The sequence below is a fragment of the Centrocercus urophasianus genome, unplaced genomic scaffold (genome assembly GCF_019232065.1).
Source record: "Centrocercus urophasianus isolate 14NV4802_14NV808 unplaced genomic scaffold, USGS_Curo_1.0 seq_14, whole genome shotgun sequence".
NCBI classification, from domain to species: Eukaryota; Metazoa; Chordata; class Aves; order Galliformes; family Phasianidae; genus Centrocercus; species Centrocercus urophasianus.
This window is the reverse complement of record NW_024884586.1, coordinates 3,772,381-3,836,668: the sequence shown is the minus strand read 5'-3', so window position 1 is coordinate 3,836,668 and position 64,288 is coordinate 3,772,381. Positions and strand designations below refer to the sequence as shown.

Sequence of the window (64,288 nt, the reverse complement as noted above, 5' to 3'; positions counted from 1 at the left end):
GGGGTCGGGACGCTCTCCGGGGGGTCCCGGCGCGGCGGGGTCGCGCAGCCCCGCACGTAGCCGTTCCGGAGGCTCTCGGGCGGCGCCGGGGGGGGCGGCGGCGGCGGCCCCGCGCCGTCCGGCTGCGGGCGGTGCGGCGGCGGCTTGCCGGGGCCGCGGCGGGAGACGGAGGCGGCCGCTTCTCTCTCTTCCCGCATGGCGGTCGGGGGTCTCGCTAGCTCCGTCCCGCCGGCGCCTCCCGCATCGCCTCAGGAGAGGGGCGCCGGGCCGAGCCGCGGCTTCTGCCCCGCGGGCGGCGGCGTCCGGAGCATGGTGGGGAGAGCGACGGGAAAAGAGAGAAAAGGTAAAAGTCTGGCCGCTCGGCTCGCTCTCCCCGGAACGGATCCGGCGGGAGGAGCTCGCTGTCGCCTCCCAGCGCTCACCGGAGGAGCGGTCCGTCGGCGGGGCACGGCCCCAGCCCGCCTCCACTCACACTCTGCGCACGGCGCGCGCGGAAGCCTCTGAGGCGGCACGCGCCCCGCGAGCGGCTGCGCGCGAACTGCCACGCGGTAACGGCTGCGCGGGAAGCGGGGAGGGAGGGGGAGGCGGGGTTGATGTGTGTGGGGTAGGGGTTGGGGGAGGGGGAGAAGTCGCGCGCGCGTGCCCGCCCCGAGCGCGTGCAGCGGCGTCCGTCCGCCACGAGGTGACGGAGCGGGCTGCCGGCTGTGCGGAGCGGCTCGGCGGCGTCGGGGCTGTGAGAGAGCCGCGCGGGACGGGGCGAGCGGCCTGAGGCAACGGGAGCTGGGCTCTGGGCGTGTGGGTTTTCCCTTCTCGTCTTTGTTTGTTTGCTTTTGAACGCTGAGGGAAAGTTGCTTGTGCGCGCTGCAAAGCGTGGCGTTGTCCTACGGACCGTTATTTTTAAGGCTTGAAGAGCAAGGTTGGATTAGAGGAAGTTTCTGCTCTTTGCTTCGGTCTCCTCCGGTGCAGAGAATGACAGAGAGAACAGCATTCCCAAAGAGAACGTGGATTTCCTGCCTTTATTCCCGTGTTATTGACATCGTTTCACCCACAGCCAGGTGGGCACATGGATACAGATGTTTTCCTTGCTGAGATATTACCACAGCCCCTTTGTTTTTTTCTATTCTATTGAATTCAGCTATAAACATGTTCCAGAGGTAACCAGACATTGTGATCCTCTTAGGAATATCATATGCGCACATATTCAGCTGTAACAGCAGAAAGTGCCTGAAGAAGAGCACCAGATGTGACACCATATGATCCCTTACCACCCTGAGCACAGCTCACTGTGACATTAGCGCTTTCTGAATCAGAAGTATTGCAGATGGATTTACACTGGGCCAAAAAAATTGATTTCCACGTCCCAGACTAATTCTTCCCTTATAGTTCCTATCTCCTGTTTGTCTTTTGTTTGTTTTGGTTAGAGAAAAAAGCAAGCCAACAAACTGAGCACTGTTGAACATTGTTCTGCTGAACAGTGAAGAAACATTGAACACTGATCACTGTCGCTTCATAGATCACAGGATAGCCTTTAGTGTTAACAGCTAAATCCACTAGATAGTTATACAGGTAAGGATGGAATTCTTTTCCATACATGTTACATGGTTATTTACATTAAACACAACCTGCACATGACCTCAGGGTTGTGAGCTTGTATGCAGATTTGCTCAGCTGAGTTTATTTTTTCTACTCTCCATAATTTTGTATCAGCAATTCGCTTCACCACCTTATGGTTTGTTTGTTTTCAGATTACTTACCACGCAATAATTAGCTTTTAATTCAGCGGTGTGTCTGTGCAAAAACACCCTGAAGAAATGTATTCACAACTTATTTTATGTGAGTAGTTTCTTTAGCAGCTTCTCTGTTGCCTAACAGTAATCTTCCTAGCATACTCTTGTAAAAGGATGTAACTTTGAATAGATTCCTGAATAGTTTATAAGCTAATTGTGAAGGATTTCAATGTAAGGCAAACTTGATTTGAATAAGACAGCATCTATCATTAAGAGCGTTAACTAAACTTCTTATGACAGAATAATTTTAAGAGCTGTAATGCTATAATGGGATGATAATAGTAGGGTGACAAAGTTTTTGGCTACAGCAAATGAGAACAAGCCCAATTGCAGCAGCCACAGATGCAGAAATGAAGGAAGAGAGCTGCTTACCTTTTGAAGTCCTCAAGTAGGTAGGGATCTCTAAAAAGAAATGCTTTCACCTTCACTGCCAGCCCTTAAATGAGAGCTGGGAAGGGGTGGATCCTGACTCCATCCCTTCCTGTCACTCAGGTGCACTGCGCACTCATGAGCTCCCCTGGGTTGGCCCTGCCTTCCCACCAGGTGCTCCATCACTGCTTCTGGCCATCACTTAGCACTTCTGCTAGAGGAGTGAAGAAGTACCTTTTCGTTTGCTATTGGTAGGTCAACATTGCTTAAATACAGACAACATTAAAGTGAAAGATAGAAAGTATTTAACTTGTAATGAAGGCAATAATTTCATTGCAATTTTTTAATTTTTTTTTTTTGTCATTTTCTAGCTGCACTGATTAAAGAAAATAAGCACTTCATTGATGCTGGTTTATTCTTAAGGTATTATGTGGTATAATACTGGAATTTTTGCAACAGTGGATATTGATTCTACAGCATGTATATACAGACAAATGCCTTTATTTGCAGTTTGCTAAGTGTTTAAATGAGAATTAGTCTGTAATATTTCAAAATATCAAGTTACTGTTTTCTGTTCTCTATTCCAAAACATAACTAGAAAGAGCAGGGACTATAACCATAATTGTCTTTACGAAAACGTTAATTTTGGCATATTTTTTCACCTGTGTAGCAGAAATGCTGAGTGATGGCCTGAAGCAGTGATGGAGCACCTGGTGGGAAGACAGGGCCAGCCCAAGGGAGCTCAGGTGTGTGCAGTACACCTGAGTAACTGGAAGGGGTAGAGCCAGGGTCCACTCCTTCCCATTCCTCACTTAATGGTTGGCAGTGGAGGCGAGGGCATCTCTTGCTGTAGGTTCCTGCCTACCTGGGGCTTTCTAAAAGTAAACTGTGCTTTTCTTTCATTTCTGTGGCTGCTGCATTTGGGTTTGTTCTCATTTCCAAAGACTTTGTTCCCTTGCTTTTGTAGTACTTTTTGTGTCATTAGAACATTGCAGCTTGTTCCTTTAACTCATGTCCAGAACCATCTCTAAACCTTGTCACATCCTCTGGAATATTTCTGAATTGCAATAATTTCCTTCTGTTTGTATTGCTCATTTTTTTTGCCTAGACTTAAGGTCTTTAAATAAAATGTTTGAAACTGGAAACAACAAAAACTTAAGCCAGCTGCGTGGTTTGAATAGCCTACATTTCTAGCTGTAATCTGAGATCATCTGCTTATTAATTTTTGTACACAAATTGATGATGAAGTTGATGTCTTCAAGGAACAAGTTTCTACCGTCTGGCTACTGGTGTAGTGTAGAATGTGGGTGAAAAGAAGGTGAGAAAAGAGGATCTCTCTTGCTTTGGAGCTTTGAGTTAGTAAATTCCATACGCTGTTTTTTTTTTATTCATATCTGTGGGTAAGCAGCTCTCTGTTGCAGTACTCGGAAGAGGTAAACTGGACACTTACAAAATGTTTTTTAAATTGTGAGCAACCAAAACATTTGGATGAATTCCTGCTGTTCTGTAAATGTAGTCTTGGAAGTCTTTTTGGAAATGCAGATGTTTCACTATTTATTTCTTTGAATATTGCAGTTTTGTTAAGAAATTGTAACACAATATAAAGACAGCTAAGTTGGTACAGGCAGTAGTTGGGGATACCTCAGTTTTGTTACTGGTTTTTGTTTAAGTTAGATGCTTAAATAAGGAAATGATATTATTACCACTATTACCATTCTAAGTTTGTGCTGAACCAAGCACTGAAAATGCTCTGTTTGGTAAACTGTAAAGATGTGTGCTTCAGCTTGCTGAGTGCTTGTGACTTGAAGGCTCAGAGATGCAACTGTGCTGCCTGGATGATCCCAAACTTACCTGCATGTAATGCGCTGCCTTTTAAAAGCAGGGTATGACACCAACTGCTAAGATGCTTGTAGTCTTCAACACTGAAGGACTAGAGAAATCTGCAGTACTTCATAGGCAGCCAATATAGTGGAAAGAAATGATTGAAGGATACTGAGATGAAGCTACTAAGTGAAGGAAAAAAATACAGGGAAAAAGTCTTCTGGAAGTATATTTACTATGCACGATGTGACTGTTCTTGCAGGGAGGAGTTATATTTGTCAAGTCCAAGGGTGAGAAGAGATCCAATTGCATTCCACGTGAAGCAAAGCAGTCAGTTTCAAAGGTAAGTCACAACATTATGATCTTTGGATGACTGCAAAGACCAAGTTACTACAAATGGCAAGTGTTTAATTTCTAAAAAAGATACACGTGGCAAGGAAAGCTAACAAGCTGTGGAAAAAAAAACTGTCTTGTAAGATGTCTCTTGTAGATACAGCAGTAGTCAGTTTAACAAGCATGGGTATAGCACTAGAAATATGCAGCTGGGGTGATATGACATTGTTAGATGAGATTTCTTATCTAACAAGCTGTAGCTCAGTAGTAACAAATCTGAGGAACAGTCAGTGAATAGAAGAAATATCACATCAGTACTCTGAGTCTTAATAATTAGGACAACATAAAGCTTCATCTGGACTCAAGTTTTTTTTCTGGTGTCAATATTTCTGATTCTCTAAGAGAACCAGCAGCATGCTGGCTTCTGTTACCATATCCAGATGCTCATACTAGTTCAGATTTTTAATTTAAGCAGTCTCCTGACTGAAGAAACTTAGACACTTCTCAAATGGACCAACATGTTCATCTCCAGATACACATGCAAGGACAAGTATCTTTACAGCTGAAATGTATTTTGATAATGTCCAAACTGCTACTTTTTAAAGGTGAAACTGTCAGTAGGTGACTTTAAGTGATTTACAAGTGGAATCCTTTGAAGTTGCAGTTATTGCTGTCACAATGTATACAGTCTGTGTGTTGCTCCAAATAACACTAGAAGTCCAACATTTCACGTTAGCTTTATGAGAAAACTTACCGAGATTCTGTAACATTTTAGAACATCATTTCTGTGCAATATATAATATACGAATTGATTTTTTTTCTCCCTGAAGGGACCATTTCCTAATAAATATAAAGTTATTGTGCTATCAAATTCAACAAATACTCTGCCTTAAAGGCACCAGAGAACTGCGTAAATTTATACCATACTGCTCTTTCACATGAGCTTATTTGCAGAATAGTGAGTTGGTTCAATTTGTTTAGAATAAGAATGCAGGATTTTTTTTCAGTTATGAAACTTCTGCCAGGTTTCGCTTCGTCAGAATTAATTATTTAAGCACAATTTGGCATGCCATGGTATAATCAAGTTAAAGATTGATAATAAAAAGATTACTTTCTTCCTATGTAACATCTCTACAAAAAGTATAACTTATACTTAAATACCAAATCGTATTTTATCATAAAATCTGCACAACCAGTGAAATGACATTAAACTTAAGAGTACATGCTAGTATTTCTTTGGCAGTTCACTCCCTAATTTGCTAATTGAAATTTCTGTCTGGAATTGAAATGTAGGCATTTCATGGACTCTGCTCATTAATACTGCTAAAGATTAAACCTAACCAGGCAGCTGGTTTGGTTTTTCAGAGACGTCTGTCTTAACACATGAGCATCAGATGCATAAATACATTCTCAAAAAGATCAAAATTGGTCCAAATGCAATCATTTATTGGAGAGGAGGTTAGGGAGCTGAATTAATCAGTTTGTCTCATTTCCATGTCTTTTGGACACCCACTTTATTGACCCTAAATCACCGAGACAGGTCCTTGTTAATTAACATTCATTTGAATTCTGTTAAATTGCTGTAATTACATTATATTGTCAGCAGGCATAATACAGACCAGTAAAGGGATTGTGTTGATTTACACCTCTTGAGGGTCTGGCCCATGTTTCAGCACGTGTTTGAGCAGCACCTCAGCTGTTAGGTGGTGTGTTGCCATTTAGTTAAGTGTATGAAGCCTTCATAGGCATTAATTGTACTCAGAAGTTCATCATTCTTAACACTGCCTTACAGCAGATATATTCTAAGAGTTTGGACTGAGACCTAAAATGTTATAAACAGTCACTGTTTGTTTTGTTTGTAAATAAATAAAAATGTAACCTTTGCCTCGAAGAATGGAGTCTGTAAAATTGTGCCTTGACAGAAAGCAAGTAATAAGATGTAGTACATCTTCTTGAATGCAAAAAGTGATCTTGACCGAATATTAAGCGTTCAAAACCTATCATAAACTGTTATACTTCATTAAATTTATACAGTATTTTGAGATTAATTTGGTTTTAGTATTCAAAATAATGATAGCCTACTAAGGCAGTCTATGTAAATGAATCTGCAGAACAAAATACGTAAATAAAAGTTACTTTTCTACAAAACAAAGAGAAAGGTGACAGAATTCTGTAATAGTGACTGCATAGCTATCTCTTCTGGAGATTGGATATGAGATCAAAAGAAAAATAAATAAGGAAGATTATGCAATTGAAATAATTACTCATCAGCGTGGAGGCATTTTGTCCTTCCAGCTACAGACGGAGTTGAGATGTGTGAAGTAGCAAACAAGAGTAAATTGTCTAGTTTTACAGTGATAAATGTGTTTTTCTGCCTGTTCCTGGAAAGGTAAGCATGCCACCAGCACTGCTTAGGTCAGTTTTATTTTGATTATTTATTAAGATCCAGTTGTTTATTGAATATAACCTGCAACTTATGTATTGTCAGGAAGTGATGACAGTGTCAGTGCTCTTGTTTGAAACAACTTGTCTCAGTAATCTTGCCTATGTATTTTTAAGCCTCCATATTTAGCTAAAAGTTACCTTTCTTCTTTGTTTAATTCCATAGGACTGTTTTGACATCCATACTCAGTACTGTGTACAGTTACAATCATTTATCAGCCTGTTCTTCGTATCTTAACTGCAGTTCCTACTCCTTTTTCAGCACTGATATTTTGCTGAACACAGTGCCCATTACATTGGGCTTGACAAAACTCAGAGTCCAAATTTACCACATCAGAACCTCTTGAAATACTTGAAATACTTCTGTAACTTTGGGTTTGCTGCTTTTTCCCCATGTGAATGGCATAATGGTGCATCATGATTATGTCTGAACATCACTGAATTGTGTTTAGTTTGCAAGGGTGAATGTATGTAGGTAAAGCAGGAAACGGTTTCACAACATTAGCAGATAAACCTCTTGATTAAATTCAATGGAATTATTGCTCAAAAGCAGTGCTTATTGCCTTTAGGAGTGATGTTACATTTAGAGGAGGAAGAACAGCTGGATGTGAAAATATATTTAAATGTTTCCAAGATACTCCTCTTTCTCAGGTGGAACTTTTGAAAAGAGTAAATAGAAGCCGTAAGAAAACACTGCAAATCTTCATGGGGTTTTACCCAAACAACAAAGACTTTTTATATTATAAAAAATAGGCTCTCCCCTATTTGTAAAAAAACATTTGAATTCACAAGGTAAGAAAAAATGAAGGTATGCTCTGGAAATGTTACACATTTTGAATCTGTAATGAATTGGTAATGCATGTGTATGAACTTCCAGTTGGTTAAACTTTATGTGCTTATTTATAGCTAAAATGTATCTGGCATACTTGGGTACAAAGTAATGATGTAGAAGTAATCAGTCGTGCACTTGTTTGATCTTTCATGCAATGGAAGAATAATAATTGCCCTGCAAACACAAAGGCATCACATTTAGAATGGTTCTTTTGTTGCTTGGAGGTTTTTTGTTTGAATTAACAACAACCTGAGAGGAAAAGACATTGAAAGAGTGAATTGGACACAGCAGTAGTTTTACCAGAGTTGATCGATGAAACCCAGAAGTTTGCATTATGATAGCTTTGCACTAATGTTCAATTAGTAGTAACTAGTTAGCTCTAATTGATGCTTAATATACCAAACTCAGACACTTAGGTTTGTATCACTGATTTCTTATTGCCGTATCTTTTATTCCATTCCATAATGATTCCTATGGTGACTGCTTTTATAAGAGGATTTTCATGTTTAAAAGTCAAGCTCAAATGTCAGGTAGCATTAAAGACTGGATTTATGTTTTTAAAATTTGGCACAGTTTATTCAGTTACCTCCCCAGCCAGACCTCCTACATAAGTAGATCTTCACAGGTCTAATGGTGTGACTAACGTATTTCTGAATGCAATGACTTCAAATTGGTGTAAAATGTATTAATTTGGCATGCAACTTAAAATAACAAAGACATTCAGATGTTGAGGTGAGGCCTGATTCTTCATACTGCTCAAAGTAGAAGAGATTCAGAGAGGGTAGACAGAAGTGCTGCTTTAAGCAAGGTCATGCTTCTGAGAGGTCTAGCTAGAAGCATTTATATAGAAGATATGGAAAAATATTAGCATATATTTAACAAAATGAGTATATAATCATTTATTTCTATGTAATGTAACAGGATTCCAGTTGCCACACTAGTTTGCCTAATTAAATTTATTTTGTAAGTGGACATGACTTATTTGAGGTGTCTTTACAAGGCATTTTTGAATTTAGACTGTGCTTTAGCATTTACTTAGAAAGTTAGTCTTAAATGACAAAGTGACTTGCAGAAACTTAAGTAAGGTCAACATAGAATTAGGTACATTCTATGTACTAGAACTACTTAATCCTTGGACGTAGTTCACAAATACAAATCTGAATTGTTTAGACATGAGATGCAAACAATATGTTCCACGAGTGGCAAGCCCATCTTTTTCAGATGAGAAAACATAATGTCTTTTTCCTTTTCTCCCTCCAATTCCTAAGCAAGATTTTAGGGCCAGACATCTATGTGACAACTGGGGCGATTAGAGAAGCTCGTCAGACCTGCAGCATTGTGCTGTCTTTACCAAACAGACCTCCAATATAGACATATTATCTCATCCTTAAGGAAGAGTTCTCTTTGTGTTCTAAATCTTTACAGCTGAAGTACCATGCAAGGCTACTTTTCTGAAGATTCCTGAGTTACTTGTGCTTCAGTAAAGCCTTCAGCTTCACTTCAGTTCCACGTTTGGAACTACCTTGTGTTCTTTCCAAACTATTTTCATAAGATCTTTGACCATCTGTTGACCTTTATCAGATTACTGCCTAAAGATTATTGCCAGAAGCTTGACACTCCAATTATTGAGAGCGATACGTTACTTAGAACAATCCTGCAAGCCTCAATTGACGCAGCAGCAGGGACGGCTGTGCTTTCACCTACTCTTTATTTTCTTAGGCAATTTTATTGGCTTCCAAATGCTTGGCATTTCCATGGAGAATAAAACAACTGTAAAGAATGATTGTTTAGCATCTAATCCAAGCAGGTGTCACACACTGCAAAGGGTATGAACTGGAATATCTTACCTGTAACAAGCTGAATTAGTAAGACTAGCTATTCTTCTACTGGTTGTAGATTGCAGGCTTGTGACTGAGTACAAGCAATATCATTACTGGAATGCTTTTCTAATATGCTTTAAGGTTGCCCTGACAGATGCTTGATTTCTTGGCTAGAAGTTGCCCTTTGGGAGCCTTGAGACTGGGGAGCTATGCTGTCCTCCTGAGCAGTAAAGCATCATCTATGAAATGTTTCTGCTAGCAGCCTGCTTGTGTTCTTGAATGAGCTGGGTGATAGATTCAGTATTTTGAAGCATCCGTATCACGTGCAGGAACTCTGAGACTGCTCTAGAGTCTTTTCTTCAAGAACATAGTTAACCATACTGACTTTGCCTTTGTTGGGAATGCAGCATGCCACACTTTTCATTCCAGAATGTCCAGACCTGTTTTTTCATCAGCTATTAAAAGAGATGTTTTAACCATACTTGTTTTCCAATCTTGAGAATTGTTTAGAGGATAAACCAGAATAATTATGATCACTTTAATAGCTAAAGCTGGCTGATACAACCAAGATGTATTTCAGAATCCACATTCTTGTCAAAGTCTTTCTGTACAGTGCCTCAGGCCATTGCTTTTCCATCAAGATCTCTGAAGTATTAATGTAAGGCTGACTTGACATCAAGATTTCAACTTCTCTATTGAATTTTCTATTCAAGCTCATTATTGAAATTGTACTTCTAATGCCCAAAGACTGTTTATTTATCCCTTAGAGAAATACTCTGATTAATAGAACAAAAAGAGGCGAATTTACTTGTTCAGATAGACTTCATTTGCCAAGTGATACGCAGAGAAGTCAATTTCCCTTTCCTTGGCCTCATTGTCTGGAATTCTGCTGTTTCCTGAATGGAGCTGGGTTCTTCTGGCAGCTCAATCTATTTGACAGCTGTTTCAGCACTGCATGGATTCTTTGTTTTTGTTGATACAGTAGTAATTGTATATGGAAGTGCTTGTTAATATTTTTGTCTCCTTCATGAAGTAGTTTTCAAGTACGGTCTGGATGTTATGGTTGTTTCCTCTGTTTCTGAATGGTTTCTGAGTGCTCAGAAATGGTACTTAAGCTTTCATGTGCTTGTTGAATGTTTATCACAAGTCCTACACCATCTATGCTAATTGAGATCTTGGAAGGAGATATGCATTGAAAGGTAAGTATGAAAGAAGAATTTACACAAAACTAGGCAGATGTATTAAAAATTAACAGCTTTTTGAAGAAAAGACTTTTAAAGTGTAGATATGTGTGTGCTGCAGTGCAACTTAAAAATGGCATTTCCTGATCTGAGAAACATTCTATAAAATTCTCGTTCACTGGATTTGGTAGCTGTATGTACTGTGTTCATCCCAGGTTGGTAACCAGAGGAACTTGGTCAGCTTGATACCAATGCTCAGAAGTCTGTCCTGGGGGAGAGAGTCACTCCTAAATAATGAAGCACTGCTGTCATTTTTGCTTGTCTGCTTCAGTTGTGCAGTGTTATATTATTCAAACTTTTATAGAAATGCAAGTATTCTTAAAGTTAGTATTCTGCTTATCTGTACAAATGCAAAGATCTTCTGATTCTTTTATCTTTATTATTTTTTTCTAATTATTTTCTCTATTCCAAGTACCCAGCTATGTATTTGTCTGAATAATTGTTCCTGGTGCTGTAATGATGCGATAAACACGTCTCAAATGTTTTGGTGCTAGGGGATCTATCATGAACAAGACATACATAGTCATACATTGCTTTGATACATACTTCATAAAGCAAGAAACAGCTGTGCGGATGTGTTGACCATGTAGCAATTTGCTAATAACTATTGCAGAGATTTTTAGATACTCACTGGTGTGAGGCAGGGTTATAACAAGCCTGTCTGGAATTAATTTGGAGCCCTTTAGGCCTTACACTGAATCCCATAAACTGGGCTTAGAAGCCAAGGGCTGCACCCAATACTTGAGATTTAGAAAAAGCCTGCCATCAATGGGATTTGTTCACAGTTTAAGCATGTATGTATGATGCATTGTCTGAGCTCAGTCATGTGTCAGGCCAATTGCAGACAATGGACTTCGCACTACCAGAAGCTTTCTTATATTTGTCAGGACAGGCCTTGGTTTCTGCTTTTACTGTTGTTAGTTTTGGAATATATGCAATAAAGATGGCAGTGCCAAATAAAATTTGTACTGTGCAAACATACTGGGATATGAGTGACAGCAAAGCTGTTAAAATCCATGTAACAAAATTAGGAACTTGGCAAATGCTTGGGGAAAAAAAAAAAAGGCTGATGACAGCAAGGCTGTCAGACTACAGTATAATCAAACGTTAATTTTTTCTTGTGTAGTAATCCTGTATTGTAGTCTTTCCTAATCAAAAACTGAATCCATACTGTGAAAAGGTTGGGTCGCTTTTTGAAAAATGTGCTGCAGAAAGACCAGAATCATTGCCTAAGTAGTAATTGAACAGAACAATAAGTTCAGTACTCACACAGCACTTAAAAATGCCTGCAAACAGAAGTGTCACACATTCTTAATGTCATGCTAGGAATGTAAAATAATTCCTAGGGTCTTCTCTTTTAAACAAAGCAAACCAAAAGCCTTAGTTTAATGGACTCTGGCAGACATGCATGTGAATGTATTTCCATTTTCAAGAAGGAAATTAGGCAATACTGGATAGGGCAAAGCCATTCTGCCAACCTTTTATTGTGTGAGCCACGTATAAGTACTCACTGTTAAATATTTATGGAATACAAATACAAAACTAAGAACATAATACTTCATCTCGCCATTAATTTAATATGACAGCATTGTCTGCTGTAAGGAAATAGGATCCATTAATGGTCTCGTGGATTGCAAAGGCTTTCTCTCTGGGTCTGTGATTTCCAGCCTTTGCTGACAATTAAGCTTAATTCTCTCACAGGTAGAGATTTTGAAAAATCCCAGCACTAGTATACCTAATAAAAATGCTTACACTGTAAAATGGCCACTAATAAAGGAGTAATTTTTTAGCTGCATTACCTCCAAATATAGACTGCTTGCATCATGTAAGACAGTTCTCAAAAAATAAAAAATACAATCCCTAAAACATCAAAAAACTAATCAAAATGTGCAATCCTGAATGTGTTATGATAATGACCAATTTCCACTTCTGTAGGATTTTTTATAAAATACGTATATGAAACTGGACTGTTGGCTTCATGTGTCAGTCTGAATATGGCTTATTAATTCCAGCTTTATTTTAAATACGATGCCTTGAGAAAGAAGGGGCATTTAGTGTAAAGTGATGGTCAACCATGGTGACTTGAGACTACATTAGCTTTAAAGGGAGTTAACTAAATAGGGCCTGTAACCTGAAGGGTCTTCTGGAACAAATGTGATAGCTGTTCTGCCCACCAGAATTTGTAGACTACAGTGGATAAGATTTTGTTGTTATTGTTTTGCTTTTGTTTGTTTGTTTTTTTCCTTTAATAGGAGTGAAAAAGACTACTTTCCAATGCCTGTCTTCTGTAGTTTGTTCTCCCAGTTGTCATTCCATAGAGAACCTTGTATTCTTTTTCAGAAGAAAATATCCTTCCCTTTCTCACTTTGACCTAAATGATTGATCATCAAAGGAACTTGCACCTTAGGATACAAAAATAGCAAGCCACATTTTTTTCTGTCTCAAGGTTTTGCTATTTGTTCCATTTCAATAGAGATAACACTCACAGAATTTGATTTTTTATTGATAATCTTAGGAAATGTGGGTGGCGTTTTTGTTGTTTGCTGATTGCCTTGTGATTTAAATTTGCAATGGCAAAACTGCAAGGCAGTGTTTCTAATACTGATATCTTGTAGCTTGTATTGATGTGCAAGACAACACTATTGTTATATAGCATCAATGTAATTTTATAGCCTAATTCAGCTCACTTTTTTGTCACGTGTTCTTGGCTATGCCACCTGTCCTAGGAGCAGCTTACAACTGTGCCTGGCTTGTGACCTTTCAAGTCTCTTGAGGCTCATACTGACCAGTTCTTTCCATTGGCTCCTTTTTAAGATAGTTTTGATGTTTTTTGGGTTTGCATGGATATTCAAAAAGTTGAGCTCACTGATAAGTGTGCCTGGGTGGTACCTGGATACGATGTGGTCTAATTCGAGCACAACAGATAACATTCCAGAGAGTGATAATAATTCTATGCGTTGGAAAATATTGAACTTCATTTTTCATTACCTCTCTCTCCACTTCCATGAACTTTTTTTGGACTGTCTGGACAATAACCACATCATCAGGTTCCCTGAATGTGATTGTCATTATTTTTAACATCTTACTCAGCCTTTATATTTTCCAAACCCAGAGGGAACCTGAACCTTTTCCAAGGCTAGAGAATAGGGGTAATAAACTCCCAGTAGTCAAATTCCCAATGCTTAAATAATGGATTTTTTTTATTTGAGGACTGAAATTATTCAAATTCAATTAAAAATTCTATTCTTAAACATACTTACTAGAGAAAACTATAGTACATGAGTCATTCAATGAAGGCTAAAGAAGTTAACATATTTGAATATTATAAAGGTACACCAATTCCAGCTTGCTCAACAGCGATGGCACTGCTGTTTGCAAGTAGTAACTTACCCACCTGACAGGGGGCACCTTCACAGAAGCTGTCCTGCTTTTCCAGGGGGATGAAGATGCTGCTTTAGTTCTCTGTATAGCACAACAGCTTTATTTTTTCTTTTGCAGTCTGCTGTGCCTACGAAGCGTGGAATGGAATATGTGGTCACTGAGAGTAATACCACTCACCACAATGGAACCGATCTTTTACCAAAAAAAAATCCATAAAACTGTCAGATTACAGTACACAAGAACACAATGGTTTCATGTAGTTTAATGAGTGGTGTTCCAAAAGTGGGCTTGGTGGAATGTCGTTTTCTCTAATGAGTCAGCAGAAGGGAAGGCGTAATGCCCTTCCCTTTTAGTTCCTGTACGTTAATCTCTTCAGAGCAAGCTTGCCATAGCTCAGGTGTCAGATGCTGTTTATAACTATGCTGGAAACATAACAGAACAAAATAGTATCATCCATTTCTCTTGAGACTTTACATGCACATTTTAAGTTACCTGTTTTATCGCTGCTGCTCTTAATTCAAGCACTGTATCAGCAGTTTTGTAAGATGGCTCAAAGGTTTCTGTCTATGAATTTGCCCAGTTTCTCTTTGACTCTGTGGCCAAATGCCAACTGTGATTTGAGAAGTGTTCATCACCTTGCCTTATTTATCTGTTATTTAAACTGAAGACTTCTGTTCTTAATGGCCATTCCTTACATGCAGCTATTCCCATTCACCAGTATGTCAGATAATTTTAAGATGGAAAGCAAGAACTGCACCCACTATTCAAGTCTGAATGGCTGTAGAAGCAGTGTGGATTTATGCATTGGCATAATAATGATTTATATTTTATTCTTTCTTAATAATTCCATATGTTTGGTTTGACCATTACTGAGAATCTAACATATGTTTTCATAGCACAGCCAATTGTGTATTTCTCTGAAGTGATCCAGATTATCAGGCTATTAATTGTGAAACTAACACTGAGGAAAATGCCATTTTTTGCTAAAGTGGATGTTTTATATGTAGAGTATTTTAAATGTGAGTATAGGTTTAGTTTTATTTTGCATTCCTGTAGTATTTTATATTATATGGTTTCTTCTTGTGATATGTTGATTGCTGTTTGTCATTCACTTCTTTTCTCTTCAGTTAAAATTGTACTTTTTGATTTTTTTTTCTACAAGCTTAAGTTATTTTAGAGAACTATACAAGATTGTAATAACTGCTTTTACAACTTTTATCAAAGAAACTGTTGGACACCATTTCCTGAAGCTTTTATTATAAAACCATGTGATGTGAACAACTATGGCAGTTTTCACAAAATTAGTGTAAAGTTGTCCCATGTTCCCTCATCAATGTGTTTCATAACATAGGTTAGAGAAAACAGCTGTTGAATACCTTTGTGGCCATTCAATTCTTCTGCTGAGTCAATCAGCTCTGCTTGTGTCAATCTAGTTGTTTGCCATGTAGATTTTTATATCTCCAAAGAAGTGTCTAAAACTGTCAGATCACTTCATGAGGGCCACTGTACACCATTACATCAAGGTGTTTTCCCAGGTGTGGAGGTCAGCACAGCATTTATGCATTGCTTAAATTTCAGATAGCATAATGTAAGGCCTTCGTATTCATATTTTCTTTACATGACTGAAAAACCACTAACTTCATTCATTTCAGTCATTATTTGTCATATTTGGATGAAAAAAAAAGCGTGAAAATATATAAAATTCTGTTTTTTTTTTTTTAACTGAAAAAAAGTTATGTGATTTTTTTTCTTCGTCTCCTTTCTGTAATTTTGTATTTAACTATTGTATTTTACATCAAATATGTTACTGTTGGGTACTTTTAAAGACCAATGCACTAAGATCTGAATAAACTGCAAAATGGTTGACATTACCTCCTACCTGCAGAGGGCTCAGACTGAGCCTAAGAGGCGGCGTATAGGAGGATTCAGTAGGAAGTGAATGACTTCCTTCCATTGTAAGCTTTTCCTTGTTTGTAGAGATTACTCTTGTCTCTAATGCCCACTGTGCTGCTGCCTTGGGAGTATGGGAGCAATTACACTGAAGCACTTGGAGAGCAGATGAAACTCCATCCAGCGCCTGCCTCACTGCTTTTCCTAGCTTATCTTTGAAGGCGGGGGAGAAGCTTCTGTGCACTGCTGCATTACGAGGGTATAGGACAAGGGGGAATGGTTTTAAACTAAGAGGAGAGATTTAGGTTAGATATGAGGAGGAAGTTTTTCACACAGAGAGTGATGATGTACCGGAACAGGTTGCCCAAGGAGGCTGTGGATGCCCCATCCCTGGAGGCATTCAAGGCCAGACTGGATGTGGCTCTAGGCAGCCTGGTCTGCTGGTTGGTGATCCGGCACATAGCAGGGGGGTTGAAACTTGTTGATTGTTATGATCCTTTTCAACCCAGGCCATTCTATGATCACTTTAATCAGTTTGGTTTAGAAGAAATTTTTAATAGCTAGACCTCAAGTCAATTTGGTTTTGATTGTAGAAAGAAAAAAGATTACTTGTCATTTAATGTGCTTGTGTAACAATTCATTTAACTTCTGGAAGTTCTTCCTGAGTGTATATTTCATCTAATTTTCTTGTATCAAGTTTTAAAGAAATTCTCCCCCCTCTTTATGGCCATAAATGTAGCTCCTAACATCACTTCCCCCACTTACCAGCATATACGCAGAACAACAGTCTTGGCATAGTTCAGCGTCCCGCGAAACCAAATGCGCTTTTGCCAACTAGAGGAAATATCTGTCTATTGTTCTCTGACTGTAGTGGAGTAAACAGACTTGGAGGGAGTCACTTATTGCTGTAGGAAGTTATTACAGAATGGCCTCGTAGCAGGGACTACGGCAATATTTACTGAGTGCTCTGACACTGGAAAGCTGCTCAGCTTCAAGCTCACTTAATAAAGCATTTATATATCCTGTTGCAGTGCACTTCAAGCGCTGCTGAAGAAAGGAAGTTATTTCAGCTCAAGTGAATTTTTATGAATTGCAAAGCTGGAAAATAATAAGTCGGGTAACTGGAATCAGTTTGGATGTTTTTTTTCCAGGTGACAGCGCAGTCCTATCCAGTGACAAAAGGTGTACAAGAGGATGTTGTCCAGTGGTAAGAGAAATGTAATCAGACAGAGGGTGGTGGAACACGGCTCCCGTTTGAATGACTGTGACTCCAGCAGCTGCACACTGGTTTAAAAATAAAGCAGTATGGTCTGATTCTCTTCTGTCCTTGCGCTCGAGTCACGCGCTCCTGCACAGCTTTTTGTGGGATATTTGCTTTGCAGATAAGAACTACACGTAAATGCTGCTAATTATCCAAAACTGGTGACCACATCATTTACGTTAAATCTTTTAGCTTTCTACCGTTGAGTACTTTAGAGACGTAGCTGTATTTACTCAGCAGAACGACTAGCAGAGAGAGGAAAGAACGGCGCGCGGAGGCCCGGCCCGACCGCGCATGCGCCGATCGCCGGGGCGCGCCCGCTCGATGTCTCGGCCTGCGGCTGCCGTTGTCTGACCGCTCCAGACCGGAGCGAGTGCTGCCGGAGCGCGGCCCCCTCGCTGCCCCTCAGCCCGCGTCTCCGCCGGCAGGAAGCATGGTGAGCGGCACGGCGGGAGAGCAGCGCCGCGACCCCGCAGCACCGGGCGGGAGGAGGGGAGGGAGGAAGGAGGGTTAGAAGGGACGAGGGGAAAAAAGGAAGGAGCGGGGCCGTGAGTAAGCACTTGGCGGGGCCGGGCCTGGCGGGAGCTCCGGCAGCCCCACCGGGCCCAGCAGCCCCGGCCCCACGGGTGGGAGTGTGTGAGGGGAGGCAGGGGCCCTTTGGTGCTTTCCTTTAGTGCTCTCCTTTGGTGCGTCCGCGCTGACGTCTGTTGCTCCGTCTCTTCCAGTTCCGCAACCAGTACGATAACGACGTGACGGTGTGGAGCCCCCAGGTGAGCCCGGCCCGCCCGCCCTTACCTCGCTGGCTGATGCTGCGCGTTTCTCCACGGTCACAGACGTCTCTTGCGTGGGACACAGGCTGGGAAATCACACAGTCGTTACCTCTGAGATCAAGTCGGCCCATTGGCCCAGCACCGCCAGCGTGCCCACTGATCACATCCCTCGTGTTTCTCATAAACCCCTAGGGATGGTGACACTCCCCCCCCCACCCCCTCTCCGGGCTGCCCGTGCCGATCTGGTGCTTTTGAGCTTTGGGTCTGCAGTAAACATATCCTGTGGGTTATTTCCCTGCCTTAAGAATTGCAGAGCTTTTGAAATTCCTCAGTGGCTATAGAGAAGAACTTGTATTTGGTATTTATTTTTATTCTGGTCACACGCATTTATAAGCTTCAGTGTTGGTTTTTTTTGTTTTTTTTTTTTTTTGTTTTTTTTCTTGTGACTTCTAGTAGCTATCATGAAGTCATCAGCAATGCTGAATTATATTTATTTTTCATAAATTGTCTTCAAAGTCTGAATAGCACCAATGACTCACTAAAGACAGATTTGCTGCAATCTGCTGCACGCATTCCTACAGGTGGTTGGGTCACAGTGGCACTGGTGTGATTCTATAAAAGCTCTGAGCATCTATGCAGGAGTGATGAATAGTTACTCTAGGAGGACATTTTCAAATACTGTTTTAAATAAAATGAGATTGAGGATTAAAGGCTTGAAAGGACTTTATGCTTTTGCAGTTCCGCAGCTTGTTCTTGGCAGTTGATAAATACGTGATTCCTTTCTGCTCTCAGGCAGGAAATAACTGTGTGTAGGGCACCCAGCAGAGTTTGTGTTCCTCTAGGTAAAGAAATCAAAAACCCTTTACATGTTAAGTGTGTGTACATATGTATATTGGAATTGAAACCATCTTATTTTATATATCCTGTAGGTTGTCCCCAGAGTGTTCCCACTGTAATAATTGTAGCAGTGTGTCATATTTTAAATTTATTGCAATTGGTAGGAGACAGCTGTGCTACATTTAGTAATTCCAGCTTCTGCATGGTATCAGTGAATGTGCTGATTATTTGAAATAAGTTGCTACTTTACCCTCAGCTGTAGCACTGAAAGGATGTTGCCTTATTTTCTTGCAACGCTGCTGGCTTGCTTTTCAGAACTTGTAAGGGCTTGCTTGTCTTCAAGACCTCTACTCCTCTTTCAGACTTCACTGCAATTGACTAATAAGATGTTCAGAAGTTATTGGGGGATGGATGATGAGACACAACAATTGCTTAAGATTCATTTCTTTAGGAAACTCGATTAAAAGTTACACATCCGACTTCAGCTGGGAGTTCCTCTGAGCAATGATAGAAATAACTTCAGTGAGTTGCTGAAGTCATCGCCACTGAGATGACTTCTGTGAGGAAGTCTCTCTCCTATGAGGAAAGGTTGAAGGAACTGGGATTGTTTAGCTTGGAGAGGAGAAGGCTCTGGGGAGACCAGATTGCAGCCTTCCAGTACTTGAAGGGAGCTTATAAACAGGAGGGGGAATGGCTGTTTATTAGGGTGCATAGTGATAGGACAAGAGGAATGGTTTTAAACTGAGACAGGGGCGGTTTAGGTTAGATATTAGGAGGAAATTTTTCCCTCAGAAGGTGGTGATGCACTGGAACAGGTTGCCCGAGGAGGTCGTGGATGCCCCATCCCATTCAAGGCTGGGCTGGATGTGGCTCTGAGCAGCCTGGTCTGGTGGTTGGTGACCCTGCACATAGCAGGGGGGTTGAAACTAGAGGACCACTCGTGGTCCTTTTTTATCCCAGGCCATTCTATGAGTCTATGGTTTGCAAATGATAATAGAGGAAGTCTGTTGTTAGGCAGTCAGTGTGCCTGTCAGGGTGGGGGAAATCAGAAGTCTGTAAATGAAAAACTGTTGAAAAATGGTGCAGGTGATTAATTTCAGAATGGTTATCTTTGATTTTATTCTGTAGGGGCGAATTCATCAAATAGAATATGCCATGGAAGCTGTGAAGCAAGGCTCAGCCACTGTGGGGCTGAAGTCAAAAACACATGCTGTTCTGGTTGCTTTGAAGGTAAGGTTAAAACTCTGTTCTGCAAACATCAATATTAGTGGGAAAGTTTTGGTTTGGCAAATTTTTAGCACAGTCTGAACTTTTATCTGTATATAAAATAAATGTAGTATCACTTTCCCTTTCCATTAGTGTCAGTAAAAAACGATAAACAGTTTGAGCACCCATGCTAAGCGGGTTTTCACAAATTGGTGAAGGAATATCTAAGGTGTGGTGAGACCAGACTCTTTTTAACAGTGTGTGGAGACAGGACAAGGGGAAACGGCCGGAAACTGCAGCACAGGAAGTTCCACACCAATGTGCGCAAGAACTTCTTTACAGTGAGGTGACGGAGCACTGGAACAGGCTGCCCAGGGAGGTGGTGGAGTCTCCTTCTCTGGAGATGTCCAAGACCTGCCTGGATGCCTACCTGTGCGACCTACTGTAGGGAACCTGCTTTGGCAGGGGGGTTGGACTCCATGATCTCTGGAGGTCCCTTCCAACCCCTACAATTCTGTGATTCTGTGAAATGAGTGAAAGATTTTCATTTTAAAAGATAGGAGTTCTTCTATTTTTAATTTTTTTTTGTTGTTGTTATAAAGCAGTAAAACTGTTCACTTCCTTTTCCAAAACTTGGGCATCTGTTCATTTTTTCCTGAAATGAAAAGGAACATTTTACAGTCTCCTACTGAAGCAGAATTATTTTTTCTTGTCTTCTGTTGCAAGTTTACAGTTGGTCTTTGTTATCATTTGTTGTTTTGACTGTTTTGTGATTGCATTCAGTTCTTGCAATAAGTGTTAGCTGATTACTTCACAGTGCTTGACAAAGTGGTCAGTCTGCCACATAGCTCTCTCCTTTTATGTGTAGCGGGCACAGTCTGAGCTGGCAGCTCATCAGAAAAAGATCCTGTACGTTGACAACCATATTGGAATCTCAATTGCTGGGCTTACAGCTGATGCAAGACTCTTGTGGTGAGTATCCTAGCTGTTGACATACCCAGTTCTGCAATAAGTAAAAGTTCACGTGTAGACTATTGCAAATGAAATTTTATGTTCATCTAAGGACTGGTCATGGTCTCTTGTGCTTTGCCTAAGACTTCGCTGTGAAATTCTGGAAGGATTTTAAGTTGTTGGCAGAAAACTCCTTTGTTTGGCCCCAAAATTTGCTCTTTGGTTTTGTTACTTGTGTCTGGTTTCCTCAGTGTGGTGGGGTTTCCAAGCAGTCTGAAAAAGTGCATTACCTATTTCCCTCTAGCAGCTGCTTCTGTTAGTAAAAACATGTACTGCTGAACACGTCAACTTCAGACAGATTTGCCTTTACCTGCTGACCACATAGCTTGATCAAATAAGGTAATATATACTAAAAGAGGTTGATTCCCTAGTTACACAGGAAAACACAGAGACAGGAAGAATTTTTAATATAAAATTTAATTGCTGTAAGGTTACAAAGATATGTTACTGTTTAACTGTGGTTTTTTTTTCCCGGTGACCTATTTGTGGCCTGGTGCACTTTTACTTCTCTTGGTTTCTATGGATGAGATGCTCTGAGACTCTTTCAAGCCTGTGGTCAACCTCCTAAATAACAGTTATAAGTCACAATGAAATGAAATTGTGTAATGCCCTTGGCTGTTTTTCTCAACAAGCAGAGCTGGAACAAGAATACACTTAAACCTTAACAGACAAATATTGAAGAAAACTCGGTGTGACTTTCATCTATGCACTGATTTGATTCTTCTTTCTTTTTCTTCTAGTAATTTTATGCGTCAGGAGTGTCTGGATTCCAGATTTGTGTTTGATAGACCTCTTCCAGTGTCTCGTTTGGTGTCACTAATTGGAAGCAGTATCCTTCTTAAAAAAAATAATAATAATATATCACAATTTAAAAGTAATGCTAAACTGAAGAAGTTAATTCAGAGGTGATTTTCCTTTGCTCACATTGTTTGCGTGTTCATTCTTTCAGAGATCATCCCAGAACTCTGAACTGATAGAAAAGCAGTAAAGTGCTATGCACCATTTCACTTACTGCTGTGGGTTTTTTTGTTACATAGCACTGTGTTTTGGGAGATGGGGGTGGAAATATGATTGCACTGCACAAAATATGATCATATGTTGGACTGCAGCTGCTTGCTTACTTTTTTTTGGTGGTAATTAATGTTCTCAGTGCCTGGAGCACAGAGGAGGCCTTGTATTCTGTTATCAGGTGCCTAGGTAAAGTTAAAGGGCTAAGAAATTAAATGAGGCTGCATTAACTGAACTGTTTGTATTACTTGGTTGAATGCACCGCTCGGTTCTGAGAAAGCCAGCTCCTAAATGTTGTTTTGGTGAAAAAGAGCCAGCGCTGGCATTCCAAATAAGTCCTGAAAACTATTTCTTCAGACACAGCCTTTGATACTACAAAAGGCTTTGCAAAGACTGCACAACAATTTTGTAGCATCGGTGCATTGCTCAGGAAAATGTTGTCAGTGTGACTGATTAACACGTGCCTTTGAGATTGCTTCTTTAGCTTACTTCAGAAACGCAGATACCAACGCAGCGCTATGGCAGAAGACCATATGGTGTAGGACTGCTCATTGCAGGTTATGATGTAAGTAAGCTGTGCTAGCTGCAATTGGTCCAGAAGAGAACATGCTTAAATGCAATTCTGTACAAGTACACATTAAAGAGGAGAAGGTGTAAGGAGGAGGCAGACTCACCAAAATTCTCAGAATGACACAATCATTTTCTCTATCATACTGAGACATAACTTGTATAAGTATAAATTAACAGCTAATCCACTCTATGCCTATGAGGTGTACTTATGCAAAAATGAAGAACTGATTATTTTGAGGTGCAAAATGAGATGAACAAATTTTTTTTTTTGGACACTTTCTTAAATAAAAAATGGATGTGGAAAAAAATTAATAGGCTTTACTTCATGTGTTCAGAAAAACAGTTTGCCTAGTGCAACACGCAGAACGTCTGCCCTGAAGATTTTTGACACAAAGAAGGTAGAAAGAAATTAACAACTTGCCTGAAATTATTGATGGCAAGGTTAGTTCTACAATAGGTTTTCTTGCTCGTGCAGATAACTCAGAATGTGTGTGAAACATCATTTGCAAGCCAAGAAGTCAGAAGCACGCGTAAGCACAAGGCAGTTTGTGGAACACTGGAGGAATCATTTTGGTTCTAGCTGTATTCCTTGTATGAAAAAGGCAGTGCAAAAACAAACACTGCATTTGTTTTTAATTTTTTTAAATAGCTGTGAAAGAATTGGATAAGAATGGTGGGGTAGCAAGCAGTATAGGATACTTATGTGCATGCATACAAACTACGTAATGTTTCATGAGCAAAACTATTTTAGAAAATATCATGTGTTCCTACAGCAAGCTTGGTGTGAGTTCATACGTTTGTTTTATGTCTTTCTGTAGGATATGGGCCCTCACATCTTCCAAACTTGTCCCTCAGCAAACTATTTTGACTGTAAAGCAATGTCCATTGGTGCTCGTTCGCAATCAGCACGAACTTACTTGGAAAGACACATGACTGAATTTACTGATTGTGAGTAATGAACCTGGCTATCAAATGATCTTTTTCTGCTACAAGACTTATTTTCTGCCACTGTTCCATTCTGCATGTAGGAAGACAAGAAAATGTTGAGGGCTGAATTTGGCATAAGTGTAAATCTACATGAAGAGGAAAACTGTAGAGAAAGTATTGCAGATCTCCGTGTCTAACATCTGGGTGTTTATTAGATCTAATAAAAAGAGAAGCTGTGCTCAGAAAGGTAAAGTAAAAAGTAACAAACCTCTGCTCCATTTAAAGAATGGGAAGAATTTTTTACATGTCAGAGCAGGTACAGTATGTCATTGCAGATACTTAGGTAGTGAATTTATATGAAACAGTGATGTGAAGGGGGAAAATAACTTGATTATTGCTGCACTGAAGACAGTGCAGGTGCCAAAACCAGGTGGTTTTACAGCAAACGCAGGGAAGAGCTGGTTCCTCATAGTGTACTTGTTTAACAACTGTGTTTTCAGTATCAGAAATACCTAAGAGAAGACTTTTGCAAGTCAGGCTGTGCAAGTTGATTTTCCTCTTGTCATCTGAGAATGGGAAGAAGGGAAAATGAGTGTGGGGATAAGTGCTGTATTTCATAAGTACCTTTCTGTTTTCATTCTTAAGGTAATCTAAATGAGCTAGTTAAACATGGACTGCGTGCCCTGAGAGAGACTCTTCCTGCTGAACAGGATCTGACCACCAAGGTAAATGCTAGGTTTTCTTAACGAGAAATTTCACTGCCATTGTTCTCAGTAATGACAGCGACAAAGCTGATATGAAGTATGGCTGGCACTGAATCTTGAAAGCCAAAAACTTTCTGGATCTTCATCATCTTCATTTCATTTGTCTCCGATTTATGTACTGCTTCCTTCATTACCTGAGATTTACTTTTCTTTATGGAAGTGATGCTTTATTTAGATAAGACATTTTTCCCTAGCTGCTTCAATATATTTTAAACTTGAATCAGTGTTTAAGGTTCATTGTGTACAACTGGAATTATCAGCTTTGCATTGTAAGCACAGTCACTAATTGACTGGGGTGGTAAAGGAATGTAATACACGAAGTGAGTATCCAGCATCACAGAGTTGCAGAAACCTTGGCCAGGAAATGAAGTGAACAACTGTTGAGCAAGAAGCTTCTAAGCAGCTCTGTTACCATATTCTGGTGTTCTCTTTGTGGCTGGCCTTGCCCTTATCTACATTTAATCTATATTTTTTTGTTCTTAGCCTGCCTTGCTGTTTTCTAGAACTCTTACTATAACAACAATGCAAAGTAAGATGAAAATCAGTTTTGAAAAGTCAGGTATTTGTTACTAAAAAGAAAAGGGGGGAGAAGAAAGGAGGAGGAAAAAAAGAAAAAAAAGGAAATGAGAACCCTTGGATGGTGGTTTTCCTGTTAAGATGTTTGAAACGTGCTACCTTTTGTAGGGAATAAATGTCCTCTCCCTTCGAGAACAATCTGCTAAAGAGAGAGTTTATCAAAACTGCCCTTCTTCCTTAAGCAGACACAAATAGCACAGTGATCCTCTCTGTTACAGTGGGAAGCTTTTGTCTGTTTGACAAGTGCAAGTGATTTTGCGGAAAAATGCTTCTCACTTCTGTCAAAACTTTGCTTAACAGAATGTTTCCATTGGGATTGTTGGCAAAGACATGGAGTTCACGATCTATGACGATGATGATGTAGCACCATTCCTAGAAGGCCTTGAGGAGAGACCGCAGAGAAAGGTGTGTGCTAAATGGAAGTAGGCTTTATTGAAAGCCAGCACTGTATGATGTATTATTTTTACTTTTGATGTTTAATTCTGCTAATAGATTACAATTTTAGGAATTGACTTTTTTAAAGCTAGAAGTTACTACATGAAAACTGGATACACCATGTACTCTTAGCTGGAGACTGATGCGCTTATTTAAGTCGATTTAGGCTGAATGTGGCAGGCCCTTCCTGTCACTGTCAGGTTTTTTTCCTTGTCTGTCATAGTGTTTTGCACGTTGTTTAACAACATATTTCTTGTGCATGTGGCAAACTGCCTCAGCCTTCTGATTAGCTTTGTTCTTCTTGTTTACTCTGGATAATCCCATAACACGTCTTTTCCCTCTCTTTAAGCCTGCTCTGCCTGCTGATGAGCCTGCAGAGAAGGCAGAAGAGCCCATGGAGCACTAATTGGTGGACAGGTTCCTTTGTGCTGCCATACGTGATGCTGTACCGGAGCGTTTATCCACGGGTGGTAACTTTATCCTCAGCTCTATGCCTCTTATGCTGATACGTACTGAGGATTGCTTTTAAAAAAGAAATAAACCCACTCACCTATCCTTAAGGAGGTCAGCAGCGCTGCCTTTTTTTCTGTCGAGGAAGGGGTTTTCTTAAACAGCACAAGATACTGGTTTTTAATGGATGCCTACTGTCTTTAGCATGTAAGGACAAATGGGATTAAATCGCGTTTTTGGAACCTACCGTGGCTTTGGGAAGTGGGGAAAAAACAAAGCTCCCCCGTTTGGCGGGGCGGTGACGTCAGAGCGTCAGAGCCGGAAGGCCCGCCTCCGCTGCTCACGTGACGCCGTCCTCGTGGCGCCCCTTCGCCCCGCCCCTGTCGGCCACGCGGCAAGGCTGGCAGCGGCTCCGCCTCTTTCGCGTTCTTCTGCACGAAGGAGGCGTGTCCTATCTCAGCCGCCGTAGCGCAGAGCCATCCGGGAGGGAGCGGCTCCACGTCAGCCATCGCAGAACCGCCGCGGGCAGAGCTGAGCGGGCCGAGCCGCGACCCACTGCCTCCGATCCGAGCGGGCCGCCGCGAGCAGCACCGCCGCCTCACGGTGCGCAGCTCCGCGCCGCGGCACCTCGCGGGGAAACCTCTTCGTAGCCGTACTCGGGGCGGGGAACGGGAGCAGGAGACAGCGGGGCCGCCGCCGGCCTCCTCCTGGCCGCGGGCGTCGGGCGTCGGGCTGAAAATAGCCGAGTGCCGCGAGGCAGAATGGTGCCCGGGGGCTCTCGGCTGTGGGTTGGCCGAGCGGCGGGGCGCTTCGCCGCTGCGTGAGCTCGGGCCGCGTCGGCGCGTAATGGAGAGTTGTGCCGTGGGTCTGAGGAGTTTCTGCAGTCAGGGCTGTGTGCGAGCTGCCTTTTGGACGGGCCTGCTGCGCTTCCTCACAGAGCTGAACGCTGGCTGCGCAGCGTTGAGCTCTGCTGTCTCTCCCACCCTCTTGCCCAGAAGCTGTTACCAAGGCAAGAAAACGGCTCTTTGTTTCCTTTTTTTTTCCTGTGAATGATCAACTTGAAGAATTGAAGCCATAGAAATAGAGAAATTCTGTAGCAAAAAGTAACTGGTGTTGCATTGCTATTTTTCTTTCAACTATCTTTTCCAGTACTTCTTACATTTTGCTGTTTTCTATGTAGAAGGATGACACAGCCCAAGGCAGCACAACTTCCTGCTCAGCCTAAGGTTCTTCAGGTGCCTGTTTGATTGAAAAAAAGGGGCTTTGGATCCACAGTTTCACTCATTCATTCCAGTGCCACAGCTGCTCTCTTTCCTCTGTTGTCAGTCAGAGCTCTGTGTGGAGCAGTGCTTCTTCTCAGGCTCACTGAGCTGGAAATGAATGTTTGGTTTTTTGAATGTTGTTTGCTCAAATGACTGCTTCAAAAATAAAGTGGGATTGGAGGGTTTACAGAGTTTGCATCTCAGAAGTTGTGTCAACACAGCTGTGGAGGTGAGGTGAGATCAGAACTCAGACAGTGGCTTTCTCACTTGCCATGTCACTGACTGCTGTCTTGGAGATATGGTGATGGAACAGCAAACAAGTGTGTGCTTTTGCACTGTTTATTAACAGACTGATGCATAACGCCATGTTTTAAAGAAGCGTCTTCTTTCAAAGATTTGTTAAACTCTGTGTAAGACTTCAAGACAATTTGTTGCAGTGAGAGCACAGTCATTATTCTGCACGCGTTTAGAAAATGCAGTTTTGGACGTGTAACAGAAACTAACAATTTCCTGTGCTCATCAGTGTGGTATCATGGCACTAACAGAGCAAACTGAAACTGGAACATTTTTCCATTAAGAAACAGAGTAGTAAGTTTGGTTTGATCCTAGGCATCAATTACACTAGGAAGAAACAAACAGAAATTTTTAATCTGAATTGCAGCTTTGATGGGTCTGTAACTCTCAGGTAGTTTTTTCCTCTGTATGAATATTGACCTTCCTCATCAGTTTATAGGGGCAGCTAAAGAGCAGAGTTCCACAGGTCTGATTGTTCTTGGTATGTCAAAGTGTCGTCCTGCTTTCCTTTCCATCTCACTTCTTTCTGTTCTGCCATCCTCAGTTTCCACTCTTACATCTTGTGCCCATCGTCATAGCTTCCTCATTGGCTGATTCAGTTTGTTAAACTGGAAGAAAACTCTTCCTTTCCCCTTTTCTTTCACTTAGATGCTTTCAGCTGGCTTTGCACTTTGGGTCAGTTCACCTGGAGAGGTGCAAGAGCACCAGGAAGGCAGTGAATATAGTAGGGATCAGAGGGATGAGTAGGCAAGGGAAAAGTTGCTGCATCCTTTCAGTAGCAGCCAAATATCCTCCTTCATCTGTAGCCATACCCTGTAGCCATATTAGAAAGATTTTTCATTTCTGGGTTGTTTTTTCCTTTGGGGAATGTCATGCTCTTGATTTGTTTGTTTGTAAAATGGGAAGGTATTTCAAATGTGGCTTCTCAAGAAATCCAAGCTTCTACAAGTCATTAAATCAGCTGGACAATCATTTTTATGTTATTAGTAAAATCTGTTAACTCTGGGATGGCTTTATTTGCTTGTTTTTTTTAGGTTGTCTGATACTTGTGTCAAAATAAACCTTCCACTGAGAAAACATTTGTAACCAGGAGCCATGACTGCTGCTGAGAACGTGTGCTACACATTAATCAATGTCCCGATGGATTCAGAACCACCTTCTGAAATCAGCCTAAAAAATGACCTAGGCAAGTAATGGACCCTGATGAGAAGGATCATCTATCATTATTCTCCCATGGTGTCCTTACACTTTTACTAGAATATTGTTTGCGTTTCATAAACTCAGGCAAATAAGTGTTTGTTTTGTTATGTTGATGTTTGAAATGTGTGAATTCTGCTCGCTGTTTGAGAAGTTTGTGATGTTTATCTTGTGTGACTTTTTGTCCAAATTCTGTGCAGAACTTTTACATCACTTTCAGTCTTCGTGCAAAGCAATAGATGTTGAGGTCTGGGCAGGCTTAGTTAATGAGAACCATATCACTTACTATTCTGTGCACAGCTGTATCTTTCTTGCAGAAGTGGCATCATCAGTATTTAGTGTAACATTACAGTGCATTGGAGTATTCTGATTTGAAATGCTGTTTGAAAGCACTGGAGCAGTGATGCAATCTGTTGAATTCGTTTAATTCCAATACATTGATCCCAAAAGTAAGCTTAAACACCAGGCTTATATGTTATACATACCTCTTGCTTCCTCTTTATGCTCTTAAAAGTGAGGGTGTGGATTTTATTGAAATGTTAAACTGTACTCCTTTGGGGAGAGGTTGTATCTTCTGACCAGAAAACAGCTGTTCCTACTAAACTGTGGCACGTTAGCCTTCCTAAGCATACAATTACCTTGATTCTCTTTCTTGAATTTTCTATCCACTCTAGAAAAAGGAGATGTCAAGTTGAAGACAGAGGCCTTGAAGAAAGTGATTATTATGATTCTGAATGGTGAAAAACTACCTGGGCTTCTGATGACCATTATACGTTTTGTGCTGCCTCTCCAAGATCATACCATCAAAAAGCTGCTGCTTGTTTTCTGGGAGATAGTGCCGAAGACCACTCCTGATGGCAGGCTTCTGCAGGAAATGATCCTTGTCTGTGATGCATATAGAAAGGTAGCTTCTTGTTTATTTTACTGCCTATGTTTACATACTGTGTACTTTCTAGAAAGTGCATCGTTTTCTGTTACGTAAAATATATGAAAGCGTCTCACGCTCTGCATTTCCTTGCAAACCCTTTTGTCTTAAAATGCTTCATAGCTGGCTGAAATGTAACCAGCAAACCAACTGCTAAGGAATTTTCACATTTCCTGTTACAATTAAACGTTTAGTGCTCAATCTTATGAAGTCGGAGAGCCTTGAAGATGAGGGGTGACCTCATTACCACCTCGATAGTGTCCTTGGACACACAGTGGGTCAGTAAGAGTAGATGCTCAATGTGGCATATCTTCATTGCAGTGTGTTTGGGATGCTCCTTCACAAAGATAATCCTTCAGTTTCTGTGGGAATAGACTGCAGGCAGATAACTAACATGCAGTAGAGTCATTCCACTGTGCTGGAATGCCTGCAGGCTGAGCTTTCACAGCCTGAGGAGTCACATACAGTACATGCAGTGCAGCAGAAAAAACTTGGGACTTGCAAGTTTGATTATGTGGAAATGCTTGTTTTAAATTTCATGGACCTTCAGTGTTTTAAGAAGATTCCTTTAATGAAAAGATAAAGAATTGTCTTCTTAGACTTTTGGAATTTGCTCCATCAAAAAACTTAACTTGGGAGGAGGCTAGCAAGTGCATTCACCTGAGCTTTGCAGTTAAACTGTAGCATCTGACATTTCAAATATGCTTCTGGTTGATTGTAGGATCTTCAGCATCCAAATGAGTTTATCCGAGGCTCTACTCTTCGTTTTCTTTGCAAACTGAAAGAAGCAGAACTGCTGGAGCCTCTGATGCCAGCCATCCGTGCGTGCCTAGAGCATCGTCACAGCTATGTGCGCAGAAATGCAGTCCTGGCAATTTACACCATTTATAGGTAAATGCCAGAATCTGTTTAAAGTACAAAAGACCAAGGCTGTATTTGGAAGGCTATGTTTGTTGGCTTGGGTGGCTTGGGAGACCTCATAAATATGTATTTTTATATGTATTTATTATTATTAATTTCTGGTAGCGAGGAGGAAGAGGAGGTTGGTGTGGGATGGATTTTTTGTTTGCTTTTTCCTCTGTGAAGAACTTCTTTGGAAAAGTGGAAGGTACTGCTCGTGCTTTTGCAGCTGCCACTGAGATCCTTATATTGCAGGTTAATTTGTAAGGGCAAATGCCTTTCTCAGTTATCTAAACTTCATGCACAGTAATCGTTGTCCACTAATATAAACAAAGAAGAACTTTACAGGAGTATATAAGCACATACATTTATTTGAAGCAAGACATCCTTCCTCTACTCCTCTACTCTACATACATACTGAATGCTATTGCTTGTTTTTTTCTTACCTAAACACTATAACCAAGTGTTCCTATTAAGCTGAAATCATTTGTGGATTAATATTTTAGCTGTCATAACAGCAGACATTTTTTATGCTCACTGAGCTTGTCTAGTTTCGAATGACTACACAAAAGCTCTACTTTGCTGTTTCGTGCTTTTTGATTTTCTGTAAACATTTGTGTAGGATATGCAATTAAGCTGTATGGTTTCCCCCTCATCAGTAGCTTTTTAATTATGATTTTTTTAAAGAAATTTTGAACATCTTATACCTGATGCTCCTGAATTGATCCATGATTTCCTGGTGAATGAGAAGGATGCAAGTTGCAAAAGAAATGCATTTATGATGTTAATTCACGCAGATCAGGTAAGAATACTTGCCCCCAAATTTATTTACAGTAAATATCTGAAAATGTCATAGGTAACTAGCCAGTAGTTTGTTAGAAGTGTGAACATATTCATATAAAAAAAAATGTGTTTGACAGCTGTACATCATTTGTGGAGTATTCTTTAACTGCAAATAAGTTAATATAGGTTTTTAGTGCTGTCTTCATTTTAAAGAGCAGTTGCTGCATTTGAAGACGACTACATTGTTGCTGAAAACTGTAATTATTTTTGTCATGTGAGCCTTGCTGGATTGAGAAGACCTCCTAGATTACCAATCATTTTAATAGCTTTTGTAGTTTCATGGGAAAGAAGTGGCAAATTCTGTTCATTTGCTATACTGGTGATTGAATTTTGTGCCTGATTACGGTAAGGCATGTCTCATTTTTTTTCATGTGCAGACAGAGTTTATTAATTTGCTCTTCACACTTAATATTTTTTCATAAATTCTTCAAAGCTTTCAGTTGAAAAGTTGACTATGTGTAGTTTTCTTCTGATTGGTGATATTGGTGAGAGGTGGATGGTTGACTGTATGATCTGTGGGGTCTTTTCCAACCATGGTGATTCTCTAACTCTGTGATTTTTATAATGTGCTTTGCTTTAAAATGTAGCTGAGAACTCTGAAATAACTTGGAATGATTTGCCTTTTGTTTGTTTAGGATCGAGCATTGGATTATTTGAGTACCTGCATTGACCAAGTCCAGACATTTGGTGATATTCTACAGTTGGTTATTGTTGAACTGATTTATAAGGTAAAAGGAAAATATATTGTGATGTATTTAGAAAATACAGGTTCTATTAGACCCCTTAGTAGAACAGTTAGAATACAGCTGGAAAAGGCATTTTGGACACTTGTGCATGTCAAGACCTTCTAGTATTGCATACTATTTCCAGTTAAAGAATTTTGAGAGCTTTTCAAACTGTGAATGATGCTTCTTATGCTCAGAAAAGGTTGTCACCCTTTGCTTAATTTTCTTTGTATGTAGGTCTGTCATGCCAACCCATCAGAGAGAGCTCGCTTTATTCGCTGCATCTACAACCTGCTGCAGTCATCGAGTCCTGCAGTGAAATATGAAGCAGCAGGAACACTAGTTACACTCTCCAGTGCACCAACTGCAATCAAGGTATGGAAGTGCTGTTTGCAGACATTCCAGTACCTACTGGTGCACCGTAATACTGTGGGTTATGCCTTGTACTTTTGAAGTCTTAAGGCGGCAGCAAAATGTGGTTTTTGGCACTTGATGTGTAAAACTGTCTTCAAACCTCTTCTGAAATTGGTCAGAAGATACTAGGACTATATTTTGCAGCTTTGTGGCTGGAGGACTTCATGCCACTTGATGATGGACACACAAGCCTGTCATTGCGCATAAATACTGTGCAATTTATTACAGTAGTTGCTATCAACCTGCAGTTTTGTTGACATTCTTAGCAAAGATGACCAGTATTGAAGATTTGCAGAGATTGAATTACTTTCTTTACTCTGAAATGTTATTCTTTCTCAAAGTGGAAACAAAGCTTTGCAGATTTGCATTGATTACTGCTTGACCTCACATTCCTATTTATCTTTGTACTGTTGATTACTTGAGAACACAAAGGAATTCTAAGTTCTATTCAAAAATAGAATATACCAGCCTAGAATAAGAGTAAAAACATTGTGAATAGCAGCTTCAAAAGCTCAGGTGTGTTAATTCTTACATTCTTACCTTAGTGCAGTCATTTTCCTTGAGTACAAATATCGTACAGAGAAGCTGTCATTAAAACATCTAGATATGCTAACACTGTCAGCTATTTTAAATTAATTTTTATCTCCTGTCCTGTACTTAAGATTTGACTGAAAGCATGCAAGGAAATTTACGTTGAATTGAATTTGAAATCAAGTCTGTGTATTGTAAGCTGTGCTTCTTCCTGTGGCATTGTTGTAACAAACTGATGGAACCATCTTTATGGTTTATCAGAAAGTTTAAACTGTTCTCAAGTTAATCTGGGTGCCAACTCCTTGAATTGTTGTTTAGTAATAAAGTAAAAGCTGTCTTTTAACTGAAATTGTCTCCAAGATTTGCCCAGTTCCCTTCTTTGTTACTTATAAAAATGTTTTTGATCCTTTCTAATTTAGGCAGCTGCCCAATGCTACATAGATTTGATTATTAAAGAAAGTGATAATAATGTGAAATTGATTGTGTTGGACCGCTTGGTTGAATTGAAGGAGCATCCCTCCCATGAGCGAGTGTTACAGGTACGTGAGCTCTCTTTTCTTGCCAGCCTATCTGGATGCTTTTCCTTTCCTATAAATTTTCAGGTGTTGCAGTGCAAAATGCCCTTCTAAAATTTAAACCTTCTGGTGATACATCTGTTGAAAACAGCTGGATGGTCTTTTATGTTTAGGCTTGCTGTTACCGTTGCCTGCAATAACCATGGTAAATGTTGCCATGACTGTAAGGCTCAGTAGCTTGCCTGAGAAGTGCTAGAATGGATGAAATGAGCACTGATTTCATAATCTCTAGGATACATTGCGTGTTTGTCACTGTATTATATATTCTGTGTCCACAAGATCTTTGAAAATCACTGGGGTCTGGAAATTAGAACTGAGGATGGAGTAATTTGTAGCAACAAAGCAGTTATTTATTCATTTTTTCACTGTTTCAGGATCTCGTTATGGACATCCTCAGAGTGTTGAGTACCCCAGATCTGGAAGTGCGCAAAAAAACCCTTCAGCTGGCTCTGGATCTGGTTTCTTCAAGAAATGTGGAGGAGGTAAAAGATACATTACATGTGTCTCATAACATGTTTCTATTCTCCAGAAAAATACGTGACTTTCCTCAATTTTGTTTGATCTTTCCTGCAGCTTGTGATTGTTCTGAAGAAAGAAGTGATTAAGACTAATAATGTGACAGAGCACGAAGATACTGACAAATACAGACAGCTGCTTGTTCGCACACTGCATTCCTGTAGTGTTCGGTTCCCAGATATGGCTGCCAATGTTATTCCAGTGGTATGGAAATGTTTAATTATATTGTCATTCAATTATGTCCAGCTGTCCCAAAAACCTTCCTGCCTGCCTGTGTAAAAGAATATGTGAAGCTGAGGTTTTTCTTAAAGTGGATTTACACTAAGTCGGGCCAGTTTCCATTGCTGAAGAAATATCTCTAGCTGAATGTAGAAGTACAGTGATACAAAGGTAACTTCTTTGTTCTTTGTGTTAATGCTCCCCACGCTGTGCTAGCTGATGGAGTTCCTCAGTGATAATAATGAAGCTGCAGCTGCTGACGTACTGGAATTTGTGCGGGAAGCGATCCAGCGGTTCGATAACCTCAGACCTCTTATCGTTGAGAAGATGCTTGAAGTCTTTCATGCAATTAAATCTGTCAAGTGAGTCTCAGATACGGTATCAAACCAGAGCTGGAGCAGTGTGTGGCTCATTTGCATTAAATGTGTATTGTCATTAAGTATGTACCAAAAGCCTTGCAGCCCATGCGCACGGAAGGTGCAGGAGGTAGATGACCATAGGGAAATGGTTTCCATCTTGCCTTTTTGTCCATAATAGATTGGGTGCTTGTTACGTTGAACCCAGATCAGTTCAAATTCGTTTTTATGATGCTGTTGTTAATTGTGTTCTGTTTGTTAGAGGATGATGTGATTGAAGACCAACACCGAAGTGATATATTTGTTAAAACAGAATTACTAGGGGAGTGTTGCAGTGGGAATTTGCACTTCTAGGGAACTGGAAAAAGTTGGGCATTTGTCAGAAAAAAAGAGTCCTAAGATACGAATCTGCAAAGCATCTTCAGTACTTGCAAAGCACTCCAGGCTTGGCATTCTGATGGGTCAGTCATATGAAGGGAATTTTTCTGTTTGAAGACACCTCTTTCCGGATATCCCAAATCCTTGGCTCTGTCATTATATTGTTAGGTGACAAATAAGCCCTGAAACCCTGAAGAACATTGCTATTCTTTAATTTTCATTCAGCCTTCTGTTTTGTCATTTCTCCTACTCGTTTGCCTCAGGTCGTTGGGGAAATTATAGCTGTCTTTGTTAGCATGCAGTGGAGTTGGTTGTGATGGTAATGAAATGTTGATTTTATAAATATCAAGCTTCGCACAGATGGAATAAAAAGCAGCAGAGAAGAAATCTTATTTTATATACTTGTTCATTAGTTTATTGAAGCTGAAAGGATGAATGTTCCAGATCAAACTTGCTTCCTGCCCATCTCATCCCTTTGAATTTGTCCATGAATAGCTACCCTTGATGCTGATTTATCAGGGAAGCATGGTTAAATTCCTGTTCTTATTTTAGGATTTATCGAGGAGCTTTATGGATCCTTGGAGAGTATTGCAGCACAAAGGAGGATATACAAAGTGTAATGACAGAAGTTCGCAGATCACTTGGAGAGGTGTGTTTATTTTGTTATTCTAGCTTTTTGTGGTTTATCTTACTACATGCATTGTGCTAAGGAAAGGATTGAAAACAATTAAAATGCAATAGGGAGTTTTGAGCATTATAATCTAATGTTATAATTGCAAGAAACCAAATGCAAAAATTAGGTTTTGCATTCAGTATTGAATTATTTTTACATAGCAACTGGCATGTACTGAGAATAAAGATTTGAATGCTTCAGACTTAGCGGGGTGGGTGAAAAATTGCTTGTTTCAGATAACTGTGGTGACTTGAACATACGATTACTGCAGCTACATCCACTGACAAATGAAGAGTGCTTTAAGTCTTGGGAGCTCTAAGACATTGCATGCAGCATCGTGAGCTTTATGCACGGCTGTAGGAGGCTTCTGTATCCGTGTGAACATTTACCTGTTCGTTTTTAGATCCCAATTGTAGAATCTGAAATCAAGAAAGAAGCTGGTGAGCTAAAACCTGAAGAAGAGGTGACTGTGGGCCCAGTCCAGAAGCTGGTGACAGAGATGGGTACTTATGCAACCCAGAGTGCTCTGAGTAGTTCCCGGCCCACCAAAAAGGAGGAGGACAGGTATTTATGATTTCTTACTAGATCTAGTAAACATTTGAGTTGTTTTGTTGTTTTGTTTTTTTTTTAAGTGACATTCTCTCATGGAGAGTTGAGGGGTTGAGATGATTTACTGTTTTTAAAGTATCTTCTGAGCTAGTTTTCTGATGACTGTCTGTCCCTGTAGACCTCCACTGCGAGGATTCTTGCTTGATGGGGATTTCTTTGTCGCGGCTTCCCTTGCTACCACTTTAACCAAGATTGCTTTACGATATGTGTCGCTAGTTCAGGAAAAGAAGAAGCAAAATGTAAGTCATCTCTGTGCTTTCACTGTAGTTGCAAAGAGGAGCTGGTTGGTGGGTTGGGGTTTTTTTTTGTTTGTTAGTGGTATTTGCTTTTTTCTTTTTGTTCAATGGATTTTTAAGCAGATACAAAATTGATTAAGTCCTGAATCAAATGCTAGTTACAGGGTTGTGTAATAATAATTTGGGCCAGCTACAGGGTTGTGTAATAATAATTTGGGTCATAAATAGGGCTTGCTGCTTTCCAGCCACCATATGAGAAAGTCTCTTAACTCTTGGTGCTTTGTCTCTTGACAGATCCAAAAAAAAAAAAGTCCAGAGATTCCTATGAATTTGATTAATTTGCCCCAGAAATAAGCATTTCTTTAAAGCTTTTTAAAAGCTCAATAACTTCCTTTCATTCTGTTTCATTTGTCTTCCTTCTCAGTCCTTTATTGCTGAAGCTATGCTGCTGATGGCCACTATTCTCCATTTGGGAAAGTCTTCTCTTCCCAAGAAGCCCATTACAGATGATGATGTGGATCGTATTTCCCTGTGCCTGAAAGTTTTGTCAGAATGTTCTCCACTCATGAATGATATTTTCAACAAAGAATGCAGGCAGTCCCTCTCTCATATGCTGTCAGCCAAGCTAGAAGAAGAGAAACTTTCCCAGAAGGTGAGATATTATGAATGTGTAATCATAAACACTTGGAATTTTTTTTTTTTATGTTGTTCACATCCAAGCAGGTCCTAGAAATGTTTCCATTTGACTATGTCTGCTTCAGTCATTCTGTGTTCTGTGCTAAGTGAGGGAATTAATTGTGATGGTTTTTTTCTGCAGAAAGAATCAGAGAAAAGGAACGTGACAGTTCAGCCAGACGATCCCATTTCCTTCATGCAGCTTACTGCTAAAAATGAAATGAGCTCAAAAGAAGACCAGTTTCAGCTCAGCCTTCTTGCAGCAATGGGAAACACACAGAGGAAAGAGGCTGCTGATCCTCTCGCATCCAAACTTAATAAGGTAATCTAATAGTCAGTCTTCAAATTATATACTCTTTCTTCTGCTCACGTGCAGAATCAACTATGGGAGTTGCATACTGGAACTAATGAATCAGGCTATGTTGTTGATTAGGGGGAAAGAAAGAGGAAAAAAATTTTATTGTGCTTTATTCCCTCATCATGAGAGAAGAAGAGTGGCAAGGAGGCTCAGTGCTAAGCTGGTGGCATGCAGAAATTGAAATTGAAATTGTGTGGTGCTTTGAAGAGCCCAATAAGGTTCACTGTGAGAAGAGCAGGGATGTCATAAGTTAAGGACCTTTTTCTTTTCTGCCATATCCTGTTGACAAGTGTGGTGTATCTTTTTTCAGTTTGTCTTTTTTTTTGCTGTTGGTTATTTCAACTGGCAGAGAATGTCTAAAGTGGTTCATAAAACCACAGAATATCCCAAGTTGGAAGGGACCCACAAAGGTCATCGAGCCAAACCTCTGGCTCTGCAGAGAAGCACCTGAGAATCAAACCCTGTCTCTGAGGGTGTTGTCCAAACACTTCTTGAACTCCAGTTAGGAAAGCAGGCTTTCATTCTCAAAGTCTGTGTAAATTCTTTTTAATGTTTAAAATTACCTTTCAATTTGAAGTCACTGGTTTTCATTCTAATCTTTTTTTAAGTATAATGCAGCATTTTAGTTAATGTTTTGGGATCTTAGATGAATTCAGAAACGTTCTATCTGTAAAGGTGTTATGAATTGCAGTATCTCTGCAAAGGGACAGCTGAGCAAAGGATGGATTTAAAAATGCATTTGTGTAAATAATATGGAGGATCACTGTGATTTAGTTGTAAGTCTTCAGAACTTGTTAATTTTTGAAAGCTTGTGCAAGAAATACGGACTTTGGTTTTCCAGAATGTCACTTAAGTATTTTCTAGACTAAGTTTGTGGTATTTGGCTCAAGTGTTGTTTGTTTTTTTTTCTCTTTCTGAGAAGATAGTTACGTGAAATTTAAACCTCCTTACACGCCTTTTCTGTTTGATTTGGGGGCTCATATCAAAGAGCAATGAATTCAATTGTAGTTTATTGTTTTGGCATTGTTTGTCATGATTTCCTATTAGAAATGGCTTACGAGAAAAATACCTTAAATTCTTTTCCTTTACAGGTTACACAACTAACGGGTTTCTCAGACCCTGTTTATGCAGAAGCCTATGTCCACGTCAACCAGTATGACATCGTGCTGGATGTGCTTGTGGTAAATCAGACCAGTGATACTCTGCAGAACTGCACACTGGAGCTGGCCACGCTGGGTGAGAAGCATTGCTGGGCATTGGCACTGTTTGGTAGAACTAGGGAGTCTCCTACAACTTCTTGCTAGTGGAGTAGGGAAAGTAGCAGTTGTATTCAAAATCAAGATGGTACTTTGACCTGTTCTGAAATAGCTCAGTGCATGCAATACTGAACGTTGAACTTTGTTTTTAAAGCACTAGACAGTCGTGTTAAGTGTTATGGTGTTGGCAGTGATTAAAATGCAAGGCAGAAGTGACAGTTTTCTGCTTGTTAAAGGTATTACCAAGCTCAATCCAAAGCCCATTTAAGTCAGTGTTCCCATTTGTTTTCAGTATCCTTTGGGTGAGTACATTTTAACTGAAGTTTTTAATGTAAACTCAACAAAATAATGCAGTGCAGCTCTGTAAGCATTGCAATTGAATCGCACAACAGTAAATGTTCCAAAAGTGGAATTGTGTGCTGGTAACATTCTCTGATGCTCTCCCCCAAATTTATTTAAACAGGTGACTTGAAACTTGTAGAAAAACCATCTCCTTTGACACTTGCTCCACATGACTTTGCAAACATAAAAGCTAACGTCAAAGTTGCTTCAACAGAAAATGGAATTATTTTTGGTAATATTGGTAAGTAGGCAGTGTGTGTGTGTGTGCAGAATACTGTGTGGGGTGTTTCTTAACTGCTCGGTGGGCTCAGAAAGGAATAAATAAAGCACTTTGTACTGGAAAAGGAAATGAAATGATTTGCAATGTATGAATATTTCATGATGATCTTTCTGAAAGTTTGTATTTTAATTAAAAATCCTGGTGGAGTACCCTGCCTTCAGAGTGATTGTCAGCATGATTATTGAGCCCAAGTCTCTGAATTGAAAATGACCTTAGGCAGCATTGCCTGAAAAACCAACGCATCTTGGAGTTCTGTGGCAACTTGGGGAAAGCACCTGAGAAGGGTAGAGATCAGCATGGGGCTGAGCTGCTAGCTGACAAATGGCAACTGGATATTCTTACTTATTGCTAAATCACTCTTCTAAGCATTAATGTGGTTTGTATTTCTTATTGCAGTGTATGATGTCTCTGGAGCTGCTAGCGACAGAAACTGCGTGGTTCTCAGTGACATTCACATTGACATTATGGATTATATCCAGCCAGCCTCTTGCACGGATGCGGAGTTCAGACAGATGTGGGCAGAATTTGAGTGGGAAAACAAAGTTAGTTTTACTTTCTGTATGTTATTTGGGGTTCTCATTGGATGACTTGTCACTCTTTTGCCTCTTCCACACTAACTCATTATATCAACATTATCTCATGTGGTATAAACCTCATTCAGATGCTTCTGTGATACAAGTGATTCTTCCTTATATTGTGTTTAACACCGGGTAACACTAGCTGTATTTGTCTGTGTAGAAATAGGTGCTTCTTCAAACATATCTGGTGGCCTGGGTTTTTTAAAGATGAGATGTTTGCATTGGATGTTGGTCCTGTCTGTGTGCTTAACTGAGTACTATATGCATCTTGTATGTTTTAAAGGCTATAGTAATAAAATGGGAGCTTCCACCCCTGAGTGAGTGGATGGCAGGAGGTAGTTTGTGTGTTATTCCAGTGCATAATGTGGCGTGCAGCTCTCTCAACGTGTTGCTCCTCAAAGAGAAATGTGGTGGCAGTGCTTGTTACAGAGCACTGCAGAAGGGCTTTTGGAAGTGCCTGATATGCTAATTAAAGTAATTGTCCTTTTTCTCTTTGTGCAGGTTACGGTGAATACAAATATCATTGATCTAAATGAATACTTGCAACACATACTGAAGTCAACCAATATGAAGTGCCTCACTCCAGAGAAGGTGAGCTCTTTGCCTGTAGACTCTTTTGTGGCACAGTTTTTTGCTCGTGTGCTCATTCTGTGTAATTTGTTCAGCATCTGTTAGGCATGTTGTTAGAAATGCTTGTTAAAAGTACAAAATAATATATATAACCGAAGTTCTTAATGTTCTGAAGTGAGTAAAAAGCTAATTGTTAACGAATTCTGTGTCATCTCACTTGAGCTATTTCTTCTTCAGCAAGAAGAAAATTAGAATGTCTGTTGTAATTTGTAGCAGCTCTGATGGGACTATCTCTTTTTATACAGTTTTCTCAGTAGCTCGAAGATCCTTTCTTCTGTATCAAAATTGACTTTCCTTTTGACAATGTATTCTTCTTGCTGTAAAGTGAAATATATGAAGTAGCTATTAAGGTACAGTGTGTGTGTATTACAGCTAATAACTAATGCATGGACTGTAGCTGAAGTAAAACTATACCTGAGATGAGCGAGAGTGTGCTCGTAGGGTTTTGGCCTTTCTCATGTGTTCACTTGTTGCTTCTGTAGGCACTTTCTGGTTATTGTGGCTTTATGGCAGCCAATCTTTATGCACGTTCCATATTTGGAGAAGATGCACTTGCAAATGTCAGCATTGAAAAGCCAATTCATCTTGGACCAGAGGCTCCTGTCACCGGTCACATACGAATCCGTGCAAAGAGCCAGGTAATGCAGCTTCCATTCAGAGCACCATTCCTTCTGGTTTGTAAGAAAACCTAACAGGCACTCTTTAAAAACTTGCAACTTTTTGGGGTGTTAATTAAATTAGGTAAAATTTTGAGAAAAATGTGGGGTAAGATGCACTAAAACATCTTCTCTCCCAGTGCATTGCCATAGAATAGGTGTTTGGAACAAGATTTCTGAATTTGTACCCTTAGCACTGCTAGTAGGATGTTATATTTCATTTGTGTTTAAATAAAGATCAACTCTCCCTGAGCTTTTGTGATCTTATTCCTACTAAAGTAGATATTTCAGTTTTACAAGAAAGAAAAAGCAAAAACTGAAGAGTCTTAACTGAAGTTTTCTAAAGGTATATCCACATGTCTTTTAGAACTTCTACCTTCTGACTAAAAATTGCAAGATTTATAATTGTTTAGTGTGGAAGCAAATATGGAAGTAGCTGCTGTAATAATAAAAGTGTTTTAAACAGCATGCAGCAAAGAATTGTGTTGAAGTTACCACAGTCAAAGAAACCATTTAGTTTGTGATGTCGTTATGAAAATTTTGGAGTGATTTGATGTTTCTGATACACTTACAGTGACATTTTTACATAAGATAGCATTCAGGTACATTTGCCAGCTTGGTCTCACCTTGAGATCATTGTGTAGATTAGGTGGTTTTATTTGGGCAGTTTCTTTTGACATTTCTTCTTCAGTTTCTGTGCAATAGTAACATGGTTCTGTGATGAAATTATTTTCTATAGCCTTGATGTATTGAGTGCTTCTGTCAGCACTGGGATTTTCAACAGTTGAATTTCAGTAACTATATTGACAGATGTCATTTCTCTAGTGGGCACATACTTCCAATTGGTGGAAGGTCAAAAAGCTCAAAATCAATTTTTCTTCTTATTTTGAAGGCAGGTTTATTAGCTGCTAACTCTTTGAAGTTTCACTGCTTCAGTAATATTTATCAGTGTGGCCTTTTCCTGGAGTTAAGATGGTGTGCACTAGAATTTATGCAGATAGGTGAACAGTTAGATATATTTTGATTCCTATGCCACTAGCTACTTAAAATCCTATATATGGAATTTCCTTTTAGTACAGATAAAGTGATTTTATTGAAGTACCCAGTGTCATAAACATCTTCTTTCTTTTCCTTACAGGGAATGGCCCTGAGTCTTGGAGATAAGATCAATCTGTCCCAGAAGAAAACAAGTTTATAAATTTTACGTAATATCTTTTTGGGTCTTTCACAATTTAACTTTAGATATGTGGCTTTTGGGATCCAGAACATCGTATATTCTTCAATGTTCTGTAACTGTAGAAGCCAAGCTTTTGAGCTGAAAGCATTCCAGCAGATAACTTACAGGTTCTCCATGGTTGTTACTGAGCAAAACTTTAAATCTCCAGGTTTTTTTCCTTGTCCTGGAAGTCATGTTTTCTTTGTCTCTAATATATACTGATGCTCACAGTACAATAAACAAATTATGCCTCTAGTCTTTTGTCTCTTAATGATAAATTTATCATTTGCTGTTTGCTTAGTGCTTAATTTCTGACGGATATTCTAAAGCTCTAAGAAGGTGCTTCTTGCTTTTTGCAGGTATCTGATATAATGACTAGGCCTGAATTGTGTGAATGTGTTTGTGACATTTAATACTCTGGTGTATCTGTGGGAACACACATTTGACAGCTGAATCAAAGTTGTCTGAATCTGTATGTTCTAGATGGCTGGTTTAATAACGTGATCACTTCAAACATCAGAAAGGGACAGTACTGAAACTTAGCTATTTCCAGCAAGTGGTAGAATCTTAAACTTGGTCAGTTTCTCAAATTCTTTTGAAACATCATTATCATCACAAGTAACATAACATTCTCAGTGCTGTTGTACAGTGCAAAAATGCTAATGAGTAATGCTCGTATAACTGATTCATTGTCTGCTCTTCCCAGTACTTTTTGCCATCTAGTTTTTTATCTGTACATATAAGCACTGATGCAGCTGCACAATTCTGGGTTCTTAGTACTTAATCACAAAATAATGGAAGTCAGCTGTCAGTGGTTATTTTCAAGCCATGGAAATCATTCTGTGCCCAGTAGCCAGTACTGAAGTTTACATTTGTGTAGCACGGTGTGCATACTAATGATACAGACAAGTCTGTACATCTTCAAGGCTGAATTTGAAATATGTGACTTCCAGAAGCCTATAGCTTGTTTTACTGTTTTCTTACAGGCACACACACTTACTATATGCAGTAAGATAAAGGTCTTTATAGATAAGGAACTTGCCATGACTTAATCCCTGAACAAAGAAAACACTTGCAAGTCATTTGGGAAGGCTCAGACTTCCTTATGCAGTTCTGTGAGCACTGAATGTGCTCATCACAGAACGTACAACCACAGTCATGTATGCCAGATAAAAGTAGTAGATACAGTTGTCATTGAGTGCCATGGTGATGTGACTTGTAAGAACTTTATCTGCCCTAACAGGCACTATGGGGCTCCAGTAAATGTTAGAGAAAGCGAGTCAGCAGAGTAACACAGTATGGTTTTATTGAGTGACCTGAGTGAGCTTTGCCTGTTTGGAAATGCCTTTTTGGTTCTGATATTATGTTTTTTAATGAAAGCTCCCAACTCATGCGTCGCATGGTACCAGCAAGAGCTGGAGCTCTGAATATGCAGATCTGCCTTGCTAATGAGGTTGTGTCTCTGCATGATCCCACAGCAGTGGGAACTCAGAGTGGTTGTGTTGCCTCCTGTGAAGTTATGCCAGAATCACAAGGAAATAGTGGGGATTATCAGAGTGTGATTTTACTTGCTTAGTACTTCAGAATTTGGGAAATGGGAGGGAAATAATGTATAGAAGTATGTTGTGTGTGCTGTCCTGGGAAGTTCTGTGTGTATGGGTAAGCTGCTTTCCATGGGCAGGAAAAGAGGAAGATTTTATTTGCCAACCATTTAAAGCCAAACCAAGGCAGAAGAAAGTCCTGGGACTGCAGTGAATGGTTTCATCTCTGCAGAAGGTTGCAATGAGCAGTATGCTGGCCGACATGGCAATAACAGCTGCTCTTAGCCTGGCGTGATGAGATAGGGTTGCTGACCACAGCCAAGGAAGGATGTTTTTGAAGATGAAGGGTGATTTCCAGTGTCTGTTATCTAAGTCCTGCCTCATAATCTGCAGTCCTGTTTGGAGAACAGAAAACCATATTTGCACATGACTCATAAATCTACCAAAAGGGTCAAATAATGTAACTTGGATTAGGATGTATTTTGCTATCAGGACTTTGCACAAGGACAAGAAAACACCTGTTCAGCACAAGCTGAGACCTCAGGATTCCTTTTCCATCTGTCATGGGTTTCATTGGCTCCCTTGCGCAGCGGGTCTTGTACAATGTGGTGTGCATATTTTTTCAGTAGCTTGAATATGTTTTTTAGAGTTCAATGTTTGCTTCCTACCCGTGCTTTAGAATGAGAATCTCCTTTTTTGACATATCCAATTGTACATGAGCTGAGATTTTGCTCAGTTAGTGAAATTAGAGATTGATTTTGGTTCATAGACTTACAGAATCATTGAGGTTGGAAAAGACCTCTAAGATCACCCAGTCCAACCATCCACCTACCACCAGTGTTGCCCAGTAAACCATATTTCTCAGTAGTTCAGAGTATCTCTATTTAGAACAGAGAGGCAGGTTCATCCTTATAGAACATGAGGTAGGCAATGCAAAACAAAAGGAAATCAGGCCATAGGAGAATATGCTTTATTACTGCTGTTGAATGGGTTCTATAGGATTTGTTACAGCAGAGGGTGCTGTTTCACAAGTGATAAGAAAAACTTGATTGAAAATCATCAGTAGGGACCTGGGAAGTAATGGAGATGTGCAGGTTTTGTCATGAAAAAAGATGCTGTGTAGCTTTGGCCCACCCTCATGGTTTCTTCCAGTGGGGTGGGTTTCTGTGTGTGTTTTTGGGTTGCCTAGCGATGCATAACCGATGCGCTCTGATGCTGGCAGCTCGTCTTACTAACGTGCTGCATCTGTTTCACTGCTGGCTTGTCTCTAGAGATTGTGCTTTACTGAAGCACAACGGGATGGATTGGCTGCGTACAGCTGGCCTAGGGAGGGTCTCCTGTCTGAAAGTCAGGGCGATGAGTTCATCAGGAGAGGGATACTGACAAAACACACAGAATTCTAGCCATGCCTTTGCCTGTATGTTTGTGATACTGACCTAGGCAACTTACTGCTTGAGGCCACAATTATTCAGTGCAGTTCACGAGGTATTTCTGATACTGCTCTGTTTTCATTTCTCCCAGTGTATTTTATAGCTTGCCATCTTAACCCACTCCACCATGCCCATCGTTTTTGTTTGTATCAGTGTGGCATGTTTCGTCAGAATGATGCACTTATTCACATAGGTATAAAATGCACAATATCTGAATCTTGCGTGCCCCTGTTTTGCTCTTTCTTTCACTGGAATTTCATTTAGGGGAAGCACAACAGTTGATCTGGTGCTGTCCTGATCCTGGTGCAATAGCAGAGTTAGTGGGGCTCTCTGCTCCCATGTCTCATTCACACTGTGGTTCCGGTTTGATGTTTCAGGTCCTCCCTATAGTGTCTGCTCACAGCTCTGCTGCTTTACCCTGCCGTATTGGCATTTACTTGGCCAAATTTTTCCATCAAAAATCTCTGCTTTTTCTAAGGCTTTATAATACCATGGAGGAATTGTAAGAATACTGCTGTTTGTTAATTGTTTCCGAGGTTCGGAAGTGCCATTTACTTTGTGTATTTAGGAAGGTTAGACAGCCATGGTGTTATGTGGAAATGATTTGAATTTCAAAACGCATTGATGGGTTCTAATTCTGATCTTTCAGAATAACTTCACTGCCACTCATCTTCAGACACAGGAGCAAAGAGTGATGGCCGCAGACTTGTCCTTAAGCCATACACTTATTACAGTAGAATGCATAAATATTTTAATAACGTGGAGAAACTTCACTCTAAATGAGATTCCCCGTGACCTTCATGGTTTTCTCTTTTCAATTTAAATATTTTATGTTAGCAGCTTCTGCAGCTCTCATGCACTATCCGAAACCAAGACGATGTGTTGCATGGGCATCCACATCTCTGCTTTTAATTGTTTTTCAGATTAAATCTGTCATCCTTCCCAATATCTATTGAATTGCTAGTGTTAGTGAACCAATTTCAGCTGTGCTGAAACACGTGGCAGAGTTGTTTGTGTGCAGAAGTGTGTACCATTGAGTAGTGAATTCTTTTTGGATCTCCAAGTTCGTGCCCAAGGTTCAGTTCAACCACTACCTGTGTCATTTCTGTCCCATTCAGAGGTGCCTGCTCTGGGCGTTATCCCATTCTTTCAGGGCTGTCTGTAGGATGCCACTCAATGGAAGGCAGCTTGGGATGGGAACTATTCTCCAGGCAATGGTCTATTAGATCTTAAGCAACATCTTTGCTCCCTTGCAAAACATCTGAAAACTGCCATTTGGAACAGCACACTTCATTTGTGCGGTGTTGTGTAGGGATCTGATACCTGTGTGGAAGGATGCAAGAAAATGAGCTGGTCAAACCTCGAGGTGTTTGGCCTGTCAGTGCTTCCATGCTTGTATTTTGAAGTGATGCTATGTTAATCCATCTTTAACAGGGGATATAATTATTGCAGGGTCTGTATGCCTACTCTGTAAGTCAGAACAGGTGTTTTTTCCTACGCCCGTTCTCACTTACGTTTAAGGCATACAAGTTCAGCAGTGCTCCTATATCCAGCCTTAATAAATGTGAACGTTGCCGTAGAAACAGTCAGTTGGAGAGAGGTATGGGATGCCAGAGAAACCTGTTCTCCCAGCATGCAGATGCTGACAGCAGATGAAGACATTTATCAGTTAATCAGTTCAGCGTATTATTTATGGAAAATTTGGATCATGTGAGACTCTGGAATGTGTTTGCTAATTAACTGAAAGATCAGGAATTGTGCTTGCTCCAGATAATTTCTCCTGTATTATTGTATGGCGTGAAGATACAAGCCTGAACAAATGCATAGTTCTTCTGGAAGCATAAGGTTTCCCAAGTTATATGTATTACAGCACATGAATACTAAGGCTGCAAATCTTAACTGCTACGTTTTGTGTTACAAAAGTATATCTGCATTACCAGTTTACCTGGAAATTACCACAATTTGTAACTGGGGCAACAACTTTTTCAAAGGCTCCTACCTGAGCAACCCGATGGAGCTGTAGGCATCCCTGTTCGCTGCAAGGAATTGGACTAGGTGGCCTCGAAGAGTCCCTTCCAGCTCAAAGGGTTCTATGATTCTGTAACTGTATTCTATCACTGCAATACTTCATTAGCGTTCTCTCTGTGGAGCACAACGTTGAACTTTTATAACATCTTTAACAGCGTTGAAGCCCTTGAATGTGTGGCTCTCACTTCCCTCGAGGCAGCTGAACCAGTTCTCTTCTCCCACTGTGTAACACGTACCTTTTATGTAACGGCCCATGCCTTTATATAGAGTTGGCAGGATGTCTGTTTCTCAAGATGTAGTATTTCAAAAATTTGATGCTAATGGATACAGTCCAAATCTACGGCTTATCAGTGTTTGATTCCAACCGCTCTTTTCCTTCAATGCAGTCCTTGAAGTACAACCATGCTTTGGGGTGAGGAAAGTGTTTTTCGTTGCTTTTTCCTGCATGATTAAACGTTGGGATACAACTGCACCGGGCTACGTGCATGGCAGACGTGAATATCTGTTCTGCCTAATAATATTTAAAATGAATAATAACACAACAAAATACATTTCTGCATTCCGTTGGTCAGATTGTCTGTCAGCTGTATGACGATGAGAGCTCTGGTGTAAGTCAGAAAGCTTTCAGATTTAGATTATCTTGTTTAAGTGATGATGGATGCAAAGCCACAGAAGGAAAAAAATGTAGTGGTAGTAAAAGAAATCTGGATAAGTGTGGGAGGAAACACAGAATCTATAGGACCCGGCCTTTCTGACTGCAAGTAAGAAAAACCACCTTCCAAAGATCTTAGGAGTTATAAATTTGATCAAACCCAGCGATTCAAAACAATCTTTTACTCTTAAAGGTTGGATTTCTTCTGTAATTGGGAACTTCTTAATCTCCTTGTCCGTTCTATGGTGCACCGAAATGCTACGGAATGTTTGTGAGTAATGTTAAGGAAGGCCAGATACCCTCCAGCATTCCAACATGTCACATTTTTCACACAGAGATTGGATAATAGCATTATTTTTAATTACAGGTGACAGATGTTGAGAATTGTGTGAATGCATGAGTAACACAAGAATGCAAGGAAGGCTTCCCAAAAATCGCTTGCCTTTCCCCTGGTATAAGCAGTTCAAGAGATCTTTGCTTCAATTAAAATTGTGTTTTCCACTGAAATTCCTAGTAACCGCAGGTACTGCTCTGAAGCATGGTTGAAACAATGATGTTAATGTAATTTTCTCAGCCTAAACGATGAGAAGGGAGTAAGCAACAGAATACTCTCCATCTCAAAAAAGAATATAATTTTCTATATCCTATGTGTATTGCTGCACATTTGCTTGTTGCTGTAAAACCTGAGCTGATGTAGAGAATTCTAGGGGATGATGGCTTGCTGTTTTAAGAATAATCTGCAAATTGGCATATGTTATGCCCAAGAAAAGGCAGAAGGGCTCCATAGCCACTGTAAAAGGGAAGAATTGTAAAGCGGAGTCTTTTCCAAGGAACTTTTAAATGCCCCTTACACACTTGAATTGATTTGACTTCATTAGATGCTGTCAAGCTCTGGGAGGAAGCTGTCTCCTTTAGCTTTGAGGGGTATTATCCCATATCTATCTTTGTTTAAAATATACAAAAATCATATCCCCGAATTGTTCAGGAATCCTTTGGGGTCCTCTGTTCTTGAAGCACCCAAATCATACTAACATGAGAGAATAGGTACTTTACTAGCCTAGAAGATCATTGCAGTTATTTGGATTCCATGTCTGGCTTTTTAACTTCGTGTTTTGTGGTGAACAATAGGTTTTAAGACAACTTGAAATTGCATTTAATTAATTGGGAGCTTAGAAGTGGGACATCTAAAGCTGTGGTAGTACTTGTTTTCATAGCCATCTTGTTCAAAGCACAGAAAGTGAGAATGACAGTGATTGAAACATAGTTATGTTGTGTATCCTGTGATAAAACGTGAGTTTTCCAGCGTGGTGTAAGTGCTGTGGGTATTATGGCTTCTTTTTTCATGTCTTTTGATGACAGCCTTAAACACGGTATATCTCTAACATTATGGATTATCAGATGAAGCTCATAAGTCTCCTAAAAAGTATGCTGAATTGATGCCATTCATGTTGGCAATCTCCACGGGACCATTTCAAAACCCAGCTGAATTGCCTAGACTACCCAATGGCAGTGTCTGACTGTTGTGCATGCTATGCCCTCATGGCCAAAAGCCATTTTGGTGTTTATGGCAGAAGATACCCATCCCTTTGAAGTTCCATTAAAACTCAGCTTTCTGAAATTAAATGACTGTTCAGATAGATGGGCCTTTGTATTAATTCTTTATACGCAGAATTTAAGTATGGATGAAAACAGGATCTAAGTTTGATAACAACTGCCTGATGATTATCTCTGCTGTGCAGCTTGGATCCAAGGAAGTAGGACATCCTGCACAGCCGTGCTGTAATGTCAGTGGTGCCATAACATAGTGTTAATTCAAGCTTATTCTGTGTTGGATATGGGACTAGTCTGTCAAATCGTTGATATGGCAGGCAGGGAAGGTTGTTGTTTGCTGGAAATTGGTCTTGAAGTGGCATGGGAGCTTGCAGACGTGGCCCAAGAGCTCAAATATTCCTAGAGGGAAAAGCAGGATTTTCTCCTTTTCCTGAAGCCTGGAGGATGTGAGACTAGTGACAGGCTGGGCTTGTGGTCCCCACAAGAGAAGAATGAGGATGAATGGTTCTGAGAGCAAGTGGAGGATCTTGAGCAGAATTATCTGCTGCTTAGAGGGGCACAGGCAAGGTGAGGAAGGCAACAGGCAAGCCATAGCCAGGCAAGACTGCTGAAAACAATTTCTCCTCTAATGCATTCTTTATAATATCAATTACCCCACTTGCAAGTAGCATTTATTGTTGGCTGTATTGTTGCCAGGGCCTTAGCCAACCTTCAGTACCAAATTTGCTAAAGAGGATTAATGTAGGGTCGAATTTTAAATGAACGCATTTGATTTGTTTTAGGAGCGCAAGTCCAGAAGGTATTGCAATTGATTTGGTCTGGAAAGCATGTTTCTGTACAGAAGTACTGCAGCCCTCAACCGAGGGGGATTAAGAGCCTCTGCAGAAGTCTGTGGTATATTTTGAGAGTCAGGTACTTTATGCTTGCTTACACAGCTGTTGGCAGCTGTACGTGATGTAGTAACACACCAGAGAAGGGTGGTCCTGGGTTCTCCTTCACCAGGAAAATGCACCTGGGGGTGTAGTTTCCCATGCACGTACAGACCTGCAATGCTCTCAAAAGATTTTAAAAGCATCTGTTCTTCTAAAATCCTTGAAAACTTCTTCAAAATTAAAAATCAATCCATTTTCTCCAGTAATCTTAAGGGAATACTTTTTGTGCTCTAAGTCAGGGAGTGACAGGAGACAAATGCACTCATTTCCACTGGCAGACTCATTCTCTGCCTGACCTCACCCCAACGGCATTTTGGAAGTGTGGGTTCATTGTTTTGCTCAGGTGAATCTTTCAAAATTACCCTTCATCTGAAAGGGTTTATCAGATACTAATGGGATTTTGAAGAATAAATGTCTTAGCAATCCTTCATCCAGCAGATTGCTGAGAGATTAAATGGATCGCTGAGATATTTATTAACTGGTAGCTCTGAATGTAAGAAAGGGATGTGCTTTAAATTTAGCTAAATGAAGGTTGTGCTCTTTCAGGAGTTTGTAAGGCATGATGATAATGTTGGTGTTAACTTTACTAACAGTTCATAACACTGATGGATGTTTGCTTAGTCCATAAGAGCATGGAGATGTGTTCCTCAGGCAGTTGGATGGATGCTGAAGGAAATGGCCACTGAAACACTTCTCCTTCTCCTCTCAGCTTTATCCGATAGTTTTGTATCTGATCGTTTAAGAAAACAATCAAGTTTTGATGCCAGATGTAATTATTCACTAGAAGCAAGTGTATATTTAATCCTGAAGGGTAGGAGTGTGAAGTAGGCAGGATAGAGTTCGCACGTAAGGAATATCGCATCCTTTAACGATGCTGAAGCAGGCTGAGGCTCATTCCCTGGTTTTGTATCTGCATGTCAAAGTGTGAACACGACTCAAAGTCTTTGTGGGTACGGTTCAGTCACAGGTGGAAATATGCGACCACAATTTAATTATTGCAAGCTATGTCAGCGAAGGAAGCTCGCCTTTCCCAAACGGTACTCCTCAAACTGTACTTCAGCCAGAATGCCTTAGCTAGATGAGCTCTTCCCACCTTAAGATTGTGTTTTGAATCTTAGATAAGTTTTTTGGAGACAGGAGTGGTATGCATATAAACGTGTTCTAGGCGTGTTTGGACCATGGTGTGCTGTGCCATTAGTAATGGCTTGGTTGTCTGAATGATGATATGAGCTTCACATGATTTTTGTCTTCCCTTTACCCAATATTATATATTGTCTCATTCTCTGAGAAGCGAGGGTTGCAAGAGTGAAACAATGGAGGCTTGTGTGTTGGAAGGGAAATTCCTACTATAAGGAAAAGTGGTCAAGCACTACAAGTTGTTCTTAGGGACTCTGAAGTCACTGTCTTTGGAGATGGTCAAACCTCAGCCAGACACGGCCTTCAACACCAAGATCTCCCTGACGTCACCTCTGCTTGGGGGTGGGACTTGGGGTGAGGTGGCCTGCAAGTGCTACACTTCTCCTCTGTAGGCACTCAACAGACCTGGATGAATAACAGATGGAAAAAGGAGAAAGCAGCATTACTGAGAGAATTATTTTTGTTTTGATGGTCAACAGAAAGGCAGTTCAGCAGCACAAGGGAAAACAGATGGAAGCAGCAGCTCAAAAATCAAATGAGGTTGATACTAGTACTTAGCAGAATATAATGGCTAATAACATATATTTACATAGTAGTTTGAAGGCAAAGTATTGTTGTCCAACACTGTGCAAATGGAGAATTTGGGGATTTTTTTCAGAAGACAATTGTCTCTAATGAAGTGTTTTATAGCTGAGACCATTGCTGGAATAAAACCACTGGCTACTTCTGCCTGCAGCTTCTACATTTGAATTTTATATCCACTCATTATCTCTAACTTCTTCCTTTCTTACTGATTTTATTCATTAACGAATACTACGGTTCCTTTATTGCATCTTCTTCATCCTGGATCATTATAGGGTCACTAAATGTAATTCTTCCCCATGGGTATATATACTCACTGTTCCTGTTCATTTCACAACATGGTAATTGTGGAGAAACCAGAGGCTGCAAATTATGGAAACAATTTAGCTTCATTTAGATTCAGCGTCAGCTGTAGGGGAAAATCCATTTATGTACCCACATTGTTGGTTTTATGATTTTGCTTTGTTTTTCATAAAAAAGGGCCTGGTCTTTGCTGATGCTCGTGCAAAGTAGAAGTCCTGTGGCAGAGTTCCTTCTCACAGACAGTTGGCTTTGAGATATTGGCGCGTTTTAAATGCAATTGTTCTTCTTTTGCAAGACAAATGCATCTGGGATCCTGAGCAGCGACAGCTCTCTGGAGGCAGGGAAGTGATGGCAGGAGGGCTGCGCTGGGCGGAGAGAAGAGTTGAGAGCAAGCATCCTCTCACTGGTGGCACTGATGTCTGAACCCAGCGATGGAGGTGCTCTGCAGTGCTTCTGAGAGCAGGCACAGTGAGCTCTGAGCACAGTTTTCTACCTAGCACTGCTGCTGAACCTCAGTGCCTTCTGCCTGCTGCACATCCGTTATTCCGGTCCTTACACTTTGGCCATCAGCAAACCGTGGCTGCGTAAGCCCTACAGCTGGAGCAAATCCCTGAAGAGTCTGAGGGTGGTGAGCCCATTTCACCTCTACCCATGCATCAAATATGAGCGGGTGTCTCCAGCGGCCCAACTTTCTGCACCACCAGTCTGCAGCGTGCTCTGTAATGGCCTTATTTCTGCCTGGGTCGCTGGGGAGCCTCGCAGGCTTTTAATCTATAGCTGATTGTTTAAAGATTTATTTGTTTTGTGAGGCTGCTGCCTGCGCCGGTCACAGGCCAGCATCTGTGGAAAGATGCTGGGAAATGGGAAGTGTGTCCACTCCTCCCAGCGGGCGCCTCATCTGCAAAGAGACTGATTGGAAAGATTCAAGTCATCCACAAATGTCATTTCTTAGAGCTGTAAACGCTTCATTTTCCTCATTTACAATGGAAACAAATGAGAGGAAAAACGAGGCGCAGACAGCAAGTCCCTCGATGTTGCAGAATGCTGGGGAAGAAGCACTTTTTAAAAAAATTATTATTTTGGTAGGAGTGCCGTGTTTCCATGGCTACCCTTTGTGAAGATCCCTGCTGCTGGGATCTGTGTTAATTCCACGAGTGGCAGGGGGTCCCAGAGGTAGGATGCTGTGGTCTCAGGCTGGGGGGGGGGGATGAGGGTATTGCACAACGCCTGCACTGCCAGCAGTGCCTGCCTCCTGCTCCTCCCTTGCCCTGAAAAAGGCAATCCTGTGCTTTGTTCTATGCCTTCTTCCCCTCCAGCAGGCTTTTCCCACACTGGGGACACACTGCAGTAACAAGGAAATTCATTAAACACAGAAACTGCAAGGAAAATGTGGATCTTTCTCATTGCTGCCAAATCAGGTTGGTGTAGCCCAAGGCATGCTGGAGTTCTTCACCAACCCCTGTGTAAGCTCGGTAGTCAGCCTGAATTCTGCTTTAAAAGAAAAATATCCACAATTGCTGATAGTTACAAAATGAAATAGCAACGTTCAATGTCTCTGCCTTGGATTTTTCCTATGATTCTTTTTGTTTCTTTTCCAGATTCTCCCTCTCCTGTGCAAGCAGCAAAAGCTTGGTGGAAGGGCATATGAATTGCTGGTCTGCAGTGTAGCAGTGCTTGGGCACCACGGTCTCATTGGGTTCTACATGAAAAAGTGATTTTCTACTCATTCACAGCAAAAGTTTCTGAAAGCATAGTGGTGGTTTGATAACTTTGGTCACTTTTTTAAAGTTTTCTTGAACATTCCTGTGGGCTTTAAGCGTGTTGCACATGGATCGTTGGATTCCTTCTCTCTTGAAATCACATGTTCATGTCAGCTCTGCGTGTCCAGAAGCAGCAGACTTCAAACCTATTCATGGGCATTTCTAATTTCTCATTATCTTTCTCCCTTTGGAATTGATTGCATGTATCTGGGGCTTTCTCTCTCATCACAAAAAGGAGCAATGCTGCTCACAGCCCTTTCTCCTGCTTATCTGTTTCTGTAGCCATGAGGTACAAGAGAAATCTCAGCTTCTATTTTCTTCAATTTTCCGCTAAATTTCCTTTGAAGGTTATCTTTCCTGGAGGCTTCAACTGATCCATTTTCTTTTATTTCCTCCTTTTTTTTTTTTTTTTTTTGGCACTGCATAATGTGTTTGTGCAAAGGAGAAGAAAGGGGAGGAGAAGAAAGTCTACTTTTCCGTTGACATAAAAAGAAGAAAGTCTACTTTTCCGTTGAAAAAGCTCTTTGGTTCTTACTCTGCTTCTGGGTTTTCTGCTTGGATATTCTGTACAACTGTACATATCTTCTGTGCTACAGATGGGAACTGATGTACAGAATGACTATTTCACAGAATTGTAGAATCGTTAAGGTTGGAAAGACTACTGAGATCATCCAGTCCTACCATCATCCAATGCCTTGACCACTCTAGACCATACTCCTCAGTGTGACATCCACTCTTTTCTCCAACACCTCCAGGGATTTTGACTCCACCACATCCCTAGGCAGCCTATTGTGATATCACACCAATTTAAAATGTTGTTTCTTACAGACTTTGAATCGGGCTCTTTTGCAGCAGACCTCTTGTTCATATATATTCATTTAATCATAGCTCTTCATTAATTTTGAACAAAGTTCTATTATTACTGATTTTTCCAAGTAATCCAGAGCCAACACAGGTAAAATGTTAATCCTGCCTTGGAGATGGCAGGAGGGGTGGCCATACCAATGCTCCTCGCTGCTCTGTTACTCAGGGGTGGAGGCTTTTAGCATGCTCATGGAGAATGTCTACTGGAACAATGCCATCAGGTGAAAAGCAGATCCCTTCTGGTGACAAGGCAGAGAGAATTGATTGTGTTTTTCCTATTCTCTCTCCTCATCTAAAACGTGTTAGGAGTCTTCCTACATCAGGAAATTCATCGATGGCATCTTTTCCTGAGTGTGTTGTGCCCTCAGCTTTCACTTATATCCTCAAGACTTCGTTATTTGTTGACATATTCCGTGTTCACAGCATGAATGCATAAATAGCCAAATTCATGTTGGGTGAGACCCAGTCCACAGCTAACTCAGGACTATTGGAGAGAGAATATCGCATCTCTCCAACTCAGAAATTCTCCTGTTCAAAACATCCACCTCAGATATAAAACAAATTTGTTGAAAATTAATATGAGCTGGAGAAACCAATTGTTACGCTGAAAAACACCTCTGTACTCTTACATAGCTCCAGATCATCAAATATTTAATAATATATCTGCCTAGTAACCTTAAGAGATAGCAATATAGATGAGCTCCTGTTCTTACTTTCCCTATGGAATTTTATTTATTCACGAGGGGATCAATCTGATAGAATAGATGGCATGTGGACCTTGTATTGAGATAAGAAAAAATTCATTGTGCAAAAAACTGGTAAAAATTATTGGACTGTGCTGCATTTCCTCTTTATTCATTGTGTGAGCCGTGTTGACATGTGCAGTGCACTGATACAGATTGTACTGTTTCATCCAAGTACACACAGTCCCATTCTCCTCACTTTTTGCATTTAAATTGAAGCACTCGTGGTTGTGAATGATGTGATTTATTTCATTAATGGTATCTTTGCTGCAGGCTGTAGCATTGAGTCTCTTTGTCCTGATGAAGTCTTTTTTATGTCAATGACAATATATGAGTTAGGATTTGTTTCAGTGACAAGGGGACAACTGTGTTTTGCTTGTATTTATTTTTGAGTCTTGAGCTCTTTGGCCATTCCAATGACAGACAAAATGGGCTGAAGCATATGCAAGGAACCTTATTTCAAACTTAGCGTTATCTATCAGTTCATTGCTTTTAACCAGAGGTTACTGCTCAAGAAAACCAACACATTCCTTAAGCGTATCCTTAGTTTTTTTTGTTGAAATTGGTCTGCAAATTCAGAGCAAGCTTAGCAACCTTAGCCTGAATCGTATCCTGCTGCTGCTGCTTGGAGATCTTCCACTGCAAATATTGACCCAGCTAAGGCTGCTCGGCTTGTGAGAGGAGATGAAAGTATTTGGCCTCACGCCCGCGAGGTGTTACAAATGACTGTGATGTGAATCAGCTCCCCCACCTACCTGCGCCATACCAAATTTGCAGTTCCTTTCCAGTCGCTGCCCACATAAGCTTTAGCCCAAAGATTGGGCTGGCAGGCAGCCTCCTGCTTTGTGTTCCCACTATGTGCTTGCAGCACAGCATTGGGCACAGGGAAATGTGGCCCCAGCCCATCGCTGCTTATTCAGCTCAGTGCCGTGAGTCACAGCTCTGCATTCCATGCACTGAATCAGGCCCTGGAGAAGTGAAAGCCCCACTGGACACTCAGCAAGGTGATGGTGGGTGCTCATTTGGAGATGTAAGTCATTTTTGTTCTGCCTGGAAGAAGAAAAGGAAGCAGTTGCGCTGTTTCTCTGCAGGTCTGGATTGCAGAGTGGGTCCTTTTTCTGTGTTTGGGGAGAGTTTTCAATACTTAGTTATTCAGGATCAATATTGCTTCTTTCTGACTGCTCATGCATGAATGGATGCAGCAAAGGCAGAAAAAAAGGCACAGCACAACAGAAAATTGAAGGAGAAAATCAGTGGAATTTTAGAGCTTGTGCCACATGCTCTTTGCTGTGACAAACACAGTGTGTGTATCTTTCCTGGCTTATTGTGTTGTTTTCCTGCTGCATTAATAAGCATTGCTGATACTGATGCTTCTGTGCATATCTAGAAAAAAATAATTTTTTTTTTAGATATATGTATACACCAACAACTTGTTAATTGTTTCACACAGGGGAAACTGGTGAAAGAGGAACCACAAGGAACACACCTTGCTTATTTGGAAAGAGTTGTCCTTCCCAGCACAGTAGAACTACCAGAGCAGAGACCAGCTGATGCATAGCAGGATGGAGGAAGATGATAAAGACTCTTTCTCATTTTTTTTGCTGAACAGGCCTTATAAACCATCTCAAAGGACTTGTGTCATACTTAATCTGCTACTCTGGAAAAGCAGCTCTGATTTCAAATGGTCTGTATTCTCTCCCAAACACAAAATGTAGCCCAATGGCACGTGATGGTGGAGATGAGGTAGACTAGATGATTTCAGGGGTCTTTTCCAACCTTAATGATTCTATGGCACTGCAGTAGGGAAGGGCTTGTAGTTTCCCTAGCAGAAGTTAGTTTGGGCAAACTGCAGCAACCTTGTTGGATGTGGGTTTGAAAGCAGAGCGGTGGGCAACTGGGATGGGTTCATCAATGTGGATTCTGGGATTGTTTCCTCTGGAGAAGAGGAGGCTCAGGGGAGACCTTATTGCTCTCTGCAACTCCCTGAAAGGAGTTTGCAGAGAGGTGGGGATCAGTCACTTCTAGTGACTGGTAACAGTGATAGGATGAGAGCTGATGGCCTCAAGTTGCACCAGGAGAGATTCAGGTTGGAGATTAAGAAGAATTTCTTCTCATAATGAGTGGTTGGGCACTGGAAGGGGCTGCCCAAAGAGGTGATGGAGTCACCATCCCTGGAGGTGTTCAAGAAATGTGTAGATGTGGTAGTCAGGGGCATGGTTTAGTGGGCAACACTGGAGGTAGGTGGGTGGTTGGACTAGTTGATCTCAGAGGCCTTTCCCAACCTTAACCTTCTCTGTGATTGCAGCAGAATAGCAATTTTTGGTGCCTTTTCTGGTGCAGCTTCTCATTTCCCTAGCTGTGAGAATGCTTTAACCCCACCCTATTTCTCTGAGTTAGTGATCTGTTAAGTGAGGGAGGTGTTGGTTTTGTTTTTAGTCAATAGCATTTTTTAGTATTTGAAGGAGTAAAAATTCATTCCTTATTGCTCAGGAGGGGAGATCATGCCAAAGTTATTCCAGTCATGCCTCAAGCCTGCTTGGGAATTCAGTTATCAGTGTCCACGTCAAAAGCTAAAAAGCTGTATCAGAAAAGTCCAAGTAACAGTTTTAAAGTATGTTTATCCATCTTAACACTTCAGGTTTTGGCTTAAAAGCAAGAAATTTTCTAAAACTGCAATCTTCATCCAGGTATTGGTGACCCAAATCAGTAGCCACAGGATTCAGCAGTCACAGGAAAGGAAGAAAGAGGTGACAATTTCCAGGAAAGTGAATGACCAGCTCTACTCTATAATACTTCTAAAAGCTGCATTTGTTCTGCTGCTGGATCTGGTCAAGTAAGAAATCACTATGCTTCTTCCCATGTCAGCTTCTCTTCCCTTCTCTTCCCTTCTCTTCCCTTCTCTTCCCTTCTCTTCCCCTTCCCCTTCCCCTTCCCCTCTCCTTTTCCCTTCTGTCATAAAATCACAGCATTGCTTGGGTTGGAAGGAATTTAAAGCCCATCCTGTTCCAATCCCCAAACCATGGGCAAGGCTTCCCCCAATGGCTCAGGCTGCCCAAGGCCCCATCTAACCTGACTTTGAGCCCCTCCAAGAATGGGGCATCCACGTCTTCTCTGCATTTTATATGCATTTTCCTTACCAGTGCTTGTAAAGCAGTCCTAGGGGGTTAGAGAGAAATCAAAATGCTTTTGTTTCTTGGGGGCATAACAGGTCCTATCCACAGTTGCTGCCTACATTATTTATTTAAGCACATCTTTCAGAGAAAAAGCAGTGTGCTCAGCAGTTCAGAAAAACATACTTTTACTGCCTCCACTTAATTATGTCTAAAGCAAGTAAAATAAATTCTATAAACCTAAAAAACCCCAAATCTGGAAAAAGTATGGCTTGGAGTTCAGAATCTGTTCATTGATGTCTGTCTTGGAAAGGGCAAATGAATCTCGTATTTCCAAGAAGACTATATATAGAGCAGTGCAGCCTCATTTACTGCTATTATGAAGATAATTTAGCTGTAAATTCAATCTTACATCTATCTAAACCACCAAGAAACAAAAGTCACCATGCAGGGAGAGTCAGTTCCCAGCAAGCATCTCAACAAGGCCTCTCCACGCTTCTTTTCATGTTTGATCACAAAAAATGGTGTCCTCTTGATGCTTTGAAATCAGAAAGTCATTGCAGATTCAGATCTGACTTGTCTGAAGGCAGCTTTACGTGTTCCCTTTTAATGTCTCTGTGGCTTGTGATCTGTATTTAATGGTTACTGAAACCTCCTGCAGTTAAAAGCAATGTCTTTTTTTTTAATAATTAAAAAAAAAAAAAAGAAAGAAGGGAGAATCATTTGATGATCTGCCCGGTGTCTTTCCAATAAATGAGTGCTAATATACTATTCTAGGTATCTCAAGAAATTCATTAAGCCTTCTAGCACTGAATAGGCCAATAATGGATGCAGAATATCATTTAAATCCCTACTAAAATACAATAATCTTTACTGGAAGCAGTAAGACTTCGACAGTACAGTCTAGTGTAGGATGGCTGGGATCTACCTAAGGTGGGATTTGGTGGGATATGCAATTTGTTGTCAGTTTCTCAAAATGTTCCAGGAATTTCTTCCCATTCTCTGAGCTTTCCCTCATGTCACCTGACTTCCACTCAGTGCCCAGACTGCAAAATGTAGTTTGGTTTATGAGGTAAGGTTTTCAATTTCAGTCTTAACAGAATTAACTATTGACTTGACATTTATATGGATTCTGACTCATGGGATGAGTTAACTGATTAAAATGAGGACAAGCAATCTACCAGAGTATGAAAAAAATGATGAACAATAAAGAAGTAATGGTTAATAGTAATTAGGGAAGATCATATATTGCTTGCAGATCTATAGAACCTCACGCTGAATGAGCTACAGGATTTAGATAGAAGACTCTTCAACAGAAAAGCAGAAAATACCAGTGAACTTTTAAAATGTGATTAACTTTAGTGTTTGTATAGTGTGGGTCTTATTATGTCTTAATACATTCATCATCTGGGTATTACACAAATTCCTACCTTTCTCTTCTAGAGAAGAGGTAAGAGCAAGGCTCATTTCCATGCCTGTTTAAAAATTTAACTATCATGCTTTCATTCTTAATCTCTAATATTGTTTTCCATTACTTAACTCTTATTGACTCCCCCTGAATAAAAAAATTCCTCTGATACGGTTGACACTTTTGGCTGCCAAGGCCACAGCGCTGACTCGGATTCATCTCGCTGTCAATCAGAACCCCCAGATCTCTTCCATGGAGCTGCTCTCCAGCCTCTCAAAATCTCTACACACATCCAGGATTACTCCCACCCACATGCAGAATCTGGCATTTGTTCTTGTTAAACTACACGTGGCTGGCGTTCTTTTTGCAAGGCCTTTCTACCCTCAAAGGAGTCAACAGCTCCTCCCAGTTTAGCATCATCTGCAAACTGACTTAGTATACCTTCAAGCCCTTTATCCAAGTAATTGATGAAAATTTTGACAAGAACTGGCTCTAAAATGGAGCCCTGGGGAACCTCACTATTGGCTGGCTTCTAGCCTGATGTAACCTCATTTACTACAGCCCTTTGAGCCCAACTCAAAAACCAGTTGCATGAGCCCAATTCAACAGCCAGTTTTTCGCCCATTGCATAATGTTTTTGCCTAGATGTGTGCTGGACATTATGTCCAGAAGGATCTTGTGAGAAACAGTATCAAAATCTTTGCTAAAATTTTTAAAAATTACATCATCTGACTTCTTTTGGTCAACTGGATGGATAAACTCATCATAAAAGGAGATTGAAATCGTCAAACAGGACTTTCCCCTCATGAAGCCAGGTTAGCTGTGACCAGTGATGGCACTGTTTTCTGGTGATTTTCAGTAACTCCCAGAAGGATCTTCCCCATAGTTTTGGCAGGCACTGAAGTGAGACTGACAGGCCTGGAATCACCAGATTCTTTTTGAAAACTGAAACAACATTTGCCAGCCTCCAGCCAAATGGGACCTCTTCAGATAACCTGAAAGCTAACTTTCGAGAGGCAAATCCTTTCTTGTGAAATTTCTCACAATCCATCTGTAGCCTCAGGTTATACCAAGTTCTTCGCTGGAACCATGGGGAGGAACCATGAAGGTATATTCTTAAAATACCTCCAAGAACAGCAGATGACAAGATAAAATGTACTTGGATCCCAGAAACAGAACAACTGGGCACGTAAATGAGAATCATTTGTAGCAAGGGCTGATAATGCTTCATATTTCTTCCTCCAGAAAAAAAAATGATACTTGCTTTCAATAATCTGCATTAACAAAACAGGGAAAATTGTGAAATGTTCAATATTGAAACAGACATATGATTCAGACTTTCTTGTTTCCTGTAGATTCTTCTATTTCTTTTCTTCTGGTGCCTTCTCTTTATTCTCCATATATGTATGATGGGAATGGCTACACACTGGAATATTTTGATCTTCATGTTTTTACATATCAGCTCTTTTATTTTCATCTTCCAGAGCTTTCCTCCTGCGCTGGGCCCTTATCCATGTTCCTACAGACATCCCAAATCCCAAATCTTGTTCTCCCTAGGTTTAACAGTGCATAAGGAAAGACTGTAGGCTACAGATTGTGCCTGAATAGTAGAGAGGATCCCTAAGACATTCTCAAACTTTCCTAATGCACAGTATTTTTTTTTCTTCTGTTTATTTAGGGAAAATGAGCTACTACAAATTTTGAAATATGTTTTCATCAAGCTAGTAGCTAATTACCTTAACATGCAAGATAATGGTACTTCCTTATGGTGAGTATCAGGAGAGCTCAATGCAAAATCTTACTGATGTGCAAGCAAATGAATACACAATCTAACCTTGATTACTGTCATCTCCACTTCATCTCTTATCCTTGGCATGTGCTACAGTTCTTGGAAATGCTCAGCATTTACTGCTATTGCTATTTCCAGTTTCACAGCTCCATGAAACTTAGCTTAAGGATACATTTTAGTAAAGACTGTGCTGGACTATTATATGGTCTCTGATCTTAGACAATCACGATATTACAAACAACAACCAAAAAAAACCCCAAACCAACTAAAAGCTTCCATTAAATGTCATTCTTTCTCCAATACAGTTGAACAAAGTTTCATTTTTAGTGTGTTGTAACTGGAGATGGAAGATGATGCTGAGGATGTGGGTTCAGCAAGAAGAGGTGATTAGAAAAGCTTCGAGGAATAAAAGGCAGAAATGGCAGCAATGATGGAATTGATGTGACTGAAGCTGGGAAACAAAGACAGAAAGACAAGAGAGCAGAAAAGGATTTTTTGAAAGAAGCAGACTCCAAGGAAATGTGAACAGGAAGATGGCTTGCTCTTAAAACTCCACTGTGACCTAGGGCTAAGGTAAGAACTGTGCGGAGCTTGAGAGGCCTGAAGGGGAACCCAGCAATAACCCTACTGAGAGGTGATTGAGCTTTTCTAATGAGAGATGTCTTTGATGAGAGTCTAAGTGGAAAAATGCGTGCTAGAGAAGTGATGCATCAGATGATGTGGCTCTTGACTGTGGAGAGATTAATGAGCAGCAAGGAAGACAGAAATAAGAAGTAGATGGGGAGAGAAATACAGAAGCTATTTACTAGAAATTTGCGACAGGGTGAGCAAGAGCTTCTTTTTGTGGAATAAATTACTGTCACTGCAAATGCTGTGCAAGTGAGTACATTCTTTTTCTCTGATGTGTGTATGGCTAAGTCATGGCTGGCTCAGCCAGGACTCCAAGTGGATATGAAGGGCTATTGCTGACCAAAAGCTTTTATATTTGTCTAGTGCCATCATATACATGTGGGCTTATTCTTTGCATTTCTCATTCTACTGATTCCTGTTTCAGCTGCTGCTGGGGGTTATTGTTTGTACTGTTGATGTTTATACAAGTTACTTGAGGAAGGGCAAAGTCCAAGATCAATAGTAACTACTGCAAACAGTCCCTTCTGGCAGGTGCTGAATGGAATAGAAGGACTCGGATGGCTTTGTCCTAAAAGGATATGTAGGTTCAACCTCAGTCCTTGCATTTCAATTCTCCTAGGCTTGACCTTTAGAAACGTTTAATGAATATAGATATTGGCTGCTGAATCATAGACCACCTCCTGTCTTGGGTACTTTCAATTATTGCTGTTATTATTAGTGAATAATTTTGGAAATAATGTTTGGAAATAAAATCAAATATCTCATTACAACAGTGGAGCATGACTATTTCTATGGCAGTTTCAAAGGAAGGTGCTGGGGAGTCTCCAACAGCTCAAGTTCCACTTTGATGTTAAGGTGAGTGGCACCATTTTGCCTTGGGAAATCTTTTGCATGTGACCTGTGGCTCACCTTGCTGCAGTGTAAGGGAAGACTGCACAGTGTAAAGGTGGAAGAGAATTGCCTCTGTTTATCAGTTTATCAGTTGTGGGGAAGAAGTAATGAACTTTGTTGAACTTACAGATGGCTTCCAGGTAAACACCGTTATTTATGAAATAAGTGTATGCTCTTTTTCTTCACAGAGGCTGCAGGAGCCTTTTTTTTCTGTCATGATTTACAGCTCACATTTCTTATTAAATCTGCAGTAACATCCTCACCAATTCCAATCAGTGTTGCATTAACTCCTTTAACAAGGGGCAGATAAAATGGCTCTCTGTGGGTGATTTGCTGAGTACATTGCTTACCTTGCACTGATTTCCGACTTCTGTGTTAGCTGTGCTCAGGAAACTAGTGTTGAGATCAATCCCAGTTCATCTAAATCTCAATGCACTGCATCTGTAAGTGATACTAACAGATGGTTGTCAATCCATAGGAAAAAATCTGGGGAAACTTTATCCCATTACTCTGATTTGTTTCTGCAACCATCTTTGCATTACCATACATTATCCTTCTAATG

General features: G+C 40.5%; 3 protein-coding genes and 1 long non-coding RNA gene across 5 annotated transcripts in view; 3 read left to right on the top strand and 1 right to left on the bottom strand.

The window, feature by feature from the left end:
- PDE3B (phosphodiesterase 3B) overlaps positions 1 to 197 on the bottom strand; it is a 75,086-nt gene extending 74,889 nt beyond the window's left edge. Inside the window, exon 1 of the mRNA XM_042815052.1 lies at positions 55 to 197. Coding sequence (XP_042670986.1) covers positions 55 to 197 — 143 coding nt within the window. The remainder of the gene's footprint in view (positions 1 to 54) is intronic.
- A 525-nt stretch (positions 198 to 722) lies between these two features.
- LOC122158191 lies at positions 723 to 2,186 on the top strand. Its single transcript, XR_006168161.1, has 4 exons — positions 723 to 1,055; positions 1,422 to 1,566; positions 1,746 to 1,833; positions 2,096 to 2,186. It is a non-coding gene; the product is annotated as an uncharacterized LOC122158191 (long non-coding RNA).
- A 15,306-nt stretch (positions 2,187 to 17,492) lies between these two features.
- On the top strand, positions 17,493 to 25,841 carry PSMA1 (proteasome 20S subunit alpha 1). Its single transcript, XM_042814670.1, has 10 exons — positions 17,493 to 17,613; positions 17,903 to 17,947; positions 19,913 to 20,014; positions 20,859 to 20,962; positions 21,742 to 21,830; positions 22,504 to 22,574; positions 23,398 to 23,527; positions 24,152 to 24,231; positions 25,147 to 25,251; positions 25,631 to 25,841. The coding sequence occupies exons 1-10, from the start codon at positions 17,611 to 17,613 to the stop codon at positions 25,685 to 25,687; spliced, it is 786 nt and encodes a 261-aa protein (XP_042670604.1). The 5' UTR covers positions 17,493 to 17,610; the 3' UTR covers positions 25,688 to 25,841.
- Positions 25,842 to 26,234: 393 nt separating this feature from the next.
- On the top strand, positions 26,235 to 42,630 carry COPB1 (COPI coat complex subunit beta 1). 2 transcript variants are annotated; one of them, XM_042814474.1, is made up of 22 exons: positions 26,235 to 26,334; positions 28,322 to 28,473; positions 29,159 to 29,388; positions 30,131 to 30,300; positions 30,997 to 31,111; positions 31,788 to 31,880; positions 32,115 to 32,252; positions 33,242 to 33,361; positions 33,772 to 33,879; positions 33,971 to 34,117; positions 34,349 to 34,494; positions 35,419 to 35,515; positions 35,943 to 36,103; positions 36,267 to 36,387; positions 36,809 to 37,036; positions 37,202 to 37,381; positions 38,509 to 38,653; positions 39,137 to 39,256; positions 39,692 to 39,837; positions 40,375 to 40,464; positions 40,986 to 41,141; positions 42,298 to 42,630. In XM_042814474.1, exons 2-22 carry the CDS (start codon positions 28,383 to 28,385, stop codon positions 42,355 to 42,357), a joined length of 2,862 nt encoding a protein of 953 aa, XP_042670408.1. In that variant the 5' UTR covers positions 26,235 to 26,334; positions 28,322 to 28,382; the 3' UTR covers positions 42,358 to 42,630. The 2 variants fall into 2 exon arrangements, with proteins under 2 accessions (XP_042670408.1, XP_042670410.1); XM_042814476.1 differs by lacking the exon at positions 26,235 to 26,334 and adding an exon at positions 26,605 to 26,740.
- Positions 42,631 to 64,288: the final 21,658 nt, after the last annotated feature.

What these genes read in the sequence shown, in the direction of transcription:
- COPB1 (XM_042814474.1), top strand. Translation starts at nt 28,383, where the DNA reads ATGACTGCTGCTGAGAACGTGTGCTACACATTAATCAATGTCCCGATG. An exon ending in AGGAAAAGAAGAAGCAAAAT is followed by an intron (nt 36,388 to 36,808) that starts GTAAGTCATCTC and finishes CTTCCTTCTCAG; the next exon opens with TCCTTTATTGCTGAAGCTAT. An exon ending in GAATCCGTGCAAAGAGCCAG is followed by an intron (nt 41,142 to 42,297) that starts GTAATGCAGCTT and finishes TTTTCCTTACAG; the next exon opens with GGAATGGCCCTGAGTCTTGG.
- PSMA1 (XM_042814670.1), top strand. An exon ending in CTGTTCTGGTTGCTTTGAAG is followed by an intron (nt 20,015 to 20,858) that starts GTAAGGTTAAAA and finishes TTTTATGTGTAG; the next exon opens with CGGGCACAGTCTGAGCTGGC. An exon ending in GGTGTCACTAATTGGAAGCA is followed by an intron (nt 21,831 to 22,503) that starts GTATCCTTCTTA and finishes AGCTTACTTCAG; the next exon opens with AAACGCAGATACCAACGCAG.